This window comes from Tinamus guttatus, unplaced genomic scaffold (assembly GCF_059628265.1).
Source record: "Tinamus guttatus ecotype Peru unplaced genomic scaffold, ASM5962826v1 Tinamus_guttatus_pri_ptg000416l, whole genome shotgun sequence".
In the NCBI taxonomy this organism is placed as follows: domain Eukaryota; kingdom Metazoa; phylum Chordata; class Aves; order Tinamiformes; family Tinamidae; genus Tinamus; species Tinamus guttatus.
This window is the reverse complement of record NW_028288950.1, coordinates 211-71444: the sequence shown is the minus strand read 5'-3', so window position 1 is coordinate 71444 and position 71234 is coordinate 211. Positions and strand designations below refer to the sequence as shown.

General features: G+C 40.3%; 3 protein-coding genes across 8 annotated transcripts; 2 read left to right on the top strand and 1 right to left on the bottom strand.

The window, feature by feature from the left end:
- Nucleotides 1-21140: 21140 nt before the first annotated feature.
- LOC148593322 (eukaryotic translation initiation factor 3 subunit F-like) lies at nt 21141-25680 on the top strand. The gene is made up of 8 exons (XM_088531402.1): nt 21141-21435; nt 21503-21573; nt 21669-21748; nt 22660-22797; nt 23601-23692; nt 24388-24524; nt 24691-24804; nt 25521-25680. Exons 1-8 carry the CDS (start codon nt 21141-21143, stop codon nt 25596-25598), a joined length of 1005 nt encoding a protein of 334 aa, XP_088387528.1. The 3' UTR covers nt 25599-25680.
- A 4520-nt stretch (nt 25681-30200) lies between these two features.
- On the top strand, nt 30201-41818 carry LOC148593321 (annexin A7). Of its 3 annotated transcripts, XM_088531395.1 has the most exons (13): nt 30201-30254; nt 33416-33470; nt 34127-34343; nt 34642-34749; nt 35225-35265; nt 36135-36237; nt 36503-36597; nt 36732-36845; nt 37870-38040; nt 39613-39783; nt 39892-39967; nt 40850-40962; nt 41470-41818. In XM_088531395.1, exons 2-13 carry the CDS (start codon nt 33417-33419, stop codon nt 41590-41592), a joined length of 1386 nt encoding a protein of 461 aa, XP_088387521.1. In that variant the 5' UTR covers nt 30201-30254; nt 33416; the 3' UTR covers nt 41593-41818. The 3 variants fall into 3 exon arrangements, with proteins under 3 accessions (XP_088387521.1, XP_088387522.1, XP_088387523.1); XM_088531396.1 differs by lacking the exon at nt 34642-34749; XM_088531397.1 differs by lacking the exons at nt 33416-33470; nt 34127-34343 and having other exon boundaries at nt 30232-30254.
- LOC104577462 (serine/threonine-protein phosphatase 2B catalytic subunit beta isoform) lies at nt 38911-70408 on the bottom strand. Of its 4 annotated transcripts, XR_015913749.1 has the most exons (13): nt 70252-70408; nt 69051-69162; nt 68110-68255; nt 62722-62861; nt 62561-62638; nt 62372-62466; nt 60646-60771; nt 58739-58816; nt 54245-54329; nt 53294-53391; nt 43792-43853; nt 43197-43268; nt 38911-39271 (listed from the first exon to the last, which is right to left on the bottom strand). XR_015913749.1 is itself a non-coding variant. In XM_088531399.1 (12 exons), the coding sequence occupies exons 1-12, from the start codon at nt 70339-70341 to the stop codon at nt 45937-45939; spliced, it is 1257 nt and encodes a 418-aa protein (XP_088387525.1). In that variant the 5' UTR covers nt 70342-70408; the 3' UTR covers nt 44429-45936. The 4 variants fall into 4 exon arrangements, 3 of the variants coding, with proteins under 3 accessions (XP_088387525.1, XP_088387526.1, XP_088387527.1); XM_088531399.1 differs by lacking the exons at nt 38911-39271; nt 43197-43268; nt 43792-43853 and adding exons at nt 44429-46115; nt 47790-47819; XM_088531400.1 differs by lacking the exons at nt 38911-39271; nt 43197-43268; nt 43792-43853 and adding exons at nt 44429-46115; nt 47790-47819 and having other exon boundaries at nt 54245-54326.
- Between the last annotated feature and the right edge of the window lie 826 nt (nt 70409-71234).

Sequence of the window (71234 nt, the reverse complement as noted above, 5' to 3'; positions counted from 1 at the left end):
GAATTTAAGCGCACTGTGCTAGAAAGCCCTGTTTATAATAAATTTTGCAAGACATACTCTCAAAACAGATATAAAAATGCGCTTACGCCAACAGAAAATTCAACAAACATCAGATTTTTTTTAGAAAAATATCTGACTGAAGTTGGAATTTAGAGTGTGTTCCTGAATCCCTACTTGAATTCCTAAAAGCACGAGTGAATTGACAACTTTGTCAGCCAATTCTAGGCTGTTTTACACCTACAGTACACCTACTCTTCATCTTCGCTCTCCTAACCTATATGATAACCCTTTGTGGCTGAGTCAAATCACAGTAAGTTCATAAATTCAATTGAAGAACTTGTGCAAACACATTTGACAAAGATTTTAGAGCCTTCCTTTTGGAGGAAATATGAGCAGAAAGTTCACATGAGCAAATACTGGTAGAAACTAAGAAAAATAAATTCAAGGGCTTTCTGTTTTTTGGGTTTTTTTGTTTGTTTTTGATTTTTTTTCCCTCTCCTTTCTTTATATTTCCAGAAAAAATGGCGTTTTCCCATTTCTGCCATGTGCAGATTTACATTTTACACCATGAAGGGTGTTCCTGAGCTATAAAACCATGCCCAAGTGCAATATGGAGGCCAGCTGGGCTCTGTCAAAGCCTAAGCTGGTGTCAATCACTGCAGCTCCTTGGATTCAGCTGGGAGAACTAAGACAAACAGAGAATTTGGCCTTTCACACACTGCCCAAGAGGGAGCAGAGGTAAGAGATTCCCACAGAACCAGGGCTTCAGTCACATCTCCTGCCTTTCTTTATCTGTAGCTTCCCATGGGTCTATTTTATAAAGTTATGAAATGTGAGTCCAATTATACTTGCTTTTATTTTATATTATATAATCCCCCTCCCTCATGCTCCCATTAACAGTTGTCCTATGTGAACAAAGTAAAGTTTTGAGTATAAACCCTAGGACCTCCAGCATTTATGCACCATGACTTATATGCCCTTCTATTTCACAGTAACTAGCTGGCTTCTCAATCAAACAGATGCAAAACACAAAATGACTGCAGAAGAACAACATATTTGAAGCTTCCCCTGCTGATAAAGCAGAACTATCACAGCAGAAACTAGTCTAGACTTGCAAAATAACGGTAGCACAGGGTGCCTGAAGTGCCCACCCTACTACTGCTATGCAGTTTAACAAATACATGGAATGGCAAGAGGCAGTGTAATAAAAAGATACCTCCGAGGACAGTTCCAGGAACTAAACAGTCACTGGACCATTCCTGCAAACTGCAGGTTTTTTGAAAACCTCCATACAGAATCAAAGACTTCTGCATCAAATGTTCACTACTACAAACAATCCAATTTTTATATGGCTTCACATCCTAGGTGGAAACAGTCTCAGAGACCAAAAATCTCCTTTCACCGTATCCATTAACTCCTACTTCAGTTAGATTTTTAAAAAACATGTTTTTTTAAAGGCTCCTTGCCATAATTGTGCTCATTTCACTTCCACAGCTCTCAGACAGCTGAAATACTAGGTACAAGACCCTCCAAAACAGTCAATTACAAGACACGTCACTCAAAACACAGAAGTTGTTTTTAAACCCTGTCGACATTTACGGTTTATCATAGAGGCAGTCCTAAGCTCATCACTGCCCTCTCAGGGAGTGTCTGCACCAAGGCATCTTCCCAAGGAAGGCATCTGAGCTGGATCAGGAACTTGCATTGAGCTAATCTGAGCAGCAAATACATGAACAAGAAATGAGTTAAGCTACTAAAAATACTAAAGTGACCTCCTGAAAAGGAATCTTTAGAATTCTAGCACTTCTAAAGGGCAAAAGCATTTCCCAAAGCTTCCGACCTAATACATCATTTTTAGAGAAATAAAAGAAAATAGGCTCACATGGAGTCATGATTATAGCCCCACGTGATATTCAGAAGGGCTACAAGACTGCATTCTAGATTGAAGAGAATTGGCATCTACTTTGTTCCAAAATCACTAGCGTAAAAACAGATGCGATTTCCAAACTTATGCTAAATTGTAGCCACTTATTCTGAGAACACGACCTTTTCTGCTGCCAGTTATTCCTTCTTCCCTCTGCCCCTTCTTATTTCTGGCACACAGCCCAAGACCGCATGCTACAGCTATGCTTTTGTAGCACTCCAGTGTTAGTCTCCATTAAGTGATAAGAACAGCCAAAATGCACATCAGAGGTCCTTATAAATAGTTAAAATCTGAACAACACTCTTAGAAGGCCATATTGAAAAGGCAGCCAGGGGCTGGATCTCACATCACACAGAAGTTCAAGGAATCAAACTCAGTAATCTAATTATATTTCTACATTAATAGCAATGATTTCATTAAAATATTATACTTTGGGCAAACATAAGCATTCAGCAGTAGCAAACATATGTTAAACAACAGGCTAACAGTTTCAGAGGGATTCAGTTAACTTACTACATAGACCTTGTTAATCCATGGTTGCCTCATCCAGATGTCTAGGTATCCAGAAGGCTTAAAGTGTAAGCAAACCAATAGGTCAGCACTGCAGGCTTTTCTGTTAATCTAATAGGGGCTTTAAGAGCTATTTGAATTCTCCAGCCTTGACTGTCTAGTCATCATTTAAAGATTTTGCTGTCTTTTCATGCCAAATCTCAGATTCCTCCAGGACAAAAGTGCTGAAAAGAGCAACTTTGAATTAACTTATGGCTAAGTGTGTTTGCTGCTCTGCCTGCAAGCCCATTTATAGAATCAAAACTCCATTTTTTCTTTTCTTTCACTTTGAATAGAACAAAAACAAAAATAAAGATATATATTTTTTAAAATAGTGAACAGTATATAGGAGTGCACTATGCACAAGCACATTCTTGAACTTGGCCTGTAGCTGCTGAAGCTGCTTATAAGCAAATGCTAAGTACCTAATTGCAGCCCCTGACTCCCTACATGCTACCTGCAACATGAGGCTGCATGGAGCCATCCCTGGCAGTTTGCACAACTGTAGAGCTTGAACAATCCATTTCCAGTCGATGGAAGTTATGAGGTCAAAAGAGGAATCACTTCGCACAGCCCTTGTTAGTGGTTCCCAACTGCTAACACATCCCCAAAAGGCTTAGAGCTAACCAGATACCACGGGCTGGACTCTGCAGCAGCTTCCAGGGTTGCACTTCCCATCCAGTTTCTATGGCAACTGGATGGTGAATCCCTGTGGGTTATTCCAATCACATTTGACAAACCTTGTAAGCTACCAATTCACATGTGATTGTTTCCTTGCTTGGCGATATGAAGTGCCATTTTCTAGGCTGCAGGTATTACCTGGCTTTTCACATGCCATTTTTTATTTACAAAGATCAAAAAACAAATACTTAAAACAGAGCTTTACTAAAGTGTTAAAGCACTTTGTTCAGTGTTCATTGAAACTTGGCTCCATACTAGGATCAGTCACTAGCACCTTATCTAACACAAGCATGTTTCCTTACAAATAAAACGCATTGCTTTCATTCTAAGAAGCTTTTTTAGAGCAAATGTACTGCCTTTAAGGTATGGTGGGTATTTTCCCCCATTCAAAATCTTTTTACTGACTTCAAACTATGAATTACCTTAAACTAATAAAGCTCAGTTATAACACTCCAAAATACTGTAATCCATTTAATAAGATTGTTAAATCAAAAGTGAAGTTCATGTGAAGCTCAGTCCTGAAAAAAACACTATTTAGCAGTGTTGTGTATTTAAGTCATAAAATCAGAAGTAGTCAGATTTTTCCAGTAATTAGTATTTGTAGCATAATTACAGTTTGCCTATCATTTTAGTAATCCTTAAAGAGCTCAGCTGCAAATAGAGAGTCCTTATCTAATGTACAAGGATGTTTCTAACCAGCACGAAACACTCAAAATCCTTTCAGCTACAGAGTTTAGAGACCCTCATGGGGGAGTGGGGGAAAGGGATATGAAGACAACTCACCATTTCCAGAGAGTCAAGGCTTGCAAAATAAAGTATCCACTAGCAGAGAAGAGATTGAAAACTTGATTTCAAAGGTCGTGTTACAACTGGATGATCATGCATCCTTCATTGTACCATGTAGTACAAAAGCTAATATTTACTTCAAGTTAATTTCCCCTTAAATGTGGGATATCCTTAAATTAAGGGCACTTGATAAGATACACACAGGGTCAAGGTTCAAATCATACAATTTCAGCAGACCTTATATATCAAGTATTCACTACATTACTATCTTGAATCTAACCAGAGAATTGAAAGGCAAAACAGTCTTTCTATAGGTGTTCTGCTTCTAGCCATAACATTTTGTTATTCCATGGCTAAGACAGTGCCTGTGCAAGACATGAGAGATTCCCTTTCAAACACTGCTCCAGGGATGGGCAGTCTTCATTTTCTGCTGTCAATACACCTCGCTCCTACAAAAGCTGGATGTATCATTCTGAACCGTGGGTTAAACTTACCCCGTGCTACGTAGTTTGAGATCACAATCAAGGGCATCCAGAGATGCTCCACCATCCAGAAGTTACCTGGGAGAGCAAACATTCAGGGCTTTCCCAATACGGGGAAAGACTTCCCAAGACTTGTATAATGCCTACTGCTTAGAAACTCCTCCAAGTCAGGTGCTCAGCCTACCTACCTCAGAGGTAAGGTTGCCTCTGTGATAGCCTCTGGATCCAGATCAAGATTTCCAGAAAGCCCCTACCTAGAGCTCTGGTCTTGTTAAATAAGTTATTGCAGAGAGACACCCCCAAGCCCTATCCTGGGCACGATATTACCTGGAAGATTTGAGACGTGATAGTGTCTGCTGTCGGTTTACATATTAAGGAGGTTTTTCAAAGGTTTGTGGAGTGTCATTTCCTTGTCTGATTCAAAAGTACAAAACATAGTATTACCCTGACCTGTAAACTCAACAAGTCTCAAATACATCCATGAATTACTGCACCCATGCAATTTCTGCTGTTTTAAGTGCCGTCTTTGGAGAAGAGGAATAATCTAACATAGTATGGTTAGTTTTCTTAAGATCACACAGAAGACCTTTTCAAGCTGAAATCCACACTGAGAAGAGTGTGTTCTGTAACTATATTTCTTTGTGTTCTTCTGCATAATTCTGTGAATTACTGAACAGTTAAATAATTCATTTTATGAATAAGACATTCCTCAAAATACAGGCCTTTTCACACAGGGCAGTGTAAAACAGTACGAATGTAATGTGAAGTCTGTTCAGAATAGTACTTTAGTTCCAGGGACAGATCTATTTTCATGGAGTGGAAATTCCATTAACAAATCCATGGCACTCTGTACTTCTGCTCCCTCCTAGTCTGCCATAGCTCTGTTACTTCAGTGCCTCTCTAATCTATAACATCCTTCCAAAAGCAACATTTCCTGCTGACCTTTGCATGTAGCATCAGTCTTAAATACCTAAAGGCAGGAATTTAACCACACTGCAAAACTAGAGAAAAATGTATTCCTCACACAGCTTTTCAACAAAGCTATATAATTTGCAAATCAGTTTTGTTGTGCCAGTCTGAGTTGTGCTATTACACTATGATGTGTTGCGATGCATCCTGAAGTCTTCTAAAAAGAATCCTTTTCTCCATCCATTTCTGCAAACAGACTTCCCTCCAACATGGAGGGTTTCCTTCGAAACAGAAATCGGCTCTCAAGAAGCTCAAATCTCTCATTCTCTGCAGTGGCACTGCCTTAAAGCTCCATTGAGGGGAGACACTACGAGATCTCTGCCTGCTGCCCTTTACTTGGTTACAGCATCTGCAGTTAACCTGTTACAGCACCTGCTTTGCCATGCCAGGAAAGGCCAGCGGAGTGCTCTGGCCTGGCCCAAGACGTGTTCCTCCTGCGCTGGCCCAACAGACCCACAGAGCGTTCCCAACTGCTTAAGGGAACAGATCTTCTTGCAGCAGATGAACACCTAACAGCATAGAGAAGTGTGTGGAGACAAGAAGGGACCAAACACACAGAAGTTAATGGCGTAGGCTATCACGTTTCCAGGAAACAGCAGAGAACCTTCTGCCTTTGCACCCTGTAATTCACTGTGCTACCAGCAAACACATTAGCAAAGATGAGAAGCAAATAGCAGAGATGGGACCACACATGAAACCTAAACTCTTCAGGGTGTGCTGACCTTGGGCAGTCTAACACTGTTCTTTGCATCATATGGGAATGAGATGCTGGCACAAACACAAGCTGCACAGCACCCTGCCTACCACCCGCTTCGGTTTGTTTGTTAGGACCACTTTACTCATCAGTCTTGCTCCTAGCAACATTGGATTCCACTGTAGTACAGAGCTTCCTTCTGCCACTAAAAAAATACCCTCTGCAAAAGGTAAAGTAGTCCTGTAATCTCAGATTCGCTCAATTTTAATTTTTTTTGAGCATCTTTTGTGGAGAAATCTCTACTGTTTAATTAACAGATTCCATTTTCAGGTTAATTGCTACATTCATCACCTGTCTAACAATAAGCAATTATCAGAGTTTATACAGCAGACACAGGTCAACCAAGCAGACATTCTCTGCTTACAGCTGGCAAGAGTCCCCAGCACCAATTAATAGTTTTTGACAAACAGATGAATACCCTTGTCATCACTCAACACTCCCTAGCAGTCATCAAGACAAAGGACTTCATTAACAAACAGAAAGCTGTACCTAAACATTTGCATTCATCCTTATACAGAAGTGTCACAATAAGGCAGAATCCTTCAGTTCAGCCTGGCAGAAATGAAATGGGAAATCTCCTAGTCGTTTTTTCTAGTGATTCAATCTGCAGACAGAAGGCAACTAGGTGACCTCAATTCCAGACACAGGCAACACTTTATAGCACCTGTGTGGCGAAATTCTGCCATCACAGTCCCCCACAGAACATGGAATAGTGGTTAAAGAGTTATTAAATGTGTTGCTAAAGAAAATGATCAAGTGTGAGGCTTAACTTTATCTAGTATCCTTATTATATCCACAGTAGAGAGCGATTACTAAGAAGCAGTGATAATCACTATGCTAACTGTTACTCCAGCGGTTTTGCAGTACTTACCCTGGTTTTGAATCAGAAGTGCTGGGCATCCACAACTCCAGAGCTGAGGTTTCTCAGTCCATCTGAAAAATAAAGCACATAGTTACTGGACAGTTGCAAAATTCAGGCTTCGGATTTGACAGAGCCCACAAAATGGCACCACAGTCAGTCAGTCTCCAACCCTTGATCAAAACTGCCACTATGCAGCAGTGAAGGGAGGGCAGACAAGCAAAAATGCGAGGCTGGGAAACGTGCTCAGGCAGCAGACTGTGTCATGCCATCCTCCACAGCTATAAGACTGAAGAGACAGGAGCTACAAGAGACAGGAGCAAGGGCTAAATAAAATAATTTCACAGCTCAAATCTTCCCCAGTTCCCCCTCCAACAGCTGTTTTCATACAAAGGCAATCTAAGGGGACAGTGTCTAGTACAGAATCATACATATATGTTCTCATTTTATAATATTCCACTGGTAAGATTATTTGTTAGAAATTAAGCTTAACTGATACCTAAAAGTCATATCAATAACGCCTACATCAGCATACATAGGGAGATGACATGCCAAATTTGCCCTTTTGATTATGTTAAATTCAACAAACGTGATCCCAAATTCCAACGCTATCTCTATTTTTAGAAATAATTTGAGCCAAAGGTAACAAATCCAAGCTTCCCAAGTATTATACTGCTTAAAAGCTGTGTTATTTTGGGTTTCAAATGGAGCTGAGTTAATTTAATCACTTATCTTTTAGATAAATATATAATGGCAGATATAAGCGATGCCAAAACAGAACTGTATATTCCATGTAATCCTCAGTTATTTTTGGAAGCCTGTTAATTTCATGCCAGTAGAAACTGCATTTCCAGAACAGGACATTACAGCTAGATGAGACAGGGTGATATTTTTACTTGCTAATGCACCAGGTAATACTCAATCCAGAAACACACAATAGATAGTGTCCTTCTTCCCATCCCTCAAATTAGGACAGGCAGGAATAAACAAAATGCCCTAAGAGTATTTGGCTAATGTTAAGAATAGCAAGAAACAGTGCTCTGGGTGACACCACGAGCTCGTTTAGGATGTTTCCTGCAAGTGTCAACTTTGATCCCACTGCTTGACTTGGATAATGAACCAGTAGCCAAAAGCTTAAATCATTTCATGGGTAAAACAGCGTTAATATTGTGCCTAAAGGTCCCAGTGGTCCTCTGAGCTGCAAGGTCATTATTCTGAAGAGCTTAATTATACATATGACAGGAATAAAAAAATATTAGCTGCATTTTGTAGACAGGAAGTGAAGGCACATGATTATAACATGATCCCAAGTGGCTGTATCTCCATATTTCAATGCAAACGATAGCTGGAATGATGGTCCCCTCCCTTGGCCAGCGTGACAGGGACCGCTGTGGCAGAGCACGAGCCCAGCACAGCCAGTGCAGGAATGCCTGGGAACTCAGCACCCAGGTTGCCATAGCTAGGAACAAGCATCAGGACCATCTTTTGTGACCATGATTTGAACGAATGGAAAAATTATCCAGCACAAGATAGCATAAGATTGAAGGAAATGCACAGCTGGTTAACACTGTCACAGAAAAGTCAAGATAATTCTTTACAGGGCCCTAAACACATACAGAAGAGATTTGACAGGCAAGATTTTCTGAGGAACAGCAAGAATTACCAAGTAGTTAGGCTAAGCTTGCCAGCCACATCAAGGCTTCTAGCACACCAGCTCCTTGAACTTGCACATTCCCTTCTTTCACAGCTTCATTTTCTTGCTGTTTAAATGTCTTGCACAGCTGTGTTCCCTGCTGCAAATATCCTCAGGTTTTGCTTTTTATTAATATCAAGCAGCATCTGCAAAACTGGGGGCTGATGAGCTGACTGGTGATCTTAACTTAAACACATGTTGATATTTTGAAGATCTGCCTACATATTTCTACCAGCGCCTGGTACAGTTAAAAGTCAATCATGTATGTGGATAAGCAGCATGGCCTTGCAGACAAGAAGTACAACTTGTAAAGTTCCTTATATGCTGCAGCTCAAGCTTCTCAGGTCCTCAGGATCACTGGGTGCAGCCTGGTGCACCTCATTATCACTATATGCTGCAGGAATTCTTTCTTGTTAGCTCTTAGCAGGGCCACACACTATCGTTTTCAAAAACTGCTTTAAAAAGGAGCTCAGGAGCTACTACATTTTGCCCTCCCTTGATATATAGGGAAGGCAGCCAGAGTTCAAAGTGCAGGCAAAAACGTTTTTGCAGGGACTCTTTAGAGAGCTGAGAATATCAGTATCACCAAGGGGAAATGTTCTGAATATCTGCATGCTCAGGTTGCATAACAGACTGGGGAGTGTGATCCTGGAATTGGTTTTCTCCCTCTGAGCACAGGAGAACCACCCAGAGATGTTTGGATTGAGGGTGGATCTATCAATTCTTCAGATATTTGTAGAGCCAACCCTCAGGCTGCACCCCTTAATGTGAAAACGGAAATGATGACATCCAGAAGAATGTTATTTCCTATTAGCGTTGGTGGTTTATCTAAAATTTCCTCCCTCCTTGAGAAAGGCACCATCATGAGGCAGAGGATCTTCCCATTCCTTGCAATAGTCTAGAAGGAATTGCAAGTGTGCTTTACTGGAGCCAAGAGCGCCAGCCTGCAAATCCAAACTAACTGAACATGACAGTTCCTATTTACTTGCTGTTACACATGTACAGAAATCCCAACGAGGCCCACTTGCTCCAAACAAAGTCCTCAGCACAACTGTAATAAAGTCATCAACTTTTATCTGGTCAGACTCGGTCACACATACAGAGAGATGGAGAGTTGATGCATAATCCTCATTTCTTTCCTCCTGCAACTCAATAGTGACCTAAAGACCCAGAGTTTGAGGCTACCCACTGCAAAATAAAGGTGAACTCCTTAATTGATCTCTGCAGGACAGGAATACCACTAAAATCCATTAGTAAAACAAGACATGTCAGGTGGAGCTAAACAGAGGAAGCAGCATAAAGCCATTAAAAAAATGTGGTTTATTCAGCTCAGTGGCACCAGCTGACTTATCCTGATATTCTACTCGCAGGACCAGGCTAAGGCACAACAACTTTTCATGAAAATGCTCTTGCAATTCTGCACAGAAAACAGCTGCACACTTCTGAGTAAGATTTTAAAGACCCTGAACAGCCAGGCTACGCTTTACAAAAAACACAAAACCAAAAAAACTATATTGGAACAGTATCAACCTGAAGACTCTCAGGCCCAACTAGTTTCCATTGGGAGGGTAAGTCTTGGCTCAAAAGCAGATGAAATTCTTTTACTAGCTGGACCATTTTAGAGCTAGTGCACCAAAGACTTTATTGCCCTAAAACATTTCTCAAAACACAGTAACTAACTCTCAGTAGGAAAATTCCACTGCAGACATAAATTGCATAAATATGATCTGAAAAAAATGCTTAAAGGCACATTTGTTATTACCTTCTTTTAACTGAAGAACAAATTGACTTGGTTTCCTCCCAGACTTTGGTTATCATACACTGTCTCGCTGCGAGCTGCAACAGCAAAGCAACCTTTCCACTCCTAATTCAGTGCCCTTCCCCCTCACAACCAACCAACCCACCCCAGTTACACAGGATCACAGGTCCCCGGTGTGAGCACCCACCCGAGCCAGGCACACGGCTGTGTCAGTCCTTTCAGCTGACGGTGGGTTTATCTGGGCTAGAGCTGGACTTGACACCAGGCCTGAGAACACCAAGAAATCCAAGCCCCTCTTCAAGTGAGGACACGTACAGCACACAGAGAGCACCAGTGGAGCCAGAGGACAGTCCAACTTGGAGGAATTACTTAAAGCCAGGTCAATTGGAGATTTATTCCCCCTTTCACAGAGGCTGAGCAACTCCTGATATACATTGTACCAATAGCTGCATCCTACAACACATAGCTATGGTTTCATTCACTTAAAGCTGAAGCCAACACTGCAGTTCTTTACCACAAACCACTAAGGCTTCTTTAAATATAAGACAGAGAAAACCATTTCTCCTGCCAGACCTCACAAGGCTTGGAGCAGTAAGCAAACCAGAGCTCAAGTGCCCAACAGCTGCTCTAGGCAAGCTGGACCACAGGCCATTCACAGTGCAGAGGTCTCGCTCAGACCTACCCGAGCTGAACCCTGGCAAGCCCTGGAAAAAGAGCTTTCCTGCCTGTGTCTTCTCCTGAGGTTTGACTATTTCTTAAGCCCCACTCTTGTCTCACAGCAGTGCTGTGTTACCACATATTTAGCAGATATTGGGGTCAGTATTCAATTCCAAAGATATCTTCTCACCACAACAAATATTCCCTGGCCAGTAATGACACTCTGATTTGTGGTATGGTATCTGAGCACTGTGTGCTTTGAAAGCAAGTCCTGTACATTTAAGTGAAAAAAAGAAATGCTGTTGTAAAGTGATCCATCTTCCTCCCTCAACCCTATTCTCCCCTTATGAACTTTGAATTCATAGGACAGGAGCTACAGTCATGGAATGAGATCCTTGGATCCTGCTCCTTGGATTCAGCCACGCAGAGTTTAGGCAAAGGAGGGTCAATCTTTTTGTGCTGTTTCCATAGTGGTAGGGACAGCGGTTTCACAGAAGCAGTTTAGGCAAAGCCCCTTCCCACAGACCCATGAGCATTATGAGCGCAGGTACAGCCAGAGCAGCAAAGGGGAAGGAAAGGCAGCGCCGTGCAGCACATCAGAGCAGCCGGGACCATCCCAGGACGGCAGCTTTGGCAATTCACAAATCTCACTAGCACCTGAACCTTTATTCCTTGCAACCTCCAGCATCAGGCATGTTATGAAAAGTGCGACGAGAAGACCGCAGTGGAGCCTCCTGAGCCAGAGGGGTTCCCCAGTGCAGGCTGGCAGGCAACCCCAGCGCCTGCTCCGCGGCTTTCCGAGGGGAAGCAGCCATGGTCGACCAGAGCAGGGCTCCCAGCAAAAGCTGGAGCGAGTCCAGGACCTGGAGTGAGGTGGCAGCCAGACGAAATGTCCTCTAGCTGGCAGACCCGGACAGAAGGGACGCAGCTGAGCCACACAGCAAGTCACAACCAGACCAGAAAGCTGCCCTGCCCTTTTCTTGCTCCACTCTTCCAATTTTTAGCCATTCAGTCTAGTGCTTTCTAGTCTGAGCATCTGTTAGAGCTTATTTTGGCTTGGCTTCAACTCTCGGTCTTGTTCTTGGGAAGGTATTTTGCCAAATTAAATAGCAACCTTTCGGCTCCAGTGCTTTAGAGCACATATTCAAAATACTGTTTTTGTCAAGGACAACTTCTTTTGATAGGCTGCAAAACAGCCAAATTCCACTTGAGAGATTATTACAAACATTATTGGAAGCTCTGTTTGCATTTGATTAAAAGACAGTAGAATCTGAAGTTTTCCTCCTAACTGAGCTTTCCTGAGCCTTTCCAAAATTTTAGCCAAAAGCATGATCTTCTCATATGGCAGAGTTGGACAAAGAACATAAACCAAGTGATTTAAGTGCTCTGTTTTGTTTGCATAGTATGACTTTTGTCACCATGGTTCAGCCAACAAATGTGTTGAGCAACAAGAAACACTCAAATTGCTACTTTTATGAACCGACAGAATTATGTCTTAGGAAAGGCTTACTAGCACACAGGAAATACAGCTCGAGTTCTCCTGCTGAATAAAGATGATAAAGACTGAACGACACCCTTAGTAAACCCTGTTAAATACTGGCCTATGTTCAAAGTCCCTATCGATGCAGACAGCCGTATTTTCTTTGTCCAAGTTCCTCACCAGAAACATTGCACTGAACTGCAGGTTCCAGCTGCAGGGACACTCTCCCAACACTCTTCACATGAAATGTAGCAGCAGTGAGAGCTTCCATCAGCTAACAGGCTTTAAAAAGCACCTGGATTAAGAGTTTAGGAAAAAGTTATAAAAAAAGAGAAGCAAGAAGTGTTCTAACTGCAAGAATTTGTGCAAAGACCTCACTAGCACCCTGTCTCTGCAGCTTGGAGGACCTTTATCGTGACATTCACAGGCACCCAAGGGTGATGGACATACCAAGGAGAGGGTTTCACTAACTTGCTGTAGCCAAAGAGCTGCAACTCTATAGTTCTCTACTATCAACTCATGTATTTCTATGAGCCTCAGTACACCTATAAAGTACACTGCTTACCACAAGAGGGAAAAATACCTTCCACAGCCCACCAGCTTGTCCCCACAACCCCCAGGCTTGCTACAAATGCTCTGTGACTTACCATTCGCCTACTACCTGCACACTGTCTGTGTTTTAGGAGATTCACACCAAAAATAGAATTAGCTGGCTCTAGTTACCATTATTCTTAATGAGCACCCTGTTGCATACTGAAGCTATCCACAGGCCAGGGCCTTAGAAAGGAGGCTGAGTGCATTAACTCAGAGCCTGGGATCTCTGCTGAGCAATGCGGTTTGCTCTCACATTACTTCTATCTATCTGTGAAGACACATCCCTGCATCCCAGCCAGGGCATTCAGGGACAGCAGAGGCATCTGAGTTTGGGTATGGGGAGCAGTGGAGCACAAAAATAAGTAGCCTCCTTGAAAAGGCTGCGTTAGTGCAGGGATGGTGCTGCACTGACCCAGCTTCCAGCCTCTCACACCTCCGCTAGTTTGCGTAGGTCTGCACTGCAGTGTATTTGCCACGCAAGGGTCTAGCTGCAAATCTAATTTAATTGTTATTTTCTTCTCAATGACGTTCCTAAATTGGTACAAGCTTTTACCACTCAGATATCCTAAAGCTCCCCCAAATCATTTTAAAAATCAAGGTCAGTGTGTGAAAATTTTTGCACCGTCAATAATTGTTTTTGCTTTATAGTGCTCACATAGTCAGAATTTTATTCTGTAATACTAAGAATTAAAAGCATAATTTAAAAAGCTCTGAAAGATAACATTCTCAATCACTTGGACTCCAATGTCTTGCCTTCAACAACAATGACAAAAAAACACAATGCACCAATTATTAGAAGGCTTGGAACAGATCCAGTTGTTTGGCACAGTGGCAATACTGCAGTATGAACCTTTTATCAGAGAAAAGGAGTCCAGGGCTCAGAACAGCAAATGGGTGTAAGTGCAGGTGCCTCAATGATTTTGATGCCCAGAGGCTGCTAGAAACTACATTTAGGTTTCACCTTCCTGTCACCTAAAGGCATAGGTAAGCCCAGCCAAAACCACTAATTCCTCTTCATTTCTATCTGGAATGCAAACTCTTTGGAGCCATATATGCCTTATGTCTCTATAGCTCCATCTGAGCAAATCATCCAGGCTGCCAAGGAGCCAGACTCCCAGCTCAAGAAGGCTACTGAACCTTTACGGTGCTACAATCCAAATCCTGCTGCCAAAGTGTGTTCCTTGCAACTGTCCTTTAGAATCACAAAGTCCTGCTTTCAATAAAGTGCTTTTTGATGCGTTTTATGCATTTTAGAAAAAAATCCTTAGCTTGCAGAACACTTAGAAGAGATTAAACAAAAGTGATGAAAATCTCCAGAAAGCAGTTAGGCCTCCCAAAAATTGATTGTTTACATGAATAAACCGTGCAACAAATAAAAGGCCAGGCTGACCACGGTAATTACTCCCAATGCTGATTCAAAGAAATGAAAAGCAAGCCAGGGAGCTTAAATCTAAATGTGTTTTCAATTGATCTTTGTTCCTGACTGTGTTTAACACTCAGCTGTTTGAGCAGCCCTTTGGGGTTCTCCTAGTTGATTTCAAACTGTGAAACAGAAAACAGTACCAGAATTCAATGCTTTTCTTTTCAGGAATGGATTTAAAGTTTGCTGAAAGGTTGAAGATTGAAGGTCTGAGAAAATGCTTTGCAGAAGAAATGCAAAGAAGCTTCTTTCACTATTTTTATCTAGAGTACTCAACACAGGACAGAATATCTGAGCTTCTAACAAGGTTTGATTATAATTATCACCATGGTATTCCTGCAAAGAAATTGGTGATATTACCATATTTCAGTCTGATTCAGAAAAACCCAGAGACACATTCAAATGGGCAATATTTCACCTACGCCTCTGAGCTTAGATATGTTAGGCACATCTTTGAAGGTCACAAGACTCTGGATGCAGAGACTGAGATAAACTTTGACCACTTGGGTACAGACCCAAGATACGAGCCTTACGTTTCACGGGAAGCTCACAGTAGTGAGGGGAAAGGAATTCTCATTTACCTGGGTTGAGCACGAACTCAGCTCAGTGAAAAAGCTACTTACATTTTCTCATTCGAAGACAGTTCAGAGGCTGTTACCCTCCCTCTCCTGCTCAGGTTCCCCCTCCACCATCACTGGGTGAGGAAACGCACTCTTCAGCTTCCTCTCAAAGCTTTTTGCTCAGAGTAAGGTCCTTCCTCAGCTGGTCATCCATACATACAGACCTAGTCAGTAGAGTATCATTAGCCACATTTTACAGATGTAGAAAAGAAGTATACATAAATGTTAAATAACTTTCCCAAGAAAGTAGTTTGGAAGAGCTAAAATGTTCCCCAAAGCACAACGCTCCTACAGAGAATTGTCCTCCACCTCTTATTATATTCATTCCTTTTCAACTCCCATTTCTGTAGGTAATTATCTTCTCCCTAATCCCCCCCCTGTTCATTTAATGCATCACAACACAGCTGCTTTATACTGGAAACAAAAGGAACATAGGATTGGAAGGAGACCTACAACACCGTCAAGCTCCAGCAGGATAGTCTAGATAATCCTTAGAGTCCACGAAACTTTTGCTATTCTACCTCTAGACAGGCTTCTCTGCACTATCAAATAAAATATATATTTTCCAGTCTAGTCACTCCATCTGTGCAAGCAGATTCCACTTCAAAACCCACAGCAGATATTTTGCTTGCTTACATGGGTAATAGCACCAGCCCTGCAGGTCCAGCTCACGGCTGCTGGGGTCAGAGGCCATTTTTGTGTGGACTTGGATGTACTTACAAGCACAGAAGCAAAGCTGCAAAATAATTCTCTTAAGAACCCAAGACTGCGAGAAGACTGGGTGTTTTCCCACAAATAAAACACTGATGCATTAGCAGTTATGAGAATTACAAGTTTCTAATCTTCAAGATCAGCCTGCACACGGACTTTCACAGCCACCAGTGACATTATATCTCTTTCTTCGTGCATGCCAGCAGGTCTTCGGGGACCAGCACCGCTGTTGCGAGCGCCCTGAAGCCGAGTGCAGCAGCGGCGAGCTGGCAGACACGGGCGATCGGGCTCCCTTCCACACTGCCCCGAGAGCGGCGCTTCTGCCCCAAGCTCCCCAGGAGGAAAGAAACGCCTCGAGTCCCAGCTAGGGTTCCTTCATTTCCCTCTCCATGGGCTATAATGTAGTATCACAGCACAAGGTTTGATCTTGCAAGGTGCTGTGTGTGCTTGTGACCCAGCAGAGCTGTTATGTTCTTAGCTTTAAGCCTATGAGTGGTCTTGTGAAATTAAATGGGAAAGAAGAATGCCAAGCTGTTCAGCATAGTGCAAGTAAAGCAAGGTTTTATGGAAAAAAATATGAATTTTATGAAAGGAAGATTATGGGTAACAAGGAAAGTATGCACCAGCTTTCTTTATTCTGCCTGTGGCTACTGATAGGTGAAATGCCTCTCACCTGAAACCTGACTCTGAGCATGATTTGAGCCATAGGAGAACGGGCACAATCAAAGATCATCAAGTTACAGGAATGTCCTGAAAGATGTTGGAGGGTTTGTTTTCAAAGGCTGAAAACACTCTTTATTCTCATTTCGGCAGAATCAGGGGCTGTACGGCAGAGGCCAGGCCTGCACCTCCACAGCACCCCTATGCACAGCTCTGCATGACAAACCAGCATGTCATGGAAACACCCGTAATAAATACTGGTGGAAAGTGCACTTTGCACATACTCCTACCCATGACACTTGCTTCAAAACAGGCAGTAGTTAAGCTAACTATTAGTGTTTATTAAGTGATGACGAGGGAGGTGGTTTGTATTTGTGACCAGCAAAATTTTTTCTACCAGGGGAAAAAAAAAACAATTGTCAACAACAGTAGCCACGCTCAGGAGAGCCCGGCGAGCCCGGCGCCCCCGGGAAGGCCTCGCCGAAGCCGCGGAGCGGAGGCCGGGGCTCGGAGCCGTGCGACAGGGCTGGCTGACGGGGCCGGCGCGCACAGGCTGCCACCTCGCGGGCACCCGCCCAGGCCCGAGGGGAAGGAGCCGAGAGCCGGCTCTGCTTCCCGGGTCCTTCATTTGGTAGCCAAGAGTGCGCACGGCCTCGGCCACGAGCTGAAAGCAACCAAAACCTCCAAAAATCATCCAAGGGCTTATTCATGCAGTATAAATTCTAAGAGGGCTTTTATGAGTTCAGCCAGAGGCACAGTTACAAATGTGAAACACATCGTAATAATATACTCCAATTCATCAAAGGAAGCAGTGGGACTGGTACACAACAGAACTCTGACAGCTAAATAAATCATTCCGGGGCTTGTCTACATTTTAACATTTTTAGCACTTACCTGACATAACTGTATTTCACCATTTACTGTTTGCTGGGGCTTGGGTGCCCCACCACACAACCGAGCTGTTGGCTCAGTTTGTATCGCTGCTTCTTCCTCTTCAGTGAGGACAAAGCTCAGACTGTGAAAGTACCTCAGTACAACTGCTCGAGCACACCAGTCTCTGCCACTTTTGTGCAGCTGCCTTTATTTTAGCTAGAACTTCTATATTTTTACACAGCGACTAACAAGCACATGGCAATCCTCAGAGTGCAAGTTTTGAGCACCATCACCATGATACTTCCATCACCAGGCTCGCTTTAGAGAAGGTACATGTCTGTGCCCATATGGCAGGCAATTAGCACTGGGCCTCATTTATTTGGGTAGTATTTGGATTTTCCCTCTAGCACTACTTCTCTAAGTCCCAGATACCAGTACTATTTCCCTCATAATTAAAGTAGCCCCATAAACATTATGCAAAAGTGCTCAAATTCTTCTTGCTAGCGTGGAGATAAATCACTTGCTGGGAATTATGCTAATGAAAATTATAATATCTCATTATGCTGGGAATGACACAGCTGCCAAAAACTGTCCTTCATCTACTACCAATCCCAAACGCATGGAAAGTAGACAAGTATCTAAGACATTCCATTCTGATTAAATAGGAGACAGAAAACAAAATAGAAAACAAGAGTAGCCACTGCCTGCCATGATACCACAGAAAGCCCTGGACCCTGGACTGAAGGTGGGCCCCGGAATTGTCCCTGGAAAACACTTTAACCAAGAGATTACAAAAGTGGTCTCAGCCTGGTATGCCAGAAAGCAAGGGGGGCCTGAGCACAAGGACAGCTGGAGACAGAGACAGCCAAGGAAGGAACCCAAAGCGATTCAGAAAGTGAGACCTGACATTCATGCGCTCCTAAATAATTAGCATTATATATTACATACAGGAAGCTCAGCAACTGATCTTTTCTTGGCAGAAAAAACTGAAAGATTAACTTAAGAGTGCACAGTAGAAAACTGTTACACTAACAGAATAAAAGCCACTAGACCTAATCCCGTGAATCTAACCAGATAAAACTACTTCCTGAAACAACAAATAAAATTTGTAAATATTTTACTTTGCATGTACCACAGGAAGGGTTTTGCTTTGTGCTACAGATGATGTTGCTTCCAGTAATATAAGCAAGATGAGGGGACAGCTCCTGATCAGGAGATTATACGTTACTTGTGAAAATGCAGCTGATGTGACAGCACATGCAATATCAACAACACAACCACACATAAGAAAACACAAAAGCAGAGCTAAAAGGTCATTATATTCACTGTCTAACAAAGAGGGAGGGAAACCATGCAGCAAAAATTTGAAGCTGTATCTGTGGTACCACAGTGATCTGTGCTAATGGAAAAATGCATCTTTCATCCCTCTTTTGGGCAGCTAGATTTTGCTGCAATATCTAAACATCCTTATCACTTCAGAGATGGACATTAAGTTTTCAACAACAAGCAGCAGTGACGTGTCACTGTTAAGTGCCCATCTAAAATAAAAAATAATAAACTAAAAAAACCTAATGTTTATTAGGGAATTAGTTAAGGCGGCCTACATTTTCCTCCAGCCACACTAGTAAATAGTTTTATAGCTCAGACACCCTAGCTCCTAGCAGCAGCACAGGTGATTTTCCTACCATTAGGCAAAAAGATTTAAACATTCTTTGTACGAATGGGGCTTTTTGTGATCTGGTTGCTGATCTTTGATTTCTGAAATCCAAGCTGTCCAACCTTGCTCCCTATGCACCCACCCTGGCACACAGGTTAGCAGCTTGACCTCAGTGTATTAAGGAAGGCTGCCCCATGCACTAGCTTCAAAGCACAAGCACTGCTCCCAACCAAGCAGACCAATTTCAAAGGCTGGAGCACAAGGGTATAATAGTCAGGTCTTCAAGAGTCCTGTTGGCTTCACCTGAGTCAGCAGCTATGCCAAATTAAGCATAAAGGCCAGGCTGATGCAAACAAAAGCAGGCTGGAATAGCCGCTCGCTAAAACACCTCACATATTAGACTTCCCAATGACACATCAAAGCTCCAGGAACATTTTAAGTCTTACGTGTAACCTTACAACCCATGCAGACCCACAAGGTTGCAGGGTGAAAGCCTAAGAATAGGAGACACAACCTTTACTGTCATGCAGACCAGCAAGTGCTCCTAAAAAAAGCCAAGATGTGCGTGTTCCCAACACCAGGGCATAAACTCTCCTCTGTAGCTTTGATGGGGCACCCTGCTCATGTAAGAGCAGCAAAGTGCTGGCACAGGGGAAGAACATGCTCACCCTGCTGAGCTGCTCCGTGTACCTGCTTACATGGCCTTCAGCAACCACAGGAACCGCCTCTCATCTGCTCAAAATACCCTTCATGAGCTCCAAAAGCCTCCAGTCCTGATCAAATGCTTCCCAATGTCATAAGGGCTTTATCTGTTAACCCAGATTTAGGAAACTGCATCTCAGGAGCACAGAGGGAAGCTGCATAAGAGTATATTTGAAAAAAAAAAAAAAAAAAAAAAAAAAAAGCACTTCATGTAACCAGCACAGCACTTCTCCCTGTTGTATCTAGGAAACAACTACTTTGAAATATTCTGTTATTCAAGCATTCACTTAACTGACAAAGCGTTTGCAAAGAACTTACATAATTTTTTCCTGACATAGCTTTACTGGTCTAAACATGCTACCAGGATGTAAGACTTCCAGATGAATCATTAACATGTGAACAGTATACTTTGAGAAAAGAACAACTACAAACACCACCCAAAAAAGCTTTTTTTTTTTTTTTTTTTTAAAAAAAAGTCCCTTAAGGATCTTCCAAAGGAGTTTCTGTAAGGAAAAAATTTTGAACTCAGATGCAGGGCTGAGATAAACATTTTGGGGTTGCTGTAACTTTTGAGACAATGGCTGTAAGCAGGAGGCTTCCAGACCAACAGAGGGAAAACAAAGTGCCACAGGACTCCCGTATCCTTCCAAGTCATCACAAGGAAACAGTTTGTCTTACAACCATGCCTGCCCAACACACCCTGTTTCTGCCGAGGGTACACAACCAAGCAGTGAGAATGGACCCACCACAGCACTAGGCACAAACACCTCGGGGGCCACCTGCAGCCAGGACCGAGGCAGGCCCATAACGCGCCCCAGCACGAGCCCGGCGAACGCAGCAAAAAAGGGCGCGCTGCCGCGAGGGCCTGGCCAGCGTGAGGGCCCGGGCGCAGCAACACAGCCGAGGCCACGGGGCGGCCAGGGCCTGGCGGGCGCCGAGCTGCGAGACCCACCAACCGCGACACGCTCCCGCGCTACTGAGGCGAGCCCGGGCTTCGCCTCCGCCTAATAACCGTGCGAGGGCGGGAACAGGAGGGCCGCAGCCAATAGCCTGGCCTCTAAGCGCTGACAGACAGCAGCGCGGAGCCAATGAGGGAGCGGTGGGGGTCCAATTGAAAAGCTCCCCAGTCCCGAAAGAGAGTTCCCCAATCAGAGAGCCCATTTCCTCACGGCTTTCCCTGGTTGGTTAGCGGACGCGAGGCGGGACTCGCTGGGCACGGCCCTCCCCAATGGGAGCCAGCGCTGCGTGACAGGCGTGCAGCTTAGCCAATGAGTGCAGGCGCAGCCCCCTCTCCTCCCTCTCTTCGCAAGATGGCGACGACGGCTCCCGCGGCGGCTCCGGTGGCCCCCGCGCCGGCACCGAGTCCCCCGGCGGCGCCCGCGGCCCCGGCCGGAGGCGCCGCCCCGCCCGCCGCGCCGCCACCGCCGCCCGCCGTGCCGGCCCCGGTGCCGCCGCCGCCGCCCGCCGCGCCGCTGTCCGCCGCGCTCGCGGGCCCCTTCCCCGGCGGGCGCGTGGTGCGGCTGCACCCGGTGGTGCTCGCCTCCATCGTGGACAGCTTCGAGCGGCGCAACGAGGGCGCGGCGCGAGTCATCGGCACCCTGCTGGGTAAGAGCCGCCCCGCGCCCGGCTGCGGCGCCCGGCCCGGCCCGCTAACGCGCTGCCCTCCCCGCAGGCACCGTGGACAAGCACTCGGTGGAGGTCACCAACTGCTTCTCCGTCCCGCACAACGAGTCCGAGGATGAGGTAGGGGGCGGCGGGAAGCGGCTTCTCCCTGCCCTGCCTGGCCCATTTGGCACTCGGTGTCCCCGTAACGGCCGCTGTCCTCGCGCATTTTCCAGGTGGCCGTGGACATGGAGTTTGCCAAGAACATGTACGAGCTGCACAAGAAGGTGTCTCCCAGCGAGCTCATCCTGGGCTGGTAAGTGCTCGGGCAGCCGTGCTGCTCTGCTGGGCGGCTCGGAACGCCCCGCGCTCCTGTCACAGGCCAGGTGCGACACGCGCAGCAGCGCGCTCTGCACGTGCTTGGCCGACCGCTGCAGCTCCTTGCAGGAACACACAACGCCAGAGACAGGTACCTAAGACCACTGGAGGAGTCTGACTTCAGCTTAAGCATGGAGGAGTTCCGGGCTGGGAATAGGTGGAAATACTGCAGTAAGGTGCTATGGGGCCAGAGTCTTGGTCTGGGCCTCGGGGTGTGCGGATGGAGGAGATAGTTTCTCAGTCTGTCCGTGTCTTCTCTGATCCTGGAAAACAGCATATTTCTATTCCTATGGATCATAATTCTGTAGGCACAGCACAGTCTCCTCAAAACCTTTTAATGGCACCATGACGTGAGTTAGTTATGCATGTGTTTTTCTATGCATAGAGGAGGCTAGTTGCGGAGCAGCTAAAAGATCTAGATTAACAAGTCCTGTCTCCAGCTCTCACATGTTCCAGTTGTGGAAGATCTACGTGATTGTTTATGGCTGGGTTCAGTTGGCATGCTTTGATTTACATTGAAATAAGGAGTTGGTCCAGAGCATAGTCAGAGATGCTTGAATCTTGAGGGTCTGATAGCAACTGTATTGACACTGTGGCTGCTAGTAAAACATGGGCCATAGGCAAGTTTCTGGTATGCCTGGGCTCACTCTGCAGTTCCTACAATTCCAGAGCAGCTGCCTATAAAGCTCCAAATTACCTGGTTGAAACACTGTATCTAGCACGATTCTGCAGCTCGGTGTTTGGAAATCAGTGTTTTAGGACACAAACTTGTTAAATATCCTCCATATACAACAAACCTTGGGAACGTGAGTGTTGGAAGCAGGTCTCCTTACGTTTGTGTTTCCGCAGGTATGCGACAGGTCATGACATCACTGAGCACTCGGTCCTGATCCATGAGTATTACAGCCGGGAAGCGCACAATCCGATCCACCTCACTGTGGACACCAGTCTCCAGAACGGGCGCATGAGCATTAAAGCTTATGTCAGGTATTCAGGGAAGCTTCATTTTTGGGAAGGGTGTATTTGGATTACTAAGAGGGACCACATCATGATAACAAGTGCAATGGGCTGCAGCGTCCCATGGAGACAATGATGTGCAGTAATTAAAGTTGTGAGTCGGAGTTCATGGTTTTCTTCCCACTGGAATGCCTCGACTATCATTAACAAGCTGAAAGACCTTTCATAAGCTGGCTTTGTTAACTTTATTTCTGGGCATTTTAGTTATTGGTGTGATTAAAACATAATTAGTACAGCATCATCTTGGTTAGTCTTTCTAGCCCTTATCCTCTTCTGTTTTTATCCACTGATAATGGAGACTAGATACTGAGAAATGCAACTATTCCACCTCACTGTTCTTTCTTGTACTGAGTGAAGATCTCTCTCTAGAATAGAGGCCTGACCTCTCTTTGTAGCAAAAATCATCCTGCTGCCTAACTATGCCTCTCCAAAAAAAGCTGTTCCACAGCCTCTTCCATACTGAAAGCATAAATTAACTTCAGATAGATTGTAAAAATAACAAAGGTGTTAAGAGTGCTTCATAGCTGAATTTTTGTCATCTTTGTTTTTGTTTCTTAAGTGGTTTCTCAAAGACCACCATGGAGTATTCGGGTTAGTGTTCTTGCTCTACAAGCAAGAAGCAACTAGACAGTATTTAACTCTTCATGCACTCATACTGACAAATGTCAGGCTAGTTAATAATAAGTCCATGCCCAGTTCCTGTCCCCAGTCATCCTTTCAATTATTGATGCTGAAAACTTGAGTGTTTTCACCCTGTTTTTTTTTTTTTCTAGTGCTCCAATGGGGGTCCCTGGTAAAACTATGGGCGTGATGTTCACACCTCTAACAGTGAAGTATGTTTACTACGATACAGAACGGATAGGAGGTGAGTTTTATTCTTGCTATTTCAGTCCTGGTGCTTGTTTTCTAGTGGGTTGGGGGAACCAGAGAGATCCGCAGTTCTGGCTTTTATGGCTGAGGGCTACATTACAAGGATTGCTGCATATTCATGCGCACAGATGCTTCTACTTGGCTTTACTGCCCCACATAGCAAAGATCCTGTTTCTTCATGCTGTTGTTAAAAGTTGTTTGGGCAGGGGTACCATCACGCAGTATGGTGAAGATTGATGGAGGTGGAACAATATTTTGAGTATATGGTAATATGACTGCAGAGCAGTCACACTGTAGTAGCATGACTATCGGTCATCAGTCAGGAATCAGTCTGGAAAAAAGACATGATCACATTAATTGTAAGGTGTGAGCTAACAAGATAATGTTAGCAAATGGAAATGACAAGTAACTGTAGAACTGGGGAGAGGGAGACAGAGGCTGAGGGCTCCCTTCACAGGGATGGTAGATGTATCATGTTTCAAGAAGTTATGAGTATTTTTTTCTGTTGGTTGTGAAACAGTGTTTGATTTGTTGATATTCAGGGATCACTCTCACTTCTGAGATTACTGTAAAGAAAAGGGATTAAGAGAACTCTGTGTGGTAGAGTAGGTCTGGCAGCAATGGGGGAAAAATGCATAATTTTTTTGTGGCAGTCATTTTTTTCTTCACTGATACCTCTTTCACTTTCAGTGGATCTTATCATGAAGACCTGTTTTAGCCCTAATCGAGTGATTGGCTTGTCCAGTGACTTGCAACAAGTGGGATCGGCCTCAGCCAGGATCCAGGATACCCTGGCCATGGTACTGCAGTATGCAGAGGATGTGCTGGTAAGGCAAACTTTTTGTGAGCCAGCAGACACACTTGGAGGAAGCTTGTATATCTTGTTTTTCATTTGTGTCTTTTCTTTTTTGTGCTTTAGTTTTGAGTTTGTGCCATGAGTTTTGCTCATGGTGTAGTTTTGTTTTGTTTTGTTTTTTTCCCATCTGTACCTAGTCTGGCAAAGTGGCTGCTGACAACACTGTTGGGCGATTCCTGATGGATCTTATTAATCAGGTGCCAAAGATTTCAGCAGAGGACTTTGAGACAATGTTGAACAGCAATATCAATGTAAGTTTGTTTTTTATTTTCTTCAGTGTATTGCCAGCAATTTTGAATGTTTGTCTTGCAGACCAAAGTTTATCCGTGCTCAAAGCAAACTATCTTTTCATATCAACGTTGTAATAGCAAATGCAGCTTTTTCTCTAGTTTTGATATTGTAAAGCTGACTGTCGATAAAGTATCACCATAATTCTGCTAACAATTGAGAGAATGAGTGTACTTAAGAACTGACTTATGAGCTGACTTAATGCAGTATGTATTTGAAGGATAATTGCTGTCTTGTCAACTCTATTTATCTGAGCAGAAGTTCTTCTGTCTCATATAATGGCCTCATTAGGTAACACTTTAGGCATGAACAAGGTTTTAGTGCTATCTTGTCTCCCTAACAACTTTTTACAAAACTAAGTTTCTGAATCCATTGTTCACCTACAGTCTGAAAGTCTGGAAGTAATTTTTAATTTTGCTCCTACCCTTTGACTTCCCTGGTTAACATGGATGAACTCAGAGTTAAAATTTCACAAGCAATGTTTCAAGTCCTGGGAATACCAAAACATTCTTTCTCCTAGGAAAGTATTTGTCAGGGTAGGATCTTGAGGACTAATGACAATTCCTTTAGGTGTTTGTAAATTGTGCTAAAGGAGTTAGAAATTCACATCTTTCTGACAGGCTACTGTCTTTGCTCTTGCTAATACATGTATATTTTCCTTCTCTTTTTCTCCTCTCAGGACTTACTGATGGTGACCTACCTGGCAAACCTCACACAGTCACAGATTGCTCTCAATGAAAAACTTCTGAGTTTATAAAGACCCTTCTGCCATCCTGTACTTCAAAGAACTCGGAAGAAGAAGCAGACACTCTTCTGTGGTGGTGCAAATTTTTGTTGGACAGTAATTTAATTACCTAAATGACTTGGTTTACATCTTTATTTCCATTTCCTGGAAAGTCCCTAACATGATTTAGGAAATGAATTGAAACTGCCTAACATTTATTTGAGCCAAGTGTTTTAAAGTGGAATAGGTGCATCTTTTTCTCTCTTACTTTATCTATTTGTATAACAAATACAGCTTTACTTTAAGAATGTATTGGAAATAAAAGTTCCATTCCATTGGCCAGAATGCCTTCTGTCAGTGATACCTCTTCTCACTTATTTTATAGTATCTTTTAGAAAGGAGGGAAAATGATTTCAGAAAAAAAAAAATAGATGCAAGGTAACTCAAATCTTGTAGATTTTTTTTATTCTTCTTCCCACAAACTTTAATACGCAATCCAAGTGTGGCTTCTCATCCTGAACAAAATATGCTTTTTGGGGGGGACTGCAGAATGGCCTCTGGGCCCAGCCGTGGTGCTCTGTATCGAGCAACAAGGTGGTGGCAGTGTATGAGACGGCAGAGTTTACACTGTGTTTACATTGTGGTATTGTTGCTATGCAAGTCTGAACCTTTGAGAAAGGGCTGCATTTGGACATGCTAAATGCATGTGACCAAAGAAAATTTGTGTTTACCCATGTGTCCCTGGGTAGGGGATGAATGTTGCGTTGCTGTATTTGGTGCATTTAGCAGACACTGTGCTGTTGTTGCTCTTTTCTCGGATTTCCAGTATCCACTATTTTTTTTAACCTCACAATGGAGTCTCTGAATCAAAAATTCAGTTATTTCCTATCTTGGACAGCCATATCTTGATTTGTTTTAGGTATACTTAAATTAATTTCTGAGATTCTTCATGCTTTTGATTCCCCAGTCATCCTTTGGCTTTACTAAAGTTCTTGTTTCCTGCTCTTCCTGGTATTTATGTATGACCTGTTACAGTTAGCCATCAATACTGCAGCCTTTGTTTTGCTAGATTATCTCCTCTCTTGCGATGCACGTGTTAATCACGTAGCAGCCCACTTCATCTTCAATCCAGTCTTTTGGGAACTTCAGCTGATACACTGATATGGATATGGTGTTTATCAAGCAGTGGCCAGAAAAAGACATTAATACTTTTCTGTCATTTCCTTGTTTGCTTATTGGTTTCTGCTGCTTAGTGGGACGAATATCCTAATTCATCAAATCTCTTCCCACAGCTGTCATTTGCAGATCAGCTCCACTTTGCAGTGGAAAATATTAAATACATGACTTGGCATTATGACAGGTTTTAATTGAAAAATAATCTTTTCTAATATACTACAATCATGCCCACTTTTCTCCTTGTTTGCATTATTCTCAGTATTGGCAATATCTCATAGTTTTGTCAGCAGATATTGGCTTTTTCATAGCTCTTGTTATACTCTTAAGAAAAAGATTTGGAACTGATACCAAACCAACTTAGCAGAATTCTACAAATTCCTATTTCAACATGGCCTGTGTTCTTATTTACAAGTTCTCTCTCCTTGTTCATGCTAATTTCTGTCTTCTCTAGTTTAACTAATTATTGGTTCTTGTCAAGTCTTCTGTGAATGCCCAGATAATTTATACTGAATTCCTCCTTTAGAATGTACATTGCGATAAAGTGACCCAGTATGTCCAGTGAGGGTCTTTGATAAGCCATATGTTTGGTTGTGAGCCTTCTAAAGTGGAAAAAACATTAACTGTTCTGCTTTTAAGAAAAGCTTTTGTTGTTGTTGTTACTATTGGCAGTTTGCTAAATATAAGAAAAAAAAAAAACACCTTGCGGCCAGAGTTACAGTATCACTTACTGATTATTTCACTGTACTAGGATGAAGGTCACTAAGTTTGCCTTGCCTTGTTGAATCATAGATTTCTTTGCATTATTTTTATGTCTGCTACAAAGAGGAAGTAGTGGCATATTTGGCATATGGTTGTGTGATGCTGTAGGCATATGCCATGTATTCGTCACTAAACTTAAATGCACGGTTTTAATCATTAGGGTTAATAAATTGCTGGTGAAAACTGTTGGACATACTGCTGTTTTCAGGAGTAAAGCGCAACCATCTGCTCTGCTTCCTTGCGTGCCTGGAGAAGGGTGCGGTTTTATTTTTGGTGTGGTTCCACCCAACAGAACCGAGAGATCGGGGCTGCAGCTCAGCTGTAAGATCTGTCCCGAATCGAGATGTTGGCACTATAGCAGGTGGAGCCCTAACACGCTCCAGCGCGCAGTGACTCTCACTTGAGCCGCTCACCAAACACATGGCTCCTCCTCAGGTGATCAGAAGTTGCTTTACTCCCTGTTCCCATGGAAGGTTAACTCAACAGCTAACTTTGCCTATCCAGATTTTAATTACTGCAGTCACAAGGCAGTGTGACAGGGAAACTTTTTTTAGTACACAGTATCACAGCAGTATCCTGGTTGGTTTGTTGTACTTTGACCTGTGCTTCAAGGATGAACAAATCTTGGTGCTTACTGCAAAGTATGCTTTTTAGCTGCACTGACTGAAATACAACGTCCAAAGTAATGTTTTGTATTATTCAAGTGTTAAGCAATAATCCAACCAGGCCTATATAGCATAGGAAAGTACCATTGCAATTTTATCTATGCCCCACCAGGAAAGGTGCTTTGAAACAGAAGTTTTGTTTTTGCTCTGCTATTGATAGCACCCAGGATGGTTATTTATCTAAGAGAAAAATCCCTGTATGCCGGAATTCTGTCCAGTATCATATGTCTTAGCAAAAGATATGAGGATATTCCAAAAGAGAAGAGCAGGAGTGTTTGTTTCACTAAAGTGTTAAGTTTTTCAGTAGTGGAAGCTTGTCTTGATTCTCTGCAGGGACTTCAGCAGCTTTTCTGAAAGTGCTGATTTGAGCTATTGTAGCAAGTCAAGGGCTTTCCCTGAATACAAGGAGTGAAGTTAGACAACCAAAATGGTTCCATTCCATGCTGTAAAATAAGTCATTCTGGGAGATTCTTGTTAATACATAATCAGACAGTGCATTTAATACAGACTTTTCAATTTCTCAAATTACTCTTTTTAAATGTTTTCTCTTGCTTTTTTTCTCACTTGTTTGTGGAAACAGATTCCTGGATAGCTCAAATTCAAGCAGTCTGCTAAATCAGATAAATAACAGCGTATTTTATACATGTTTTTGGTTCCCAAGGAAACCAGGATTTGAACATATATCTGGCCTGAAATAAGTGAGCTTAACAGAGGGGAAAATAGCGTAGACACACACTGGGAATGTCAGTTGAAGAATGCTGCAAGGATTATTAAATTCTTAAAATTGTTGCTAACACATTCTGGGCAAACAAGGGAGATAACAAGCCCAGTGGTGCTGAAGATAGGTCACTGTTCAAATTCTGCTGTTATGATGCTTTTCATCTGAAATGGGCAAGCATGGTAAATTATTACCAACCTATTTTCTGCTGCCTGCACTTAATGCCATTTTACAGACAAGTAGTACAGTGGCTGTTTTTTTCATCTAGCACTCATGCACAGCACCAGATTATGGAGGAAAAACAGCTTGCTTTTTGCATGGTCTCTGAACTGCTTGCGTATGTTTATCATAATATATAACAAAATGCAGAGAGATATTGCCTTGAATAGTTACAAGCATAATATTATGGGTGCATCTTTCATAAACTGTATCTTGCTGCTCCATTTTTCTTCTGAGTAATTAGCCATAAGGTAAAGGAAGGAATAATTACAGGTATTGTAATGCTTATTCGTATTATACTTAGAACAGAAAATAGATTTAAAACAGTAAGTGCACTTCCCACAGTAGTTAGTCATATACAAAGGCCTGCAACTGAGATCCCTTTCTAGAAAAATCAGTCTAGTAGTCAGGACAGTCCTACCTTTATGCACTGTGGGACATAGGTGGTGATCCTCATCAACTACATAAAAAAAGACCAACTCTTCCAGCTCCACTAGTGTCCTTGATGCGTTTTGCCAGTTAGACACTAGTGTGGGGACCTGGATATCTTGGCTGACTACCTGTCAGTTACTGGAGGACAGGCCTGATTTACAGCCTCATGTGTTACTGGATAATAAGACCTGACTTAAAGCCTTATGCAGAGGGCTTGAATTTCATTTCAGTGGTGTTGTAGGGAAACGGCAATGTAGACTGGAGACACTCAGCACCGCCTGGATGTGATTCTGTGCAAGTGCTTGAGCAGGAGAGTTGGACCAGATGCTTTCCAGAGGTCACCTCCACCCTCAACCTGTGTGCGAGTGATTCCTTTAGAAGGGAAGGGACCCTGGTGGATGTAGTGTGTCGGGTGCTGAACGCCTCCTGGCAGAGCTTTGCGCCGCGCTGTGCTGCGTTTCTGTGGCACTTGTGCATGGCACTTGCCTCCTCGCCGCGAGGGAGAGCCGGCGCCGCGGCCGGGGGCAGCCTGCGCGCTGCAGGGGGCAGCGCCGCGGCCAGCGGGGCCCGGCCCGGCCGCGCTCTGGGCGCGGCGCCCCTGCCCGGCAGCGGGGCCCGGGGCGGGCCCGGGGGCGGAGCGGCCGGTGCCGCCGGCCCCACAGCCTCCATTTTGCAGTGCAGCTGCGGGAGAGAGGCCGGAGGCTCCGCAATTTCGTTCAGGTGAGGCAGCGCCCGGGAGGAGGGGGAGGTGGCAGCCGGGGCGCGCGCGTGCCCCGCCGTCCGCACCAGCCCAGCCGCCGCTCCACGCACCGCCCCGCCGGAGCGAGCGGCTGCGGGGCGCGGGCTCCGGGGAGCGGCAGGTGCCCGGAGTGCTGTGCGCTGCGAGCCGCGTCCCGGCGTTCGCGCCACCCCGTCGCAAGGGCAGGACTAGGTCGGTTTGTACCTGCCGCGGCCGCCTCCGGAGCGGGGCCGCTCCCCGCTGGCTCCCGCGCCGCCGCCCTGCCCCGCGCCCCGCCGGAAGGGCGAGGAGCCGCCGCTCCGTGACGGCCGCGGCGGGGGGCGGTAACGGCCGGCGCGCGGCGGTAACGGCCGGGGGCGCCGCCCCGAACCTCGAGGGGCCGCTTCGGACTGACCCCGGAAAGGGCAAAACCCCCGAGCGAGGCGCCGAGCCGAGCCGAGCCGAGCCGGGCTTTAAACGTCCCGAAGCGGGCTTGGCCAGGGCGACCTGATGACTCACTGGGCAGGTCTTAAAAATGCCCCAGATGTGCGCAGCGCAGAGCCGCTTCGCGTGACTGGCTCGCTGCTGAGGAAAAGCGGCGTGGAAAAACTGAATATGTTCAGAACAAATTCTCCTGGGCAAATGTGTTCTCGCTTCGGTTATAAAAGTAGTACTGGTAGAGCCTCTGTTTTCCTTCTGGATACACTGAGATAAGTGAGGCTTTGTGCTGTGGAAGTAGCTGGATTATAGCTGATAAACATTTAATATTGTGTGATTTACTTTATCTCCTGAAGAGCACGTGTGTATACAGAGAGCTGTTTCAGTAATCCTTAAGTAAGAATCAAAAATATGGGATAGCTCTGATAGCTTCTTGATTGAAAATGAAATGTTGGAAATGTTCACCTTAAGCATTTTACATTATCTTACTAATAAGCCAAAACTTCAGTGTACTTAAAAATGTAATTAAAATGTAAAATCAAAAATGTAAATTAAATGAAGTTTAATTTACAGCCTGCACAGTTGTACTTCTATAAAATCTTGTTTCAGTGTTTATTTGAAGTAATGTACTCTCATTTTCAATGTCTTCCACATTAATTCTGGGATGTTTACTTCTCGAAACAACTGTTGCCTTCATGGTACACCACAATAAGAATACTGTTTTCAGATCTGCACTTTGGTTCAGGGAATACCTATGAACACTGAACAATCATTAGCTGTATTGTGTCCTTTCTTATTTATCCCGTTTCCCTTGATTTGTGCAGATGTTTATGTGTTGTCGTATGAACATAAAGTAAGTAATTTCCAATCCCTGATTGGGGGATCTTACTGGTCAGCATTAACATGATTTTTTCCTTCTGCCATTAAGTGTTCATTAGCTGGGCTGATGACCTTGAAACTGCCCAAACAAATGGAAACATGGCCAAGCCCTATCCTCTCCATTCCTTCTCTCTCGAGTCCCTCTATTAAAAATGGGCCTTACTGTCAGGAAACAGATGTTTTCTACACAAATGGAATAATACTGGGTATGGCAGATAAAATATGGGGTAAAGGGGAATGTTTTGGAAGTTGACAAACTGGGTTTACCCTGATACTTCCTGGTTCATTATTTCTGTTCAAGCACAAGGGTGTTAATATTTGGAAGTAAAAGAAAAATAATTCCAGCTGCACAGAGTACTCATAAAGAGGTTAAACTCACTCCTTGTCCAGGAAGAGATGATAAAATAACAGCCCTAGTGACCTTTAAAGAGTCTTTAAACAGAGAACTGACCGTCCCTTCCCAGCCCGAGCAGCTCTCCACCACTTTGAAGGTGGTTTCTGTGCAGGGATCTCTCCACCCCAGCATGTTTTCCACTCACTTTCCGTCTCCAGGGACCCTTAGGTGAGAAATGTGAATGTTTCCCATGTAGGAGGACATTTTTGGCAGAAGAGTCAATTAAATGATGAGATTCATGCATGCTGAAAAAGCAGGCATTTGTCTTGTGCCTGAACTTTTTCTCCCATTTCTTGCATGCCTTTCATGTAAGTTTACGTTACGCCGATAGCTTTAAATGCATGTAGCTAATAAACTGGTATTTATGTAGTTTTCTTATTTTTATATAGCTACTTTGAATTAAGAGTCAGATCTTTACACCCCTTTTAATAAGGCACTTAGCATTCTATGGTGCAGTTTAATTCTGCAGGAGGCTCTGTGTTGGTTACAGAGTCATTTCTTTAGTTTAGCAGGAATCAGAGGGATTGTGAAATCCTGAAAGTAACTTAAAGTTCAAAGTGACTGAAATAAGGTTTGTGAGTCACCCTGTCCCTCGCATGCTTGAGCACACAGTTGTGACTTGGTAGTAAGCCTATTCTGATGACGTTCTTGTAACAGCCGGGCTGATTTTTGCTATGTTTGTTTTCACCCCCCAAATTGCACTTCACTGGGTGGTTTCTGAGCTCCAACTAATCTCATTCTGTGAAGCTTCTCAGATAACCATTCTGCCACAGCCCAAAGCTTCCTTGCAAATTGCACAATGTAAGCATTATTCTACTTTTTGGTTTAATCAAATTATTTGATCTTTCTAATTGTTAGTCACTATTTAGCACTGCATGCATCTATTTCATAAATGTAGACAAAAGCAGTTAATAATTAAAACTACATTTCTATCAAATTACCTTTTTACACAGGAATAGGTAGGATGCTACTCTTCCAGGAAATATTCCCATGAAGGAAGGCATGCAGGGTGGGAGAAAATGAGTGCTCAAAGGAAGGGGGAAACACCCAAGCCCTATGGTAGAACAGAAACAGAAGTGTTAGACTTGAAAAAGGCCCCACTTCTGCCCTGCCTCAAGCACTTCAAGGTCCATAACCCCATATTTCAGAATTTTTCGTGGAGGCCTCTTATGATACTTAGGGTAATTAACTGACCCTAAGCAAGGATGGCAGGTAATAAGAGAATTGATGATACTTTTCTTCTGAATCCTGCTTGCTACTTGCAAGCTTGCTTGCCATTTGTGTAAAGAAAGGAAAGGTTTTTGTGGGGTTAGTAGCTTAGGAATACTCCTGAGTACTACTGAACATACAAATGTATTAATCAAGTGATGTAACAGGTAATTAATTAGAAAGCAATCAATTCTACAAACTCATATATAGTACTGTACCAGTGAAAATCTCTTTCTTTTCCAGAATGTCGTACCCAGGTTATCCCCCTTCAGGCTATCCTGGTTTCCCTGGTTATCCTGTAAGTATGGTTCTTAAATGTGTTGCATTCCTAATATACTTATATACTGTGAATACCCACTCTTGCTGTGCTTGTGTAAATGCCAGCTGTCAGTTCACACAAGGTATGTGCCCTGTAGATTATGCTCTTGCTTTTCATTCCCACATCCCTGAAGATGACTTCACATTTGAGATGAGCCGGGGAACTGGAAGCAGGCTTTTCTCAGAGGTGCAATGTGAAAGAGCAGCAGGCAGCAAGCATGGGCTGCAGCAAGGGCAACTGTAATGGGATTCAGGAAAACCCTGTCCACACTGGAGTGGTTGAACTCTAGAAGCAGAGAGGCTGTGGAGTCACTGTCCTCAGAGATTTCAAGTTCAAAACTTGCCATGGCCCTGAGCAACCTCCTCTAACTTTGGAGCTGGCGCTGCTCTGGAAGGGGATGGGGCCAGCAGCCTCCAGTGGTGCCTCCCCCTGCAGCTCCCTCTGAGTGGGTGCAAGGGCTGTTTCAACCAGGGGGGCACAGCAGGAAGCCCTCCCGTGCAGGCCCTGGGAGTTCTGCTGCTGCTTCATGTGCTTAGTCTGATCCCATGATGATGTATGCAGACGTTTTGGTAGCTTGAGCGGTTTTATCCTCATGTCCTGTTAACAGATATACAAACACCCCATTTTTCTTTCAGCCAACAGGTCAAGAGTCTGCCTACCCGCCAGCCGGCCAGTACTCCTATCCGGCCGTTCCTGGAGGATACCCTCCAGCAGGAGGGGGGGCCTATCCTGCAGCCCCACCGAGTGCCGGCTATCCCGGGGCAGCAGGATATCCCGCGCCAGGGGGCTACCCCGCGCCCGGGGGCTACCCCGCAGCGCCCCAGCCTGGAGGAATGCCACCTTACCCTGGAGGTAGCGTCCCTCGGCGGCAGTTCTGTTGTAGCGGCTCCCTGGGGCCGGTAGGAGGAGTGAAGAAAAACAGATGTGCTCAGTAATCACCTCACGGGGTAGTGGTTAGACAGCCAGGCAGACTGACATGCACCAGGAAACACTTGTTCATTGACAGCAGGAGCTTGACGCCTTTGGGTTGCTGGCCACTGCAAAGACAGAGAAAAGAAGTGATAGGTTGCCATTAATCTCTTGCCTAATTCTGATCAGTAGCCCAGCGTATGGGTGAAACAGTGTGCTAAAATCTTTCCTGTTCTCCCAGCTCCTGCAGGCCCCGGCTTTGGCGTGCCTCCCGCTGGCCCTGGCTTTGGTGGCTTTCCTCAGCCTCCGGCCCAAAGCTATGCTGGAGGCGGACCAGCACAAATCCCAGGTACGGCGTGTGTGTCACTATTCTAGATAAGAAAGTTTAAGCATCCCAAGTTGCAGCAGGATATTCCAAGATAGGCAGTTACAGATTAGGCCCTCTCTTCTAGCTGGTGAGGTTCATGTGCTGTACATGGCCTATCACCTTACTTGACAAGACTTGGTATATCTAGGATACCAACATTTAATGAGGAGAGATCCTACCAGCTACCATGGCATCAGTAAATTTAGCATTTTTAGCATTGCTTTGCTGATGTCTATACCCGAACGCTTCTCTATCTTGTACTTCCAACCCTTCTGAAGGGCAAGAACTTCAGTTACTGATCATTACAGGTTTCATTACTCAGGAAATTTGGGTTTTGTGCATTGCCACAGCTATCACTTCTTAGTCTATAAATTGTTACATTTTCAATCAGATAGCATTTGCATAATAATAAGAAACATAATTCCTTTTATCTTATTTCTAAATTTCTTTTCAGTAGCATATGGTGGGGGACAAACACCATCACCAATGCCTGGCCCGGTATGTGCTGTATCCTCTTTTACAATCAAACTTCTGTGGCTTCTGTAGTTTTCTCACCTTCTGTGGCTTCTGTAGTTTTCTCACCTTGTTATGTCTGCTGGCAGAGCAGCATATCCACAGCTGGTTGTGTGGAGGAAAGTAGGGACAGAAGGTAGGGATATGGGCATGGTCTGTGTGATAGAGGATTGTATTTCTCACTGGTTTTACTGAGGCTTTTTGTTAAAGGCAAAAAGGATAAAGATGGCCCAGAAAACTAATTTGTTGCTACTGCTTTCAATAGGGTTTAGATTTACTCCTTTCTAATCTGCAATTTGAAAACATAATTACATTTAAGCAATCAGAGTTGCATACAGGCAATTTAGCATAGCTTTTCCCACAAAGTTTGGTGGACTTGGAAGAGTATCAACTGGTCCTAGTTTTATCAAATGGCTTACAGAGGGACCAGCTTTTCTTTAGTGTAAAAAGATCTCTTTGCAGCAGTGAAGTCTGACACTGCAGCTAGGGAAATGAAAAACTATTTGGTCTGTTCTGTGTCAATTTTCATCTAAATCTGCTCGAAAAATCTTATTTTCTGTGAGCTGCAGAACAGTTCTTTTCTCAGACCTGCACTGAGAAAGTCCAAATGTCACACTCGGAATACAACCTGAACCAAATGGTAAACACAGTATCTGTGATACTCTGCAGGACATCTTTATCCATAGCACAGATAAGCACCGTCAGAAGCAGGATGACATGCAGTTTTGCTGACTAATGTTTGTATTAGAAAGGAAGCAGGGAAATAAGGAACTCCTCCAGCTGAAATTGTAAAGTTTCAATTCAAATTTGTATTGTGAAGAATAACCAGCTATACATGCCTGCCTTATTCTCAGCCTGCAGCAGCAGTTCAGTGTACCCAGGGCACAATTCAGGCTGCTCCAAACTTTGATGCTGGAAGAGATGCAGAAATTCTGCGCAAAGCTATGAAGGGGTTTGGTAAGTACGTAATAGAAACGTACACTTCTATTGAGCTAGTGTGTTTATTCCATTTTCTTTCTTTTCTTCAGTTTTTATTTAATCATATTTGAGCTTTTGAGTCAAAATGACTTGGGTTCTTTGGCAGAATGCGTTACTAAGATAATTATGGGAAAAAAAGAGTAGCCATGCATTTGTATAACTATGCCAAAAGGTATAATTACAAACTGGACAGCCTTGGAGGGTTTATTGAGTTCTTAAGTGAAATTGCCCTTCCGTTTGCAAGGAACGGACGAGCAGGCAATCATTGATGTTGTGGCGAACCGCTCCAATGATCAGAGGCAAAAGATCAAGGCAGCTTTCAAGACTATGTATGGCAAGGTATGGTCACTAGCTTTTTGAATCAGTAAATAAAAGCATAATCCAGCTGCTGCTGCAACTGCCCCTTCAAGTAATTTCTGATCAATGAGCTGCCCCCATATTGTGACTCTCTTCTTGTGTTTATAATTGGACAGGATTTAATTAAAGACCTCAAGTCTGAGTTGAGTGGAAATGTGGAAGAACTGATTCTAGCGCTTTTCATGCCTCGCACCTATTATGATGCCTGGAGTTTACGTCATGCAATGAAGGTACAGTTTTACTGTGAACAAATTAGATTAGAACCATCTTAAAATGCTCATCTAGAAAAAATAAGTACTTCATCCCTATTCAGAAATGTGGCAAACAAATTTGGGTACTGTGGGGTTTAGATGTCTTTACTGCTGCATCTTCCAGTTCCAGCGAATTCCTGCAGGCCTGGCTGTGGGGAGCACTGCTCCAGCAGGGGATCCAAGCGCTGCAGCACTAGGCCTTAGTAGGAGTCTGGGAGCAGATAACTGTGTATAAATTGAAGGTATTGACCTCTCCTTGCTAGGAACAAGCCGCTGGTTTTGAAAATATTTCTAGAATATTCCAGCTCAGCAGGATGCTAAAAGTGTATTTTCTTCTGGTCAGATGATGAATGGCAAGAGCCATTCTTGCCCTCCCTGCCCCCCCCACCCCCTCCTTATTTTTTCCATTTCTAACACTGCCTAGAAGTCCCCCATAGATCCATTGCTATCTAATCTGTGCTTGAATAGAGGTGACCATGCCAACATGATGTGAAACAAACAACAGTTAATTTCTATTCAGGGGACAGCGAGGCATCATCGAAAAGCTCCTGGTGATGCTCCATGTTGAGTAAGCAGCCATATTTTGAGTCAGGAATGCATTTGTAAACTGAGTAAAGCAGAATTTAAATGTGTATTTGCTTTAAGTTTGTATCTGCCTTAAAGGCTACCATAATGCTTTACCTTGCTCCAGCACGCTCCCAGAATATGACTGCCAAAGAATTTATCTCCTTCCTATATCATCTTTCAGTTAAATTTGGCTGATACCATCATTGTGGAAGCATATTATGTGGGTATTTTTTAAACTGATGCAGAACTGAATGGTTCAGAAATCTTAATTCCATTTTAAATATACAGAAAGCCGTGCATTCACACTGGAAGGGGGCTGGTCTGACACTGTAGATTATACTAGTCTTTAAAACAAAAAATGCCTGCTTTATTTTACTGTTAAACATACCTGGGGAGGGAGTGCTCTGCAGCTTGCCTTCTATTCCTCTGTCTGCAGGGAGCTGGCACTCAGGAGAGGGTGCTGATCGAGATCCTTTGCACAAGAACAAACCAGGAAATTCGAGAAATAGTGAACTGCTATAAATCAGAATTTGGAAGAGACCTTGAGCAAGACATCAGAGCTGACACCTCAGGACACTTCGAACGATTATTGATATCCATGTGCCAAGTGAGCTTTATATTCTCTCTCTCTCTCTGTGTGTGTATATATATATAAAGAATCTATCTGTATAAAGATATATCTATAGATAATATATATTATCTATTATCTGTATGTATTTTTGTTTGTTTTGGTACAGTAATGATGAACAGTCTGACTTTGCATATATTCATAATTGCTGCACAAATGAATTGCCTGTGCATGCTTAGCCAGAGTCAGGTTCTGTAAAAAATTAGCACTGGCCCATTCATTTCTTCCCTCGTGACCAGATCGGGTCCTTTAGTCCCTCTTGAGGGACGAGAGATTTTTTATCTAGAAATCTGCAATGAACTGAGTAACCTAGTTAAAACCCCTGTATTCACCTCAGAGAATGTATTTTTGAAATACTTTGTTATGCAAATGCAATCAAATGGTACTAGAAGAAAAGCTCCCACATGCTGATATATGTTTTTTGTGCGTGTACTTTATAATATATGTATATTTTTTAATCATTTGGGTGTATCTGATAGGATCAGCTTTAGGCTACGTAGAAACGGGTACGGCAAGCCAAAACTACCTGCCACATCACGAGAGCCTCCCTTTCTGAGATCACTAGAATTAGGTGTGTGCTACTGTTGAAGTCCAGTGAACTGGGGAGCCCGATTATACTGTATAGTTTACTGGTATTCTTTTAGATAAAGAATAGAAACAACAGTGTTTAGAAAGATACATGCAGCAAATACATCTTCCCATATTTCTCTAATAATCTTCTCCATTCACTGCTGAAATTTCTATGACACTTCTCTGTCTTGTTTGCCTCTACCTTAGTGAGAGTTCAGCTCATCACTAGGTATTTGGATTAAAAAGTCAAAATCCACAAGAAAGCAGAACTTGAGAAGCTCATGCTGCTAATTTTTATTTTGATAAATGCAGTACTTTACAGTAACTGACAACCACATCAATTTAAATAATGTATTAACCACTATAGATACCACAGTACTTGAGAATATGTATTAAGTCTACTTGACCAATATATTTAGCAGTATCTATCCATGCATCAATTAGCGAAAAGACAAACCTCGAAGCACACAAACTGTCACATAAGCTCTGCTGCCATGTTACAAATACAGGAAGTGCTTTCCATAGGCATTCTTACTTGAAATGGGCAAATTCATAACAGAAGACCTGAGCTAGCTGAGATGTGCATATTCAGTAAGATAAGTCGTTAGTTCATTTGGGAAGATTTCTTGCAACTTGAAGCCTAGAAACAAATCGAGAGAAAGTTTGTATTATTAAGAGAATAAGAGAATTTAGTACAGTTCCTGAAAAAAGACTAAAATTAGGAGAAAATATATAGAGGTGAAACTATCCTGGTCAATATACCTAGTTTAAAGCATGCCCTGGAGACAGAGAGTTCCAAGACATTTTCCCATTTTCTGTTTGTAAGAAATATTGAACAAAAGAGTAGATGTAAAGCAATTTAAAGTATTTTAAAATGATGCTATTCTCTCAAGTTGCTTATTTTTTTGAAGCTAACGGCGTGGACGTAAAGCATAGCCTGCTCTGGATAACTTCATTCCACCTCTGATGTCTTTGCTTCAGGGTAATCGGGATGAGAATCAAACTGTGGATTATCAGAAAGCTCAGGAAGATGCTCAGCGTCTGTACCAAGCAGGAGAAGGAAAGCTTGGGACTGATGAATCTTGCTTTAATATGGTGCTGGCAAGCAGAAGTTTTCCTCAATTGAAAGCAACAGTTGAAGCATACTCCAAGGTAGGGGTTCTGCATTGATTACAAATGAATTTGGCTGGTCTATTTTGAATTAAAGTGTCATTTGTTATTGCATTTCGCTAGTCATATATTCATTTTACTTGTTTTTAGATTGCTAATCGGGATTTATTAAGCAGCATTGACCGAGAATTTTCTGGAAATGTGGAGCGTGGTTTGAAGGCTATTTGTAAGTGATAAGTTTTTCCTTCCCCTTACTCATACCCTTTGATGTATTCAAACATCACTCCCTTCTTTAACATCATTCAGGAAGAATCCCACTCAGTGCTGGCCATATAGAAAAGAAAAACATAATCTGAGAATCTGCTAATAGAAAAGTAATTTTGATTATTCAGATTACTCACTTTGCACCTAATTGGAGAAAATAAGCGTTCATTTCATCCATTTTGCTGGCTTATAACAGTAAAACATTTTAAACGTAGCATGATTTACTAGTAGTTCAGACAAGGAACCAGTACTCTATGGAAATCAGTCTTGCCAACACTTATGAGGATGACACTATTTCTACAGCTACAATTGGTAGGAAACCACTGAATTAAAATTTTCTAGATTATATTCTACAAAAGAGTTCTTTTGGAAGAACTCATCTCTGAAGGTCTTGTAAGAGAACAGAGGCTTGTGTTTGGATGTGAAAAATCTAACTGGAACAAGATCTTTTCATCAACTTTATACATCTGTACTTGTATTTATGAAACTCTAGCAATGGAGCATAAATAAAAACCTTCTATCATTATCCAGATAACTGCCTCCAGTTATCCAAGGAGAAGGACTATTTAAATTCATATTTGGGAATAAACAATTTCAGCAAACTTTAAGAAGCTCTTCCAGAAAAGTTAGATGTTAGTAATGATAACTTCTCTAGGAATGGAATCACTTGGTCAGCTAGAAACCAAACCCAACTCTATAAACAATTCCTGTTACCCATCACAACAGGATCTTTACCAAAACCGAGCTCTAGCTGTCCACAGTAAAAGTCCTGAATTGATCTTGCCAACTATCACCACACAGCATGCAGTACGGAAACTAATCTTAAAAATAAATTTTATTGCAGTGCAATGTACTTTAAATCGTCCAGCCTTTTTTGCAGAAAGACTTTATTACTCCATGAAAGGAGCTGGCACGGATGATTCTACACTTATCAGAATTGTAGTCACTCGCAGTGAGGTAAGAAACTCTCTCCTCTCCAGAATGCAAAGACTTTGGATTTAGATTTCCCGTGTAGCTAAAAGCCATCTAAATAATGATTTACACTTAAGCTTTTATTCTGTTCAAGACTGATGAATGATTTGCTTTAAAGATTTCATGTAATAATTATTTCTGGCTAGTAATTTAATTTCTATTCACTTCCCTTCCTGTTTGTGGTGGCTTCTGCAATTAAGCAGAAGCTTAAAGGCTTCTGAGCTTGAAAGATCCAACTACTCAAACTGGGGACCAAGGTCCAAACAAACAAAGCACCAACTGCTGGACCATTGGCTTTGCGAGCTGCTTGTCTCTCTTGAGAGGGAAAAAACACAGCTAGTAAGACCTATAATAAACTGTGCTTTTGGCCTCTGACATGTGGTCCACGAAGGAAGTAACATTTGAGAGAGGACAGGCAGGGTGACTGGGAGTTAAAATCAGTGAATGCTCAAGCTTTGTGCCTTTTTTTTTTTTTTTTCCTTCTTCGCACAGATTGACCTTGTGCAAATTAAACAGATGTTCACACAAATGTATCAGAAGACTTTGGCCACAATGATATCAGGTGATACAAGTGGTGACTACCGACGTTTGCTGCTGGCAATTGTTCGCCAATAGAAGATTTTATGTTGTTTTTTTGTTTTCTTTTTTAAAAGAAACTGAAGGACATAACATGTTTTATGCAACCACTGACTATCCATGTGTGTAAAAGAATAATTTTAAACTCTGTGTAATCAAAAATGCCTTCTTGATGATTCAGAAAAGCTTTTTGCACTTATATTTGCCTTAATTTACAGCACATAATATTCTTTATTGTACAATAAAAGATGTATCTTGTCTACTAGTTCTATATGTTAGTGCTTTTAACCCAAACAACACCCTCCTCTCTGCTAAACTCCTGCATTAAACTAATTCTCAGAAGAATCTCTAATATTCAGCAGATTTACTGAAATAGCTAAAATTTCCTGCTGAGCTGACATAGAAGACTGAGGCTTTGATGTAAGGTATTTTACAAAAACACAGCCCCATTCTCTAACAACCCTCTTTAATACAAAGAACAGCTTTGAGTTGTTTTTCAGAAAGCCAAACTGCATCTGACTTTCAGCTACAAATTTATCGGGAGCTTGCAAGGTGTGTCCTAACATTTCTAGCAAAATATCTATCAAATAAAGGTAGTATTATAAGACATGCTTACAAAAACACTAAAACTCTATCTTTATTAAGCCTCGAATGAAAGCAGTTAGAATGCTTAGAATTAATTCTACTAAAGCAGTAATTCTAGTAAAATACTATTTCTCGTAAAGCCTTTCACAACTGCAAGACAAATAATACATGTTTCTACAAAAAAAAGTCAAATTTACTATACAAAAAAAGTAAGTATATTAATGTTCTGCCATAAAAATGGAACTTTTTCTGATGTAAAACTTAGAAATATCTTTCAATTTAAATGTGCTTATTAGTCAAGTTTATAGCCTAAATAGGGACAAAAAAGAACATTGTAGTAGACAAGAACATATTCCACTCTGTGTGACTTGGATCATCACTGACATGGAATCAGTAGTCACTGTGTCAATACATTCCCAAGCTTAACCAAGATTCTTTTTAATTTTCTTTCTTCAATCTTGAGCAAACTTCTTTGCAAGTTAAAAAAAAAATAGTATTTAATTAGTAAAGCATAGTAGTGTATCTACATCTTTCTATGTGTCAATAAAAGTATGCCCACCCATTTACTGGTCATTCAAAGCAGAGTACTGAAATCTGGGTAATGCATCCTATGACTATAAAAAATGGACACTTCGGGCTGTATTTGCTAATGCCATTCCTCTGTGTTAAGGCGAGATGTTCAGTTTTGCTGACACACAAGCAGCAAGCTGGGCTGGTGCTCCGTGCTGGGCTCAGCAGGTGGCAGCACCGAGAGAAAAACCCGCTCCCTCCTGCAGCAGCTCGGGCCTTGGGGCCGGCCTCCCGGGCAGGTGAGCGGCTGCAGATAATGTTTGAACGCAGGAGTCCCGGGGAGGAAGGGGCACATCCCCCCAGACCCACACAGGGTCCTGCGAGCCCCCTGCGAGGACGAAAAGCTTTCATTGCTCCACTCAAACCAGGAACCGACCACATCTCCTGCGGCGGTGGGTTGTTCTCTTAACGGAGAACAGCAGGTGGCACAGAAAGCTTTTCTTCCTTCCCTATAACTGAAAGCATAAAGCAAACAGCCCAGCACTTACCGTTTGCTAGGAGGGAGGGTATCATCTTTGCTCGCCAACCATGCAAGAATTAGAGACAGCTCCAGACTCCACCTTTCAGAAACAGTAGCAAAAAAAATGAATACGTACTTTTCACCCAGAGAAAGGCACAGATATAACCCCCTGTTACCTGACTGACTTCCTGCTGAAATAGCAGCAGGGATGCAGCGTGAGAAGACTGAACAGGCTGACAACACCTGCTCAAGATACTTTACTAGGCATCTCCCTTCACACCCAGCAAAACGGGCAAAGACGGGAGGTCCTGCAGGAGGACCCCAAAGGCAGCACCGCTGCAGCGGAGCGCACAGACCAACACGTGTCCGCGTCTCACCAAGTCTTCTCCACAGACACAGCTCCAGCCAGTCACAATAATCGAAACTACGTATCAAATCATGAAAAATACTGTTTTAAGAGAGCTGGGAAATCTTCCCTTAGCACTGTCAAGGAGAATGGTACCATCATCATCATGCAAATCTTTCATTGCACTTAGACTGTTCTGCTTTAACACAAGGTCATACAAAGAGCATACGGCTCACTAATATGATTGTGCTTTATAAAAAGGAAAAGAAAAACTTACCATTGTATAAGCTGGTCTTCTGCACTCAGACTTTAAGAATATTATTTCCAATTAAAATGCATCTACAATAAAGTAAAATCAAACATTAAAACTCAAATAGCAATAGTGTATCACTTTCTTACAATTATCATCTTACTTTATCATCGTTCTTATCCTATTCAGCAGCTTCTCATATTTATCTTTTAAGATACTATACCAAAAAGACTAAATTATCTGCACTAACTTCAAACAGTATTCTCTCACCCTAAAAGCAACCTAAACACATTTCTCTGGTCTCTTCAATGCTCACTGCAAACCAGTAACAGAAGAGAGCTACAAAGAACAGCCTTTCTGCAGAACCAGCTGATGCTGCCCTTCCAGGCTTGTCCAGTTTAGCAGAAAATGCTGAGAATTAAATTTAATTTCTGAGAATTTTTAAATGCTAAGAATGAAATTTAATTAATGAGAAAGAACTCAAAAGCAGAAACAAACAAAAGACCTCTAGCATTCCTAACTGGCTGTCATTTACCTTACATGCTAATTCTTTGCTAGGTACAAGTGACTTTCAGAATTTTTGTTAGCTCAAATTTTGAATTTCTAACTAGTTTTCTGGGTCAGATTAGACCCAAGGATTCCAAATAAAAGCAATACACAATGATAGGAGCCGCAGCCCATGCACAAAATTTATTGTGTGCTACTGTTTATAAAATACTTGAATAGTTCAGAACATGCATAAAATTTCCAACTTAGACAGGGGCATGTACAGATCGTACTTTATGGCAAACAAAAAAGGGAGATGAACTCTAGTGAACTTAAGTTTCAAGTTGTGTTCCAGGGGATGAGAAGGACACGTAGCAAATGCCAAAATATTTAACCAAGTACAGTGGCAATCGGTACAGTCCATTATTTGTGAACAAATCAGCACAGGGCTTCAATTTTTATTTTAACCAAGCAGTCCTGTAGATACCAAAATACATGCAGTCTCAAGTTTACACTTTCACTAATGCCTTAGCAGTTGAACAGAGCAATTGCTTACGCGCTGCTTTGCCTAAACAGAAAGTATGTCCAATACAGTTTCAGTTTCCTTTACAGATTTAAAAATAATAAAAAGCTTGCAGCTACTCAGGCCAGTGATTATTAGCTATTTATGCAACTGTAATACTCACAATAAACTAAAAGTACTCATAACATCTACATAACCTATAGATGTACATCATAGGTCTATATATTAAATATTTGCAAAATGAAAACATGCAGACACAAAATACAATGCCAAGCTTTACAGACTTGATATGAATCAAAATTTACTTAGACATAATGTACAAAGTTCAATTAAAAGTACCTTAAAATTAACATTTCCATATTTTTCTTACTTTTAAAATTAGTATATATAATATTCTTTTTTTAAATTCAAGGTTGGGAGGAGTCTTGAAAAAGCTGGGCAAAAAGTTTCTGAATTAAATATTTTTTTTAAATCTGTGTTCAAGTAATAAACATTCCTACATAGAAATCTTCTGATAAGCCATAACTAAAAAATACAGTGAATACAATATTAGCAACATCTAAGGAGTAAACCTGAGGTCAGCATTTTACAGAATGACCAACTGAGATTTTTTTTTTTTTTTGGCATTTTTTCCTGTCTATTTAAAATGCAGTTTCGCAGCCTCAGATATTTTAAGACCATTCTAATCTATCGTTTTAAAGACATTTCATGAAACCGATGTCCATTAATAAATAGTTAGCTCTTAGGGTTGTATTTGAAAGTCTGATTAAAAAACAAACAAACAAACAAACTAGCGCTACTAAAAAATCCCATTTGTAAACTTAAAGTGTTGACAACGATAAGCATAAGATGCTAAGTCTAGATGTGCTTTAGTGATAACAGCCCAATCACTTCCCCAGATGTCAAGATTGAGCAGCCAGCAGTGGATTTTCTGTAGATGCACGAAGGGCGCTCCCAGCACATGGGGTCACACATAAAGAGAGGGGCTGTTGTCTCAAAAGCAGGATGGTTGCTCTTCAGCGAGGTCAAGCTCGATGGGTTTCCACCTCACTTTAAGTAGTCACGCTGATCCCCCTGGCTGTTCCATCTGTTGTCACATCAAAAAGCAGTAATGGAGGAATTCTCAGGCAAGACAGAAGTGAGTAAACCAGAAGCTGATGTGGTCACTGTGCATTGTTGTTGCCAGTTCCATTGTTTCCGTTGGCATTTGTTGTGTTAATAGTATTAATACCATCTTGTTGAAGAGCATCTTTCCTTGGTGGCATTCGCTCATTGATCCTATCCAAACCTTTTGCCTCTTCAAAACTGCAGATTTTATGTTGCGGAGAGAATCCTCGTATTGCTTAACAAAATGCAAATTTGAAATGTCAGTAATGGAAAAATAAAGTGAAAGCATATACTTTTTCTAATCAATGATTTTTAAAAATAAGTAAGAAATCAGCCAAAGAAACTTATGGCTCTGTATCTGTATTAGTAAAAGCTTGTCTAATCTCCTTTCCTGAATCGTTCAGTGGCAATCATGATTTCAACTAAGGACAAAAGAACAGAGTATGGCAAATATTCTGCAAGTAGGAATCAAGGGGCTTCGACCCCCTTGATTGCTTCTGCACGGCCCTGCCGTGGCCAGCTAGACACCAATCGCTTTTGCTGCTGAGTGCGTGGGGCTGCACGTAACATCCCCGCGGGCCTCAGCGCAGCGGCAGCAAGACCTAGGCAGCACAGCAAGTGCGGTGGAGGCAAAGCAGCAGAGAGTCACAGAGATAGGAACAGAGCTACATCCTGCACGCGCCGCCTCATCCTGCAGTTTCCATGCAGGCAAAACTGCGGGATACGGGTCACGCGCTGTGCGAATCGTGTGGATGGCTGAAATGGACACAAGCACAGCCACCGGGTCAGGGCTGCACTTGGAAAGGGCATCGTGTAATCACCTATGCATTTAAAGTATTGCTTTGCTACTATTTACTTGAATGCATGAGGTCTGCGGTTGAATTTAGACCTGAAAATGGTTGGCCACATTGTAAGACTGAAGTCTTTGGGACAAAACTACTGTTTGCAGAGTTAAGACAACTTTACACACACAACAACAGAACTTCTTGCACATGTGTGTGAGAATGGAACATGGCCTGCTGTTAAACTTTTGAAGATCTGAATTCCTTAATTAAAAAAGCAAACATACAGTCATTAAACAGTGCTTTGTAACCAAATCTGGGAACACACTGAGGTAGCTCTCTCTCAGTTGCTATGCTGTTTGTCATTCACTTCACTTAATACTGAGCAGTAGGAAATTAAGGTATCTATGGAAAAATGTCAGTGACAATCTGAAGTTGAATAATTTGAATATCAAATAATTTGATGGCATTCTAGTCAGCACCACTAACAAAGGACGTATACACAGCAACATTTTTTAGCACAGCAGCACTGATAATCCATAGAATTTAATATGCCTCTTACTGGCAGATTGGCATATATGCTGGAAGCAAATTTGATCATGAAATTATGTTTAAAATCTACAGGAAAAGCAAACCTTGTACTTATACATCTTGCACTACCAGATATGTTATGGAAAATTTTAAAAAATGATGTTTGAAGCCATTAAGAACAAATTTTATAAGAGGCATGCATAAACAACCCTCCTTCCCTGTATTTTCCCCTCCAAAAAGGAAGAAAAAAACCCTGCAGTTGAATGCATAAAAAAATTAAACACTACCATTTTAAAGGACTTCAAGACAACACCACATATCACAACATGCTATTATACAAATAAAAACAGAAACCTATGCATATTTTGTATTGAAAAAAAAGAAAAAAAAAACAGAAAAAACCTCCTTAAAATATTAATACAGGTAATCATCATCCTAAAGCTACAAATGAATGTTACATGTAAAAGGGATGAATCAATACAGTTGATTCATCTCTGCTTGTGCAAGTTGAAAGTAAAACAAACCCACACAGAATACTTTTGAATTCCCTCCCAGACACCACAGATCTCTGCCAATGGCAAAGACTCTGATCATACCTTTTTCAGCCTCAATTGCCTCTACAGTGGCTGTACAGAAGTGAGCAGATGCATGCAAAATGAATGAGAAAGATGAAGAGTGTAATATCGCACAGCAGAAAAGGCAATGATCAATTTAATATAGTATGCTACGCCAGATTAGATTACAATCATTTTAAACTATAATTAAGGGGCTTGGGTTTTATTAAGCTATTGTGAAACTTTTCCTATAATTTAATTAATACAATTTATCAACTACAGGTTTATCAAGAACAGCACTAATTAACTAGTACTTCATTTACTCAACTATACACTTCTAATTTTTTTTAATTTAAAACAGCACCGTAATATTTGAACTAATGTTGAAGTTGTTTTAAAAAAAGGAACTATTTGAAATTTGCTCTCTGATTATTCAAAAAGCATTCAAGAGCTTCATAAAACTACCAATATGGACGCTATACAAATAAAGCTATCGATGGTTCTAGCAGGAAGAAAATATCTTTTGCTTTATTTATATTTTCTCCATGAAGTTAAACTAGTACTTCAAATTTTGCATTTTTTATCTCTGAGAAACGGAACTTGCAAAATGCAACCATAAAGGACAATTCTAGAAGTCATGAAGTCTCAGAGGATTGTTTAAGTGGATCGAAAACCTAATCAACAGCAGGAACAGGTCTGAGTTTAACATATCCTTGGTAGATGAATAGATATGAATATAGAGGAAAATCTAGCTTACTGCTCTTTTGAATTAAGTAACTATGACAAAAGCTGCAATTTCTAAGGTGTAGGATTTTTCAATTGTTTTAAATCAAAAAACTGAAGCTTTTATGTAAGGTTTTAGACTATCAAAATCATCTTTTATCAATGCAGACTTGCTGAATAAATCATGTGCACCTAAAACATAAACTGTAGCTAATTCCAATAATAATTTCTTACCTCCTCTAAAGTTTGTCATACCTCTAATTCCATAATTTATTATCAGTGAATGCTATACATAGTATTAAACCTGTTTCATACATATTGCTAACAGAAAAAAAAACAGTATTAAAGTGAACGATAGGGAAAGTAGATACATAAGAAACCTGGGATTAGATAAGAACAGATTTCTTCAAAGCAAACAATTATTTACTTCTCATTTTCTTTTAAACATAGAACAAACTTAACCTTTTAAATATAACTATTTTAGACTATATGAGCAGAAATAAAAGATAATCGTATTAGCGTGGAGTTAAAAATACTTTGAAATACTTACGCATAATGCAGTATTTTAACTTTTACAAACTGCATGGTTGAAGTTACAAAAAAAAAAAATCCCTTTCCTACCCCTAAATCTAAAGAGACAAGGGCAAGCCCAGAATTAAAGCTAAAGAGGCACTTGAATTAATGCATACTTTAAGGGAAAAACCCTCTCTCAAACTGAGATAATAAATTAGTTTTAGATCTATTTTAAAAGGCCAAACACATACTTTCATACTATACATCATCATAATCTACTGCCATGTAATACAAAGCTACACAAAAAACACCTGTTTCTACCATTTCCTCCTACCTGGAGAGGAGGAGGGGGGCAACTTTCTTTTCTATCTTTTCCTGAAAAGATCACGAATCATGATTTATCTCTAAATTATGTAGCCTTGCCATCAACACAAATTCGAGAACTTACAACTAATTCATTCTACTTGCACTACTGTTCTAGAAAGATCTTGCAATACACACAGCAGTTGAGAAAAAGAACATTTTCATCTTGAAATAAATGAACAAACTGACTGGAAAATACAAGAATAACAAAAACAGCGTAAGGTGGGTTTGGGTTTTTTTTTTTTCCAGGTATCTCTAAATTAAAACTCTATCCCTTGTAAGCCCTGCTAAACGTTAAATAAACACTATCCTGTATTAACAGAACTCAGATTCCTGAAGTCTTTGCTCAGAAAATTCTCACCTTCACAGCAAATTTTAAACAAGGCTGTTGCAAGGAAACCACTGCATGGCTTTGCCCTCCTCAAACACAGCTCCACGCGCCTCCTTTAACTAAAGCCAGAACTGATGTAAAATCCTAAGTGTCTTACTACCACTCTGATTACCAAGGGCAGCAGCTGGTCTCCAATAGAAAATACTGGCTAGTTTAACTGACTTCCATGGAAGGACCTACATTTTTTAATTTAGGTTTGCATTTGGAATGTTGCTGACAGGATTCAGACTTGGTAAACATATGTTTATGGTTTAATTTTATGGAATAAATCACTAGGAATAAGTCACAAGGAAATTGCTCTTTAAGGGGCAATTAAAGGGCAAGTATGGTTCTCAATATTTTTGCTATTTTTATGCAAGCAACATGTTACTGAAAGCCATACACCAACATTAAAAAATAGAAACATACATAGGCCAGGACTGCTGCAAGCCTAGTTTTATCCTCACACACTAAAGCTATCTAGAAACAAACCTTGATCCCTTTTTCCAAAGTGTGTCTATATATTTCTTGACTAACTCATATACTAACTTGTTCTTCCACAGGATGTAGTTTTGCACTATTACATATTTTTTAATCTATCTGTCTTTGCTTAGGCCTTTCCCTCTACTGTTACAATTTCAATTTTACTCTTGACCACCTCTTTAGCAGTAAGAGTCTTGTTCAGTAATTTTCCATACGGTAATTGTGTTTCACTGCCTAGTGCTTGTGGCACTGCTCTGAATTATGCCCATGCCAACAAGGCATCAATGGTCCCTCTGAGAGCAGGGCCAGCTCCTCGCAGGGCACGTGCGGCACAGCTGAGCCAGCCCCTGCGAGGGGAGAGGCACTGGCCAAGAGCACAGAACATACTAATGACACTAAGGATTAACTGCACTCACATAGTGACATCTCAGAATAAAGTCTTTTCACCACTCAGATCTTTACTGTCCCAAAATGTGAAACTAGGTCCAAATTACACTTCCTAAATTTGAAATTACAGCAACTTTAAGCCACCATTATACCTGTAAGGAAATGCCATTCTTGCATTTATGCCTACACACACATTGGCACCGATAAATTTTCTGCCCAGCTCTTTAGCAAAATACATATATATATTCTCCACTTCTTATAGTTTTCACAGCACAAATAAATAATTTCTGAATTAAGCACTGAGGAAAAAACACTCTAATCCTTGGAAAAAACATGACATATTTGTGAATTTTGTGAACTTCAAGTGAATAAAGCAGCTGGAAAAGGAAGAATACTGCATCAATCCATATTGCTATTTTATTTTCTCAAACCTAGGCTAGTTTAATCTACTGGTAATATATCGGACAACATACTATAATATACTTTAAAAATGACTAAATATTTGTAATAAGAAGCCCTACTATAATATCAATGACTCTATTCTTACCAAGAATATAAATTCACTGATATTGCAGTGGTTTAGAAAAATATCATTCAGTGAAGTTTTATTTCATTTTTGCTGCATTTCTACCTCGGCAATTGAGCATAATCATTGGAAAAATTTACTTTTTTGAAGACTGAAACAGTAAAATTTTCCATCAGTAAGAAATACGTTACTGTAACTTAAGCAGAACTAACATTTGCATGAATTATTTTGAACAAGTAACACAGCTAAAACAGATGAGGTATATTAATGTAATGCATCAAGGAATATTGCCATCAAAAACTCTAGTCAAAAAGAAAAACACCCAGAATAATCCAAAAAGCATTTTCCACATTTTCTAAATGCTTCACATCTTCAATAATGGTAGAATGTTCTATGCCTTATGTTAACATGAATTTTCTAGTCAATTTGATCCTCTCTAACATTTCTCATGTAACATGGATAAGAATCCGTGAAATGCATGAGAGGATTACAGACTCACTCTTATTAAGCATAGAGGGTCTTATTAAAAATGATGCAAATTAAACTAGAACATATGCTTTTGGAATAGTTGGATGAATTAAGAAACATACACCATTTCTTGTTATAGACATTCACAAAACAATCACATACACACACTGGACATATAAACTTACTTGTAGACATTATATGTCCACTGAAAAATGACTTAAAATGTGACATTCGTGTTTCAAAGCCATTAATGAACAGCTCTGATCATTTTATAGAAAATGCAGTAGAAGGTTTTTAAAAAATCCTATACAGAAGATTTAAATTTTTCAAATAAACAGCCTAAATGACTAAATGAGAAAAGCAGCTACTCTTAGAAAATAGATTGTGTAAAAAATGCTATTCAGTTAATCAATACATCACAATCTTTCAATGATTATGAAAGTCCATGGTCAGATTAACAATTATACTGCCTATTAAAGCCTGGAAATGGCGAATAAAAAATCTTGAATAACTTATGCTTAAGAGTGCTGCACAGCGATATGAAGTCCAGTTTCAAATTTTCGTAATTTAGTTCTCACCATTGTGCACACAAACCTGGACTTCATCCTTTTAATATGTTTGGTACAAGCTCATAGCATTCTCTCTAAGCCTAGTTAATCATTTATGGGTCTTCTACAAAAAAAAGATTCAATGATTCAACAAAATAATAATAAAAAAACCTTTTACAAAGTATTCAATGAGCCAGATTACAGGTATATTTTGTATATAGTTCTTTTATTTCCATGCAAAAATATATGCACACTTAATAACACCCTTTTGATTTATTTACAAGTTTTAAATTCAATCTCTTTATTCTCAACTGACTTTATAACAGTAACTGAATATTTTTCAAGTACATTATTGTTCAAAATGCACAGACAATGTGCAGCAGCAAATGCAGCAAACCTCAAAAACAAGGTGCTACAACGTTGCTTCTACATCAAGAGACAGACAAGTGTCTGGGATAGTGGTTTAATTTTCACACTTATACAGACATACATCTATACCTAGAGAGAGACAGACAGATCTAAGAAAGCAGCTACATCTGCAGAGGAAGGAAACAGCATGTTACAAGGACAATTCAGGGAGGTCAATTATACATAGAACATTTGACAAACGACATAGAGAACAAACTTTGGCATTAATTACCAGGGTACAAAACGTAGCACATTTTGATCTAAAAATGGAGTGTAATATGGAACTCTGCAGCCTGCAGCTGTTATTACTAACATCAAAAAGTATTTGACGTTATCAATTAAAGTACTAACACATCTGTGTTAAAACCATTTTAATGAAAGGCAGACAAATAAGGATGCAAAATTACACTGCAAATTTGTATCTGTAATGATCAAATAGCTTAAGATTCCATTATCAAACCTGCGAGGTCACCCCACCTGAGGCACCTACACCACCTGAAAAATTCTTAACTAAGGAAGCTGAAAGTCTGAAAAATGTGGCCTGACGCTACTGCACTCACTCGCTTTCGGTTTTATACCCTGGTTAAGGATCCATTTCACATTGCCTGATTAACACATAACACTTGCTTGTATCAGCCGCTAAGACAAGAACTGAAAAGCATAAGAAATTCCCTGCATGCATTATGTGTAGTGTTAGCAAAAGAGTGAGATGTGCCCCAGTCCATCTGAGGCACAGCAAGTTGCATAACATCATTACCACTTTGCAGGGTCTGGCGTCCTCCAGCCAACACTCCACTAGGTAACATTCCAGTGGGAGTCAAACCCTTGAGTGTCAGCACGCTTTCACTCTCCTCCCTGATACAGGAAAAAACAACAGCAGCAACTTAAATAACTGCTTATGAAAAATATAAGTATTAAAATAAGGGTTAAAGTCTATTTTTGCTGTGCTTTATGCACATCAAGGCTGAATGCACATTCAAGTTTAAATTTTTAGAATGGAGGAGATAATTCTTGTCCACACCCAACTTTCCACTCTGTAGGACTTAGAAAGGCAGAGCCAAACAGTGAGCACTCATTCACACACAGGCTCACTGGCTTTGAACTTGGTACTGATGCCTCAGGAGGCACTCGGCATGTCTCAGTGCCATAGGGGGAGGAAAAAAAGTAATCACAATTCACTCAACAGTGTCTGTGCTTTGGGAAATACCAACTTTAAAATTATTCTAATTTAAACAACTATGGTATGTGGAAAATTACACCTTTCAGTGAAATGTAAGTATGTCACCTCTAGCTCTAGATAGGTGCAAGAAAAAAGCATGTTTTTTAAAGTTAACAGAAAAACAGTCTTCAACTTTCTGGCATGACAAAAATTTTTATAGATTCTGGACCTTCTCTTTTGCAACTTTGATACTGCATTTCAGACACTTTTAGTTAAAGGACTGAGCAAGTAACTTGCAAGTTAAAAGATCAGATACTATAATTTATAACCTCTAAATCATTTCTTGACACCATTATGTCTCAAAGATAACTTAAAAATACCCTTTATCCAAAAATTCCAGCATCATGGGGGTGCCTAGCTATGCACAAGTTTCTGAAGCATACTGGTCTACTTGAAGAACGCTTGGCAGTTCTTCCTTAAAAAGAGGTTCTTTTTTCCCCTCACATACAGAACAAGAGGGTTTTAGGAATACAGAAGTCATGCAATTACCTGAGAACAGAGAAGACTCGTGCCATCTTGCCAATTGCACGGATTTTGTTTCTGATTATTTCTTTCCGCGCTGCAGCTGTACCTACTTTCAATGGAATAAGAGAGAGTCTCAAGCTCATGAGTATTCACCGAGCCACCATTTTACAGAGCACATCGAATTCAACACAACTGTTTTAAGTTCAGTACCAAAACACTTACAGGCCCACAATGCTAAAAAATTAAGGCTTCAGAATGCCCTCAAAATCATCACCACCTCTGTGCCCACAAAAAAGACACAAAGTTTAGTATGTTCACAATAATTTGCTAAGGCTATCAAACGCCTAAGTCACTGTCACTACAGTGTAATAGCTATGATACTCCATTCAAAATACATTTTACATTTGAAATTATTCACTGGCATCTGTGCATATCAAGTTGTAGGTTTATAGCTCCATATAGAAGCCAAAAAGACATTAAAGCCACAAAAAAAACCAAGGTTTGGTGTTAATTCTCAGACAGCAATCCCAGAGAAAAGAGTTATTTCCTTGTCTTTATGTGAACTCCCCAAAACACACACACACAGCTCAAAGCAAAATACCAAATACTTGCAGTGTTACCTCCCTTATCACCTAATACTATGTTCTGTATCACTGTAGGTTTGCACCATTTGCAGAATTTACAAATACCAAAGTTCTGTAATAAATACTGCATATTCCACCAAGCAGAGAAACACCATTTGTGACATACAAAAGTGAAAATAAAATTCAACAATGAGGCTTGGGTTTTGGAAGGAGAGCTACTTTTGTCTGCCTTTATCCTGCAGAAAACAGAAGCTACTTTCTCCAATGGTAATTTAGGTTACATTCAGTGTGGACAGAGAAGCAAAAATTACCCTTCCCTCCACCCTCTTTTCCTTTGCTGAAGTCCCAATCCCAGTAAACAGCACAGGCAGACGGGGAGATACCAAGACCAAAAATCAATGCAAAATTCTTGTCAGTCATTGGGGAGGGAAAATTTTAATCACACCAGGGTAGAAGGAACTCAGTCATGCTTTGAATTCAACCACAGGTGGCCAAAAGAGTGGACAAACTCAGGCAGCTCTGTCAGGCGTCCAGATCTTCCTTATGTCATTGCTCCTTAATGCAGGAGAAAAGCGCTTGGGAAAGTCGCCAAACGAATTAGCGAGGCTGCAGGGGAACCCCAGAAGTGCACCGTGGAAAGCTGCATGTCTGCTCCCAACCAAAAAAAGGGCAGAAGCCGTTTTTCTCTGCTGCTCGGTAGTACGTAGCTTCCCCCTGCGAGCAGGCAGGCCCTAGCAGAGCAGGCACCGCGTGGAGAACGTGGCCACGGCGGGCAGGACGTCCCGGCTGGGACACCAGGGCAAGGCACATACAGAAAGGAAAAGAACGGGTGGAGCGGCTAACAGCAAAAAAGAAACAGGTTGTGGAGACAAAGAGAAAAGGGGGGAGGAGAGGGGCTTTGTATGAACGTGATGAAAGAGTCCCAGGGAACGGCAAATATCTGCCAATCTATTTAGAGGAAAATAAACAAACAAACAAAAATCTAACCAGAAAGTACTAAGGAAGGATTTTTTTTTTTTTTTTTTAGACAAAGGAAAGTTTTAACGAACTGCACACACGAAAATTTTAATGAACTGCACACACACACACAAAGGAAATAAATACAGAGAAGGCCCAGTAAAAACATCTATTAGGATGTGCTGATTTTTTTTTTTTAAGTTAAAATTTAACTTATAAAAAATCCTGAAGGATTTTCCTTTGTCTCTTTGAACTATTTAATCAACATGGAGAAGACCTGGAACAAGAAGGGGGCTCTTCCAGGGTTTCTCGAGGAGGCTGGTCTGGAACTCGGGAGCGCAGCTGCTCCGGCAGGTCTCGCAGACTCTCCCTCCCCGCTGGCCGCGCTCCGGCCTGCCCAGGGCTGCGGCGCTGCCGCGTGCGGCCCTGAGCCCTTCAGGCAGGGCCAGCGCCCAGGCCCTAGCTCTGCAAGGGCACTATGCTCTAAGAGGTTTCAGCCCTAAAAAGGGCTGATTTACAGTATTTTTACGGAAGCTTTCACGGTCTGAGTCCTTTGGAAGCAACAGAGCTGACCAAGCCAAACGGCCAAAAGTGCATTTCCTCAGGCTGCAACATTGTACTAACGTGGCCACTAAATCTCTGGCAGAGTCAGATGGCATCTCCTTGCAGAAAAGGTAGTCTTCAATATACCCTAAATGATAGGAGACACAGCAAAGTACTCTCCTATTCCCCACTACTAGTGCCCATGCAAGAAAAATTTGAAATGCTTACATTATTATGGTAAAATAAATAAATCACATAACCTTCAGAAATACTCTTATAAACTAATGTGTTTCCAAGTAATAAAAATACTCTCTTGAAATGACAAATTTATACAGCAAATGATTATTAGATAAGCAATATCGGAAGAAATTTTCCGCATGGAAATACCTACACTGGAATTTAAGGAAAAACAACAACAAAAAAACGCACACAGGTGATCGACTAGAAAGTCTAGCAGACTTCTTTGTAAATTTTGTGTCAGCCCATCTACAAAATTGCACATACAATAAGGAAGCATCTTTTTGACATCTCAGTTGAAGGAAACTAAAAGTAGTAAACAAACCAGGTTTGGAACATTCTATAAACACATTCCATGCACAATCTTGAAAATATGCTCACAATAAAATTATGGAAGAGTACAACAGACAACTGAACGCTCCCTACACATGCAGGGCCAGAGATAAAATATTAGAAATAGGTAAAAGAATGGAACTCTACAAAAAAAGGAATGAAAGAAAGGAGAAAAAACTCATGCTCAGAAAGACAGATGTCTTGGAATATGACTTCTGCTAACAAAATATAAAAACAATTATAAACATCCCATTAAAATGGGCAATAAAATAGAAAACTACATAAGCATATCTCTCCACAAGCAGATATTTTCTGCACTAGAACTTGTACTGTTAAGTTCTTTTAAGTCATATTTCAAAACATTCCTACTCTGTCTGGTGTGTACCTTTTTTATTGCCATATATGAGTCGCTCTTCAGATGGAGAGTCCAGAAAAAAAGGAAGTGAACGATGGAGAAAAAGGCGAGTGAGACAAAATAAAGATATTTAACTTGGCAGTGATAATAAAGAATGAATGGAAAAGAAATGTGAAAAAAAGAAAATGGAAAATTGCAATACTCAAAAATGCATTATTGAATAAGTGGAATTGTTGAGTATATTTTAAAATTGGATGATAAACAAGTGAAAGCTTGTCAACAGTTAAAAAAAAAATCCATTCACATAGAAAGCGTAGACAGTACCTAGGTGGCATTAAGAGATATGCATCAAGCAAAGAAACTGTTAGAGGAGACAGAAGAATAAAATAATTCAACTGTGCAACTACCATACTAAAGACAGGGTGTATACAATCAACTGATGAGTGCATTTATGCTGGAGAGCCTAAGCTATCATCTTAGAAAACCACAAGGCCCGGTGCTGCAAATAGTTCAATTGTTCTATGACCGGATGAGTAGGATTGCTTGTATGAAAGACAAGTAACTGTTTGAAGAATCGCATTTGAGACTCTCTCTCTAATTTTTCATAACTCTGGGAACAACCTAAATGGCAGCAAAGTTCAAGTGGCTCCTAATGTATGCACTGCTGTCTAAAATATGCAGCTCACAGCACAGCATGATTCTGTTTCTAGTGACTACTGAACACTAAATAATAGGGTAATGTCTCTGAGATCTCTTACACGGGATCTTCAGTGCTTCTCAAGGACTGCTGTAAACATTCCTTCCTCCTCCCCAATCACCAAACAATCCAGTAAATCTAATCTATTATTGAATAAAATGAACCAAGTCTGAGACCGTTTCAGATGTTATATTAAGCATTACTGTAAAAATAAACAACTAATATGCAGTCATAATGCTATACCCATCTTAACCAGTATCTTAATACTACTTCTTAATCATCACAATGCTAAAAACACCTCCTTATCAATGCAACATATCAGTTTGCAAGATAAAAAGATGCATCTTACATAAATGTTTATGCAAGATGCATATAACAACTCTCCAACATCTATGCTTTAAACTAAAATGTCAAAATTCAGACTTGTATTTCATATTTTAAGCAGCACATAATAATACTGCTATCCCAAAGTACTATTTCCGACAAACATATGTTGACTCTAAACTGAAGAAAACACATTACAAAAGAAATGCAAGACCTTATGATAAAACCTCTCTAGAGTACTATTGTACTATTTAGATATTTATTAATCTTGTATCTGAGGTGTACTTCTGCAAGTATGGTTAGTATGTTAACTTTAAACACTAAACACAAGCCTGTGTTTACCTAAACACACTCTGAAGATAATTTTCTTCCAATTCTGGGTAATAGTAATACGTCTAAATATCAGATATGGTACTGCAAGTATTTCCAAAAAGAAAGAAAGAAAAAAAAGCACCCCCAAACCTTTTATATCTAAAAGTGACCCCTACCGTCAAACTGATCTTCTCCCTCTGTCATCAGCTCATCATCAGAGCAAATGCTCAGAACATTCACCAACATTTCTGTTACTGTGCAGGAGAGAATAAATATTAATTAATTGCATAAGTTTAAATATTTTCATGTACACAAGCCGTAACTAGTCACCTATAACTACAGTAAATCAACCTCCCACATCATAGTTGTTGTTCAGTAATCATCTTGAAAATACGTACTATCATAGAATTTTAAAACCTCATAATAACAGCAACTAAAAATTGCCCCATCTAGCAATCAGACATTAGAACATCACAGAACTCTCTCTCCTTTCTTACAAGCAGTTCTTCTAGACAGAAATTATTTTCTTGTATATCAGTATTTCTACACTAGGTGGATTTATTTCAGTTCATCATCATTGGCACTTGGGTCTTATGCAAAACTTACTTAAATACAAAAGTATTTTGTGTGTTCAAACTCAGGCACAAAGGGAGAAATCTGTTCCACTCCTGGCCTCTCTAGGAGTTGGTTTAAAACAACATGACAACCCTATACTGGGTTGTCCCAAAGGTTCACCTAGTCACAGCACCTTGGCTTTGCCAGTGCCTAACAGCTGATGCCTTGGGATGACATAAAAGCTTCTAAGCAGTGTTTCTGCCAAAACACTTTCCCAGCTTCCAACACTTGGATGCTCAGGGACTTCCTGGGTCAGAAATGGTATTCCTGGGTTTAAGATTCCTCTAAGACTTCCCTCTTGTGATAATGTCCAGTAGTTATATGAATAAAAATCGTCCTGGAGGACGATTCAGCAGTTTAATTATACATGTGAAAGATGATCTCATTTTGCTTGTATGGAATTTGCTAGCAAATACTTAGACTCTTATTTTTGTATCAGGAAAACACATGTTGAGCAGCAGAAAGGGATTTTTCTGCCTGCAGTAACAAGATCAAAATAAACAGTTTCTACAGTTGCAAGAACAGAGGGTTATCTATTGCATCTTTTAAAAAACATATAAATAAATAAAAAACCTCCTTCCAACAGTCAGTTTTCCTCATCTGGAAACCATAAAAAAATCAATGTGAATGGGTTAACCAAACCAAAAAGTATCTTAATTATTTGCTAGATTTGTTTATGTGAAGTAAATACATCATCTCAAGGTACTTCGGAAAAAAAAAAAATAAAAGAGCTTTCCAAATCTCTTCTATGAAAAGACCAGTTCCGGTTGTGGAGGGATTTTAAACACATCCTTTTAGTCTCTAACCTCATTGTTTTTTTTAAACTTAAGATTATCTGGAGTCCTGGCGCCCTAGATTCAGAGTTATCAGCTCCAGAGGGAAAAAAAATGAGGATCTGTGCTAAATTATCTTTTCTCAAAAAAGACCTTCAGAACAGATAGCTATCTAAAAAAGTTAAAATTTTACAGGAGCATCTCAAAAAAAAAAAAAAAAGTTTAATAATTCCAAAAATGCAGTCCTTGGAACATATGATTAACAAAAATATAGAGCATAGCATTTTGCAGAACATGAACAGAGGTTTTAGATTAAGTTCAAATTCTGAAAACCTACTGACGTTCTCTGTCATAATGCTGATACAAGTTCTCAGAATTATGCTTTCTTTTACTATGTCTATTAGATGCAGCTTTATCTTAACAACCATAAGCTATAGAACAGGTTGTACTTCAGTCTTTCCTCTTTCAGAAATGACATCTCCACTTGCCAAAAAAAAAAAAAACTCCAAATAGCTGATAATTCTCCCAAATCCTCTTTGTAATTAAGTGCCCAAGAGGTCTGCCTCATGAAGACGCACACAGATAACCACCACTTTCACAGGAACTTTGTAATTAACTTCTCTTTGGTATACAAAAGAAATCCTTCCAATAAAATAAAACCGGGAGAAACAAGAAATAAATTCACTATTGCCTACCTTTTTCTCCAACGAATGGCAATGACCACGTGAAAACATCCATAAAATTTGGTAGCCAGTAAGGATGAGGGGAACAATTGAACTGACGAATATTCATCACATTGTTTTCATATTTTAATACAGCAGCTACAATAAAATTCAGACATTTCAGAAAGAATTCTTAAAACTAGTAAGCACCACAAACACAAAGTCATAGGGTTCTTCTTAGCACTATTTTGTTCTACATATCCAATATACCCCCCCCAAAAAAAACTTTCTCTCTTTTGATGGTATTCATACAACAGATTTCTCATAGAGAACTATAATTATATCTCACTGAAAATGCCGAGTGTTAAGGTACTGTATAAGTGTCAGCATGGTTTTATCCTACCCTAAAATAGGTCAATAACAAACACAGATTTAAAAGGCTCATGAAAAGGTGTAATTTCAGCACCTTGAACAAAATCCTAACTCAAAACAGCAATATTACCAGGTTCAGGTTTTATCCCTGTTATGTCTTTGCCCATTTATTTTCTGGATTCTGTGACTTCCTTTCATACAGAGAGGAATAAACTCACAAAAATCCAAAAGGGGAAGCACAGCAAAATGAAGTAGAAAATCATCAGCATTCTAAAGCTAAATAGATGTTGACCACATATTCCCATATTTATGCATTGGAACACCTTGTAGGTAAAAAAGATTCTTAAAATCAATATCCACAGAGAAAATGAAAAAGAGGGAAAAGCCAGTTGAAGCTATTTTTTAAAATTATTATTTTTGCTTTACTTTAAAACCAGTACAAATAACAGCAAAAACTCATCTTTCCCTATATACAGTTTATCACTCCACATGACTGGTGTAGGCTGGGTGGGATTTTTCTCTTGTGAGATGGGTTGGAGGAGGTAGGAAGAAAGAGGGAGAAAATACACAGTAGACTGAATTTAAGAAAAGAGGAATAGTGTTTCAAAGGAACACTATTTAAAAAGCTGGATCATACATTCATGGCATACTTGCATGTCATCCGTTTCAGCAGGCTTTATTTTTGTTTTAATTTTTTCTGTTCTTGAACTTCTGCAGGATAATAGCTATTCACATTAAGGTCTCCTCTATAATTCGGGTTTGTTAATCTTTACCCACGCTAGTAATCAACTCTACAATTTGCACAAGATGATCAAAAATTAATTCCCTCTCTCTGCCAGCATTTCCAACCAGCATTTCCAGAGGTGATCTGTATCTAGATTTGCATCTGCTCTTCCCTGACATCCTAAAAACTGCCATTTTTGGTCCTGTCATATCACAAAAGTTGGCATCTTCCCTGACTCTCATTTTCTTCTCAGTGACCATTTGTTGATGAATGTTGTGGGCTTTCATGGTCATTTCCTTACTAACTTTCTTCATCAAAAGAAGCAAGCAGTAAGCATGTACTTTCCCCTAGCCATAATTAAAGACTCTCAGATGGCAAAAGGCACAACGCAAACTGCATCATGCACAGACTGCTCTGTGATGCCTCCCTTCCTTCCTTAGCTCACAAACTAAAGACAACAGAGGAGTGATTTACTATGAGCACGTGAAAGCCTTGCCGGACTGGGAAACACCTAGTGATAAACTCATAAATACTGAACAGCATCAATTTTAACAAATATTTTTTCCCCCATATATAGGATATAATATCACATTTCCCAGGATATCATATCACATTTCAAAATTAGTATTATATACAGCTATTTTCTTTATAACAAGTTCTTACCTTTATTATTGTAGACATCAAGGTAATTAGGTGCTGAAAAAATTGTTATTAATGACGGGAACCCTGTAGTTTGGCTTTTCCTGTACATTCTATAACTGTAAAACCAAACAGATTATTTTACAACATACAGCAATAAAGAGTTAATTTTTATTTTACATTGTGAATAATCTAAGTACACAAAGTACTTACCCTGCATCTTGTGCTTCGTGTGCTCTAATGATTGACAACAAATTATTATTTTGCAAAAATTCACAAACTGCTGGATAGCTGTGAAATGGAAACAATTATGAGTAAACATATGGAGCAAGGATTAGTAGTAAAACACCAAATGAAACCTAGCCTACTCCTACCTATAAAAGTAGGAGCACCCTCTGACTGTATTGTGACTGAAGTGCTCTTGTGAATTTTCATTTCCAAAATCTTCTGAAGGATCTGACCACAGTAAATCACACATTGGTCCAAATGCTGGAGGCTCTTTGAATCTATCTAACTGTTTGAGAAAAAGCAACAGTACAAAGATTATTTGAATAGTAAATGAGGAAATGTTATATATTTGTTATACTACATATCCATCAATACCAGGGCTTTACTGAATAAATCCCAACCACATCAGAGAAGCAGGTTCTGTATTTTTTTTTCCTCTCCTCCTCCTCAAAAAAGGCAGAGGCCAAAATAACCACACACCTGTTAAAAGCAATAAGATCTATTAGTTCTGAGAAGCGAGATGACTTCCAGACTGATGGATATGTGTAATATAAGATGACCAATTTATAGACAAGGAACAAAATGGTCCCACCCATCTGAATAATGGAGTGTTTAACAATGTAATGGAGAGATGACTAGCTCAGCTGTCTGTAGACATTTTTTTCATAAAGGCTTTCATTTCTCAGTTATGGCCCTGGGGGACAATAAGCATTTTTAGAGTTGTCTTTTATTTCTCTTTCTTTTTTCTCTTTTTTACTTCTCTCTCTTTTCTCTAGATGCTTCATTTCAGATGTCCACTTAGACACACTTACTTCAGCAGCCTGTTACTTTCCTAGTAACCATGGCAAAAACGGGCACAGGGAAAGAAGAGAGAGCATCTGATAACACAAAAGGAAAATACCCTGTTTAGGTAACATTCAGTCAATTTCTGATTTCCCAGAAGTGAAATTAGATACCCCAAGTTCAATGTAAAGTTTATTTGATCTTTATGTAGCTGGAGTTTTTTCACAAGATGATTTTATCCAAGAAATGTAGGAACAGTTCTTTGATGGACAGCGCATTAATCTCACTTTACCTCCCATACCAAAGCAGATGACTTTGATGGTACTAGAGAACACTTAACTCTTCATGACAGGTTCGAAGGGAGGTTTGGAGAGCACCTGGTGAATTAGAGTCTAACGGTCCATAGGAATCCATTCAAATATGGAACCAGCAGTAGTGCCAAGCTCTCTCATGCCCTGGAAAATCAGAGCTCCCGAGGCTGCCACCTGTAACATAAGTGGAGAGGTCCAGATCTTTACAAATTCCTGCCAGATAATGGCTAGGCAGGTATTAACTGAAGGTGCTGTTGGGACTAAGTCCATATTATAAATCCAGTGGTTTAACATTTCCCACACTGGACGATAAACCCATCATGGAATATTCATTCCAGATTGAAGAAGTCAGTCCATCAACTTCTGCAAGTACCTGAATTTCTGTAGATTAAACCATCAAGTTTCTAAACCTCCAGCAATAAATTTGGGTCCAGGAACTAACTGAAGCATTTATACAAGGACGATCCAATTGTTTGCTGATGGATGTTTCCTGCAACATAGAAGGCTGAAAGTCTAGAAAGCATTTCTAATAAATTTCTGTTCACTGATTCTTTAAGGATTTTCCATATGACTTTGGCCAAAGGGTTAGATGAAGATGTCATAAATCAAAACCTTTGTTTGCTGAAAACAATGCACCTCTCTCCCAGACTACTTTCTCAAGGCCTTCAGAACAGTAGTGTAGTGAAGTAAGGAGGGCTACCGACACAGTATACTTACTTACACCTCAGATCAGTGTCTCCTTCAACAGATAAAACCCCAGACTACCACCTGGCCTGTTTCTCAAGACATCTCAAAATTTAAGGAAATGCCACTGCATTCTACTCAACCCAGATTGCATCAGATGCATCAAATCAGAATAATAAACTTAAAAGGTTTCTCTACATAACGATACCCAAAGTTAACAAAGAACATGAGTTAATTCAAAACACTTGTTATTTGTGAATAGGTTGCGACGGTGGCAAAACAGAATCTCAATCCGAAATAGCTTGATCAAGGTAACCAAGAACACGATAATTTTCTTGTAGAATAAGAAGGTAACTGAGAACAAGACAATTTTATTTTAGAATAAGAAGCTCTACTCATGGTGTTTCTCAGATCTAGGTAGCATATTTTTAATACATACCTTAAGATACCTAAATATAAATTGTATTATAAGTCAAGGCTACCAAATAAATTTACTACACTACTCCACACGGATGCTTAAATTCAGAAAGAGCAAAGCCTTGGAGGTAGATTAAGACACAACAAATTAATATTAGTGTACATTTGAAGAAAAAGCACCTTCACAGAACTTTGAGTTTACTTGAACTTACAGGCAGTGGTTTTAACTAACGTGCCCTAATTTTCCTGTGTACTCTTATATAGTAAAGCCCTAAAAACTATGTGAGGCCCAGTGAAGAATGGCAGGCATCTTATATTTAGCTAAATACAGGGAAATTTCAGCTAACCTCAGAAAGGAAGTAAAGCATTATAAAAACAGTTCCACAGTTTTCCTTCTCTCTGATATTTAGATCTATTTTGAAATAGGCCCCAACACACCTTGTTCCACATGTATATAAACTTATTACTTCTTTCAGTCTCACTTAAAGTACTGAAGTTTTCTTTGAATAAGTTATTTACACTTTTAAGTTTAAATCAACTAATCTTCAGCTGTTACTAATTATAATGGAAATGTACCTAGCAAAACACAAAGTCATCACTCACACCTCTCAGAAGAGGAACAGAATAGGAAAACCAGGAAAGCACTTAGGCAAGACTGCTTGCACACAATACAAGTGTAAGTTCCTACAAGGCTCACAGATTATGTTTTATCTTTCAGCTTTTGAAAATCCAGAATGGGTAACAAAACCCTCTAACAATTGAACAGCACTGTTTTTACACTGTAAATAAGAGATGAGTAGTAACAGTAAGACTCCCAGCTACAGCGATTAAATCCCTCTATTTGACCTAAGTAAACAATTTCCAAGAAAATAACTAAAGCAGGAACTTATGTTGGCCAGTTGCATGTCAAAAGTTTTGTTCCATGTCTTGTTCAAATTTACAAACTTTTGGTCTCAGCTATGGGACAGCACGCATGCTGCAACCTCACTAAAAAATCACATTACATTAGATCTTCCAAACCCACCTGGATGCCACCCTGTGCCACATGCTCTAGGTGTCCCTGCTGGAGCAGGGAGGTTGGGCTAGATGATCTCTAGAGGTCCCTTCCAACCTCGACCATCCTGTGATTCCATAATTAGTGTACATTATACCTTTTATAGTAGGCCCATGAAAAACCTATTCACTTTATTAAAAGTTCATCAGGGATATAAAACTAGCAAATCTAATCTTACCGTCAGAATAAACTTAATCAATTCTATGCCAAATGCAACAAGTAGATTTCCTGCTAGAGAATACTTTTGTAGAGCCTCAACCTTTTATTTCATAAAATAACATTCATTCTAAACTTCGGCTTCCTGTATCACAACTTCCTTTAGAAAGTATAATGTGAATTCACATTAATGACAGGAAGAATCATGACAAGGGACAGAACTCTGAGGACTGTAGTCTGAACACACAAGCTTCAGAACATTCTCCCTAAATCAAAAACAACGAAGACCAACTGCTTTTGTGAAGAAAAATTCACAATGCAGAAGAATAATTCCTTTTCATTTTACTTTCCTGGTACGGTAAGTATTTTGAAAATAGTATTTCCTTCATTAGATTGCAAAAGAAACTGGGGGAGGGAAAAAACAGACATCATATTCAATTTACATAATTAATGCAGGAGTTAATTACACCAAGACCACTTTACCAGAGGACTTGGTCTGATATCTAAAAACAGCAGCATACTCATGACAATTCTGCAACTAACTTCACTATAGCATGTAAAACAATGATCTACTGTTACCCTTGTAAAATATCTGCTGTTGCGTCTTTAACGAAGAAGATACAGAAATACACACGGTTTTATTATTTCCCTAAGTATATAAAAAATAGCACATGGATGACTATTGACTCACAGATGACAAATGACGATCACCTTCCATGAGGAAGAAATACTGGAGTATTCTGGCAAAAGTTCTCAACCTCACAAGCGATAAAGATTTTAAAGCAGTTGCATCTTTATAGCAGTGGCCATACTACTAAAGCTGTGTTAGACCTGCCTGTTCAAAAAGCCTTTTGTCTCGTCAGAAGTTGTTTCCTTAGTAGAACCAATTTGGTACTACCAGTTTCTTCTAAAATTTCAGAAATGGCAAACAATAAGAAAAAGGACAAACTCGGAAGCTTTGAAAACCACAAGCAAGTCCCTCGTGCAGCTGGCTCAACATCAGCTGGAGCCTTCTTCCCTCCCACCACTTCCCTTCTAGAGAGGCTGACATTACCAGTGGTGACCAGGGGAAAACAGATTCCACACAACCCAGCAGCGGATATGATTTCAGTTCTCATACAACCAATGATTTTTTAGATTCTACACCGAGTAATCAAAATTTTGAAAATAAGTGCCAAGAATAACACATCACTCCTGTCACGCCCCATGTTAGTTTCCCAAAGTCTGCTAATTTGACTCAAGTCAAAAAGGAGTGCGCAAAAAAAAAATTAAGCTTGAAGATTTTCATCTGATACAATCTTCTCCTGACATCAGCGCTCCATACGGACTACAACCAATTTAAAGAGTTAGATATGTGATGTCATTACAATCTCCTTCCCTTTAAACTGCATGCTACTGACTATTTAGTTTCCATTGTTCTATTTTTAAAACTTGTTTTAATCCATCTTACCAATATATTTATTCGTCACATTTACTACAGTGCGAAGGATTTCACAGCAATTAATCAAATGCCTACTAAATTTCCCATTTTAAATAACTATGAACTTCAATTAAGTGTGGCAACTTCACAGTCTCTTTCAAAAAGAAAAGATCCACATGATCAAGTGAGTGCACTTTAAGGGAAGTGCACCATCACACAAAAACACACAAACTAAGTAACAGCCCAGCACTCACTTTATAGGGCTTACAGAATTTATAAGAAACACTGAAATATGATGTTTGATATACCAATTGATTTTAAGACTATGGTTAACTTTTATGAGCTCAATCCTGATAGCAATGAGTGTTCTGGATTCTACCTATTTAGAAGTATTAGGCACTATACAGACTGCATATAAAGCTCTTTACACATACCGGGTATCTTCGGAAACTTGGTGGACTTATTTTGTGTGTGTGTGTGTGGGTGCGCGCACTTTGTCTCAGAAAAATCTCCTAATAAAAAATGCACTAGGCAAGCTAATTATTATAATAATTAAAAAAATCTTAGGCTGAATTTCAGTTCCCGAATTACACTTCCAAAAGAGACAAGATGACAAAACAGCATACTGGCAATTTTACAAATGTGACTTTGTATAGCATCATGTAAATCTTCGTATTTCCACTTATTTTCAAATACATAAAATACTCACTCTCCTAATGTCATCTAGTGTGTTTATTTCTGGTGAAAGTCCACCATGAACACAAAGAAACTGTTGATTTAAAAGGGCAGCAAGAGGAAGGCAATCAAAAGCTTCCATGCAAGCATCATAGACTCTTTCTGAGTATTTTATTTTACCTGGAAAAAAAATATATAAAACATCAATAACAACACATTAGATGAAAAAGGTAATATAATGGATCTTTAATTTAAGATTCATACTCTTCTAAAACTACAAACTTTTTCATTTCTTCTTTTATTGTCTCAAGTATGGATAAACTATTTTTGCTTTGTAAAAAATTAGAGAACTATTTTGCATTATACAACTATATAGCATACCTTAGTAAATAAAATATTAAATATTACTGAAAAGTTTGTGGTCTTCTCATTAGACTGAAAAGTCAAGAATTGCCTGTAGATTCTATTACATCACCTTCATCTACATCAAAGAGGGTTTTTTTTTTTTTTCACCAGGGCAGCTGATCCTTGATCAATAGATCTATACTTAACAAATCTCCAAATGGAGGGATAGCATGCATCATCAAAAGAGTCATCTCACACTAGCATAATTAAAATCACTTCCCCAAATTGAAAAATTAAAGTAGCAGTAGGACTTTCTTACTACCTTCACAATAGCCAAGTCAGCTAGTAGAGACCTAGCCCTTGCCTATGCTTTATTTAAAATTATCTTCCTCTCTCCAAGATTTTAAACTTACTCCAAAATGTACCTTTATTGACACAAGTCTTTCATGTACTTAGACACCAATACCACGTCTAACAACTGCAAACAATTCTACAGACATCAGTGGGCTCAAAATGTTTGCAAGGTCTTCATTACAGTTAGAGACAATCATCTCCCCAGCAAAACAAGAAAGCCAAACAAAGATCAGGGGGTGGAAGTAAGCTTATTTTACTTTCTTGGACAGTACTTACATTCTTGCTTAAAGGTAAAATATTCTGTTAGATGTCTGCATTCATGGTTGCCTCTCAACAGAAATAACGTGTTTGGGTAGAGAATTTTCAGGACCCATAAGTACAGCACACACTGTTGAAAAACAAATATATCCAATAAAATAAACAAGTTAACTAGAACTTTAAAAATTGAATAAGAAAACATTGAATAAAAATCCTTAAATGCACCATTTAAAAATGTTAAAAACACAACTTTGTACATTTCTAGAAAATTTCATATTCATTTTGCTATGACATATTTGGTATCCCAAGCATTATAAGTAAAAATTATATTAAAATCATGTGAGAAATGAATGTTTGATGTAATTATTTTTCATAAATTACTGAAGCAACCATTCCTGCTATATCTTGAGTTTGAATACTAAACCTGTAATCCCAAAATGCACTGAGCATGTCCATAATATTCTACATACATGGTAACATAATAATATTGAAATAAAGCATCATATAATAATGTAATATCCTATTTCAAATTGTAAGTTACTCTATCTTGATACCAATGAAGAGATTTCAAGCTCAAGCATTTCTCAAGTTGGCTCCAAAAGAATAGATAACTTAGAAATCATTGGCCTGAAACCAACTGATTATCCAAATATGTGAATCTCTCTTGAATGTAACAAAACAAATATATTCAAATGTTTTTTGAAGGATTTGAATGCAAAATACTGAAAAAAATAATAGCAGAAACAGGTCATCCATATCTGTAACCACCCTCAGAATTTTAGTAAAGAAATATATTAATAATTATTAATAATACTTTATTACATAAATAGGAGTCTAATTTATACAAGTTAACAACTATCATAAAGAGTTGTTATTGTGAGCAAGACCTCCCAAAATTACTCACCTGTTCTCCAAAAGCCTACAAATGCACCCTGCTAAATATTACAAGAGAAGCAAGACTATACAGAGAAATGCTACTGAATCAAACTTTTCTCAAAAGTAAGTAAAAAGGAAGAAAAATGAGCAAGTCTTATGGTTCCCACAGGACAGGCTGAACAGCTGGTCAACATCCTCCTGTAAAAGGTCTTTAAAATAAGAGAAAGCAGAGCATGGAAGAATATATTCACATGCTAAAGCAACCTAAGATTTCATTTGAAAAGAGTCTGTGAAAGTGTACTTACAAAAATTTAGGACAAAGCAGATTAATATATTCAGTTACCTCTATACTAAAATAACCTCTGTCTACATAGTCACCAAGGAAGAGGTATCTTGTGTTAGCAGGGGATCCTCCCACTTCGAACAGCTTCATTAGATCAAAGAACTGGCCATGAATATCACCACATACTGCAAGCAAAATAAATGTTCAAATTAATTTAAAAAAATCCTTTAACTAGAAAAGTTACTAAATTTTTAGTTACGTAAATAGCCATAAAATATCTCTAATAAAGAACCAAAAAGGGAGGTATAAACTAGGAATAATAGAGCCTTTGTTCAGCTTTCCCCTCTGTTTGTCACTAAGATATTTTCCTTACCTATGACAATACTGTTAATGAGCCTATTTATGTCTGGCAGTTTGTGGAAGATTTTCCAAGAGGCCATTAGCAGTCTACTGTCTTCTCCGAGGCCCTGGATATCTTTGCAAGTTTTCCTTGGTATGTGTACTTGGAAAGGGACTACAGTTCTGTCCTGCAGCAATTTGTTATATACTTATGGAGCTGAAAAAAAAAGCTGGGAGTAGGTCTTTGTTCCTATGCCAGACTAACATACCTTTTAATATTATCAGATCTTCTCTCTTCTCACTTATTTTCTCCTTCCAATAACCATGTTCACTATTTCAACAGTGGGTTTTTTCCTTGTGTTTTTAGAATATGAAACTGGACAAGATCAGCAGTCATCAATCTGAGGCAGAAGTGCCAAAGATAGTAGATGGAATGACTTGGAAGAGCATGCAGCAAGGCCAGGTATTCCCCTAATTTCAAGAAAAGCATATGGAAGAGAAGACTGCTCCCAACTCCTCAATCCCATAGAAATTTCCAGCCTAGCTGGAGTCAGAAGCTGCTTTCTTGCTCCCACAGCGGGTATTGCTGATAGCAACAGAATTTTGAGAGGCTGTGGCTTCTTCCATTGACGCAAAATGTCAATAACCATCTGACCAGCAGCAACTTCTGCTTGCCGGTGTTTACCAGCAAATCTGAGGGGAAA

Bases quoted from the DNA above. Each gene is read 5' to 3' on its own strand.
- LOC104577462 (XM_088531399.1), bottom strand. From the start codon at position 70,341: ATGAAGCTGTTCGAAGTGGGAGGATCCCCTGCTAACACAAGATACCTC. The intron at 62,467-62,560 runs GTAAGTACTTTG...TTGGTTTTACAG, and splicing joins CACGAAGCACAAGATGCAGG to TTATAGAATGTACAGGAAAA. The intron at 54,330-58,738 runs GTAGGGGTCACT...TTCCATTGAAAG, and splicing joins GGGAGAAGATCAGTTTGACG to TAGGTACAGCTGCAGCGCGG.
- LOC148593322 (XM_088531402.1), top strand. From the start codon at position 21,141: ATGGCGACGACGGCTCCCGCGGCGGCTCCGGTGGCCCCCGCGCCGGCA. The intron at 21,574-21,668 runs GTAGGGGGCGGC...CGCATTTTCCAG, and splicing joins ACAACGAGTCCGAGGATGAG to GTGGCCGTGGACATGGAGTT. The intron at 23,693-24,387 runs GTGAGTTTTATT...TTTCACTTTCAG, and splicing joins CGATACAGAACGGATAGGAG to TGGATCTTATCATGAAGACC.
- LOC148593321 (XM_088531395.1), top strand. From the start codon at position 33,417: ATGTCGTACCCAGGTTATCCCCCTTCAGGCTATCCTGGTTTCCCTGGT. The intron at 35,266-36,134 runs GTATGTGCTGTA...CCTTATTCTCAG, and splicing joins CATCACCAATGCCTGGCCCG to CCTGCAGCAGCAGTTCAGTG. The intron at 39,784-39,891 runs GTAGGGGTTCTG...ACTTGTTTTTAG, and splicing joins CAGTTGAAGCATACTCCAAG to ATTGCTAATCGGGATTTATT.